Source organism: Vipera ursinii (assembly GCF_947247035.1).
Source record: "Vipera ursinii genome assembly, chromosome: 14".
NCBI classification, from domain to species: Eukaryota; Metazoa; Chordata; class Lepidosauria; order Squamata; family Viperidae; genus Vipera; species Vipera ursinii.
Window position 1 is genome coordinate 11,008,762 of NC_139527.1, and position 52,328 is coordinate 11,061,089.

General features: G+C 49.6%; 2 protein-coding genes across 3 annotated transcripts; both read left to right on the forward strand.

Annotated features, from left to right (window-relative positions):
* Positions 1 to 11,463: 11,463 nt before the first annotated feature.
* On the forward strand, positions 11,464 to 32,576 carry MLEC (malectin). The gene is made up of 5 exons (XM_083373303.1): positions 11,464 to 11,721; positions 22,204 to 22,382; positions 23,035 to 23,211; positions 26,050 to 26,107; positions 27,715 to 32,576. Exons 1-5 carry the CDS (start codon positions 11,505 to 11,507, stop codon positions 27,942 to 27,944), a joined length of 861 nt encoding a protein of 286 aa, XP_083229429.1. The 5' UTR covers positions 11,464 to 11,504; the 3' UTR covers positions 27,945 to 32,576.
* Positions 32,577 to 33,679: 1,103 nt separating this feature from the next.
* On the forward strand, positions 33,680 to 50,773 carry ACADS (acyl-CoA dehydrogenase short chain). Of its 2 annotated transcripts, XM_083373271.1 has the most exons (13): positions 33,680 to 34,074; positions 37,464 to 37,577; positions 38,078 to 38,186; positions 38,685 to 38,857; positions 43,630 to 43,787; positions 44,947 to 45,096; positions 45,241 to 45,352; positions 47,516 to 47,667; positions 48,044 to 48,214; positions 48,292 to 48,429; positions 49,311 to 49,406; positions 49,859 to 49,915; positions 50,110 to 50,773. In XM_083373271.1, exons 1-13 carry the CDS (start codon positions 33,870 to 33,872, stop codon positions 50,260 to 50,262), a joined length of 1,788 nt encoding a protein of 595 aa, XP_083229397.1. In that variant the 5' UTR covers positions 33,680 to 33,869; the 3' UTR covers positions 50,263 to 50,773. The 2 variants fall into 2 exon arrangements, with proteins under 2 accessions (XP_083229397.1, XP_083229396.1); XM_083373270.1 differs by lacking the exons at positions 33,680 to 34,074; positions 37,464 to 37,577; positions 38,078 to 38,186; positions 38,685 to 38,857 and adding an exon at positions 43,438 to 43,510 and having other exon boundaries at positions 43,657 to 43,787.
* Positions 50,774 to 52,328: the final 1,555 nt, after the last annotated feature.

Genomic DNA, 52,328 nt, shown 5'->3' on the forward strand with positions numbered 1-52,328 from the left:
AGGAGAGCCAGACAGAAAGATGGCTCTGGAAGAAAAAACTGACCACATGTAGTAGGGAGTGGTGGGTTTTTATACCTTCTTGGGCTTTTGTTTGGAGTTGTTTCCTGTTCCTGTCTGAGGCTTTGTATTTCCTGTGTCATGTACTTTGACCTGTGTCTGAGTGTGTCTCTTTGGCATCTGTGGGTTAATCCTATTATGTACTGTCCTAGAGTTTGGGTGGGGTATGTAGATTTTAAGGGTCTTTGTCTTCCCAAACTTCTAGTTGGAGAGCTACAACCTTCCTGAATGGATTATTACATCTGCATTTCTACAGAGCTGGTTTCTGCTTGCGGGAGGGAGACTTGGAGCTATTAAGAAAAACTGGGCATGCTTTTCTGCCTCTTTAAGATGCTTTGAGGAAATATAATATTCTGCCCTTTTAATATTTCTTTCTCTGGGGGGGCTGACTTCCCACAGCAACAAAGACCCACTGGCCAAATTGCTCTTAGACGGCAGCATCACCAAACAGCTGGGTCTCTCAGCTGGTCCTCATTTGCCCTCGCTTTGCTCAGAAAGAGAAAGTACCTGAAATGTTTGGGATTAGAACCCCAATTCCAGACCTTCCAAGCTGGAGCAACTGCAGGCAGCCATCTCCAGAACGCAGCATTCAGAAAAACAAGGGGCCAGAGCGCCTCCAGGAGGGAAGATGGTAATGGACATAAAATGATGTATCTGCCACAGGGAGAAATTTTTAAGTAGCACAAACTTTTGATTTTGAACACTATTAGCGTTGGTGTAAACTGCCACAAAGAGCTGAAGTTAGGAGCCATTTGCAGTTGCCCAGTTGCCAAAGAATGAACTAGATTTTGCGCCCTACACACTGTGCGCCACATAAACCGCCCCCTTCCAGTCTCTTTTGCTTCATAAATTGAAATATGGCAGTTCTATTCCTCTCCACTGGGTGGACCAAACCTAGTTGAGGCTCATTTAAAATGATGACAGATGATGCTCATTAATCTCCTATGATTTGGCACTTAGCTTAAGCTCTCATTTGTCCAGATCAGCAATCCTTCTTCAAAGTATTTAAATGCAACTGAGAGCGCATTGTTGGATATAAACTGGAAACAAAGTGCTGCCTTTCCCTCACCTCTCTGTGCCCTGTGGAGTGGACTTACTCTTTATCTGCAAGCGGAGCTGAGAATGTTGGTCGTGTCATGATTCCGACAGATGAAACTCTTCAAAAGAACTTTGAGGCGTGGTTCTACGTGTACATGAGGAAGGGACTGACAGAGCTGGGAGCTGAGTCCAGAGACTTGGGCAGGGGGTTAATAATAATAATAATAATGATAATATTAATAAGTTGGAAGGGACCTTGGAGGTCATCTAGTCCAACCCCCTGCTCAGGCAGGAAACCCTATACATTTCAGACAAATGGCTGTCCAGTCTCTTCTTAAAATCTTCCAGTTTTGGAGCATTCACAACTTCTGGAGGCAGGTGCACTGATTAATTGTTCTCACTGTCAGGAACTTTCTCCTTAGTTCTAGGTTGCTTCTCTCCTAGACTAGTTTCCATCCGTTGCTTCTTCTCCTGCTTTCAGGTGCTTTTGTATTAGAAGACCTCCAAGGTCCCTTTCAGCCCTTTGATTCTGTGTTTCTTTGTTTTACTGTGCAACCATAGTGAAGCCTACAGGGTGGCATAGTTTTCCTTTCCCTCCTGGTGCCTTGTAGATGGGCTGTACTCACGTTGTTTCCAGCCTTCGTGGCTATGTTGAAACCAACAAGTTAAGGATCGTCAGAATGGTTGCATCTGGACTCAGTCCAGACCTAGCTCTAGGCTAGAGTGTGCACAGAAGAAAGCAATGATAGTAAAGAGTATGTAAACCAAGTCCCCTTACAAAGAGTGGAAAAAAGCTGAAGAAATTTAGAACATAGCTTCATAGGAAGAAAGGGACCTTGGAGATCTTGTACTGCAGTCTCCTGCTCAAGGCAGGAGCTTCATACCATCCCAGTCAAATGGTTATCCAGTGGTTTGTTTGTTTGTTTAAAAAAAACAACCTCCTTAGATTGGAGAAAGGAAAGAGAGACATGCAAGTAGCCTTCAAGAAATGCCGTCCTGCCAAAGTCGGAACAAGCTTGTTCTGCTGCTCCAAACTAGAGAGAGAGGAGTCGGAAGATGCCTGAAAGAGAAAGATCTCTTTGGCAGACGATTCAGAGGCTCTCCTTCGGTGGAAGGAGAGAATATGGTAGATCTTCTAGGGTGGGACGCTGTATTGTACCTGTTGTGTAGTGAGTTCGTTGCGCAGGAATGAAGACGAGGCGAGTGAGTTCAGCAATGAACATGTTTGTTTGCTTGCAGGATCTGAACTAGAGAACTGGGCTGCAGCTTGCAGCAATTTATAGCCTGGCCCCTAGGCGGCAGCCAATAGGTTTAAAGCAGCCTATTGCCGCCTAAGGGCAACCAGTAGCAGCCCTGGAGACGGGGTGTCTGAGGTGCTGGGAGCCGTTAGCTAGCTCCAGCTTACCACGTGGTGTTACAATAAAGCCCAATACATTATAGTACCACTGTCCAAATTTGCAGGCCTTGTACCAAGCATTGGGTCGGGGATAGGTAGCAGTGGCGTCCCAAGTCCCTTCTACTTCTGTAATCTGATAATGAGGCTGGTTTAAAAGCTGCCACAGGAGGAAGTATGAGCACGATTCTTGCAGGTGAACAGCTCCACCTAGTAGGTAACCATGGCTCTTTTATGACTCGTGGACTTCAACTCCCAGAATTCCTGAGCCAAGTGGGAGTTGAAGTCCACGAGTCATAAAAGAGCCAAGGTTGCCTACCCCTGACCTACTGCCTCCCTCTAACTGCCTAACTGCTTTCATGAATATGTCTGACTGCTCAGAGCAGTTGAACCGGGGAACTCGGCTTTTAAAGATGCTGTTTAAATGCCGAAGAAAACCTGCCAGAGACCAAACACCTGTCTCAGCTTTGGCCAAGTTGTTGAAGTCTCCTGAAAGAGCACAGAGGGAGAGCCCTCACGTAAGAGGGTCACATCTTTAGAGAGTCTGGCTGCAGCTGTCTGAGATGTTCTGGGAAGTATCCAGAAGCTTCTTCTGTTTGAAGAAGCCATGAAAGAATGAGAATGGACTGAGTCCACCAGAGCCAGCAGGAACAAAAATGGAAAGGAGGCAATGCTTTCCTCTGTTGCCAGGATAGATGCAAAAGAGTGAAGCCTGTCCAGCAAAATAAGTGGAAGGAGCCCTCTGCTACCATCTCCCCCACTGAAAAACTTGCAAAACAATTGAGAGAAAGATGCCAAAGCTTTAGCTCAGCTCTGAAGATGGTTCTTCGTTGACACTGTCATTCTCTTCAGGATCTGTATGTTCAAAAGACTGATGTTCATCTTAATGACGCAATGAGACTAATACCTGAACCCTCAAATCCACACCACTCTCCTGGCTCCATGTTCTTTCTAACACGGCCCCTCCTGATCTCAGGCGACAAAAGCAGACAGCTTGAAAGAAGAATAAGATCAACAGGCCATCATATCCTAGAGATCTACTGATACATAAAATATTAGACTCTCTACTTTCCACCAGCCTTAAGTCTAAGAAACCAATTTGGGATAATATACAATACCACTGTCAAATATCCATCCGCGAACAAACGGCAGGAAAAACCACAGCAGAAACGGAAGACAACCCACAAAGGAAACGTGTTTATTCTCTTGCAAAACAATCCGAAGCGGGAACAAAGTCAGCGTTGAGTGCTCTCCGCATCCAACGCTGTTTAAAGCCATCTGGCACAAATTACCACGCCCCCTCAACAAACCAGCATCTGCCCAGCCCCCCATATAATTATTATTATTATTATTATTATTATTATTATTATTATTATTATTATTATTATTATTATTATTATTATTATTTTATTTGTATACCGCCCTTCTCCCGAAGGACTCAGGGCGGTGAACAGGGCAAACATATAAAAGTACAAGAATACAAAAATTAAAAAAGAACTAAACAAGATGCCCAAGTTACAACAATAGATTAAAATACATTTAAAAAAATACATTTAAATATAAGTGCTACCCCTCCCCTCCAGGACCTTTTGGCTTCCGCCTTTCTTCCGTGCCCCACATGCTCGTCCCTGGCAGGTATGTAGCTCCGGGAACCGCCACACCAAACCCCCAGGCCCCACCACCACTGGTCCCTTCCCACCCGGGACCGTTTCCTTCATGGCCCCCAGGCTCTGGGACCCCTCCGCCCATTGGAGCCGCCCCAGCTCCCCAGCCAGGCATTCCCAAGATCAAACCCCCCGCAGTCAGAATGTCAGTCTCTTCGGCCGGCACGGTTCCCGTCCGCTACACAATGAGGGAAGCCCGGAACAGCAGCCGCATGTTGGTTTCCCCCCCAGCAAGGCTTCCCCGTGCCGGCACAGCCGCCGGAAACGGCTGCGAGCCTGCCCTGTCGCCTGTGGGTCTTTCCTGTGCAGGCGCGGCATTCGGAGCCGGTCGGGGTCCTGTCCTGGCGCCTGCATGCCCCTTGTGCGCAGGCGCAGCGTTCAGAACCAGTCAGGGTCCTGTCTTGGTGCCTGCATGCCCCTTGTGCACAGGTGTGGCATCCAGAGCTGGTCGGGGTTCTGCCTGGGTGTCAGCATGTCCCTTGTGCGCAGGTGCGGCGGCTGGAGGCGACCAGAGGCAGTCCAATGCAGACACGGCCACCAGAGACAGCCAGGAGTCTGTGGGCATTCCGGGTGGGCCAGACGGAGCGGCCGCAGACAGGCTGAGGGGTCCTGGAGCCACCCCCCCGCCGGATGTCGGGCCTGCGAGGCTCGACATGCCGCCCCCCCTACCAGGGCTCCACCTGGAAGAGAGGAAGCAAGCAGTAAGCGGTCGTCCACCCAACCCGTGGATTCGGTCCGTTCCCCGCCCGGTTTTCCTGGATGCCTTCGATGGAAAGCCCGAACCAGACAGGGAGCGTGCACATCCCCCACCCCCACCCACGAAGCCTCCTCCCTGGGGTAACCTTTCCATAGCAGTAGGTACTGCAACTTTCCCCTTCGCAGCCTTGAGTCAAGGACCTCCTGCACCTCAAAGTGCTCGCCGTGGACGGGCCCGGGACCCCCTTCTCCCACTGCCGTTGCAGACATTTCAGTAGGCTGCAGTGGAACACCAGGTGGACCTTGCCCAGGAACTTCGGTAGCCGAAGTCGCACTGTGACAGGGTTGATCACCTGCACCACCTGAAACGGCCCAAGGTACTTGGGTCCCAACTTCTTGCAGGGCACCCGAAGCTGTAGGTATTTGGTGGACAGATAGACAAGGTCCCCCACCTTAGGGGAGCTGAAAGTCCTCTGTTTCCTGTCCGCCTGCTCCTTGTGAGTCGCCGCAGCTCGCTCCAGTGCTTTCTTTACCTCCTCTATCTGTCTCATCCACTCCCTGGGCTGGCAGGGAAGCACACCCAAGAATGGGTACAAGGTCATATCCGGAGACCACCCAAAAGGGAGTGAACCCGGTACTGCTGTGCACTGCATTGTTGTAGGCTACTTCAGCAAATGCTAACAGATCCATCCAGTCGGACTGTTGGTGGGACACATAGCACCGCAGGTAGCACTCCACTGTGGCATTCACATGCTCTGCTGCTCCATTAGTGCACGGGTGGTACGCTGAGCTCAGGCCCTGGGACGATCTGATGTAATGGACGAACTCCCTCCAAAAGCGAGCCATGAATTGCACCCCACGGTCTGAAATGATATGGCGGGGCACCCCGTGCAGGCGGTACACGTGTGTCACGAACATCCACGCCAACCGCCGAGCCGATGGCAGCCCTTTGCATGGCCATGTTTCCAGGGCCCAACGAACAGCAAAGGCCTCCTTCTCCCAAATCGCCCAGGCTCGCTCGGTGGTGGTCAGTTTCTTGGAGGCGCATGCACAAGGCAGGAGCACCCCTTTGCTGTTTCTCTGGAGAAGGATGGCCCCCACAGTGACATCGCTTGCGTCCGCCTCTCTACTTTCCACCAGCCTTAAGTCTAAGAAACCAATTTGGGATAATATACAATACCACATTATGATCTAGATCTCCAAACTTGGTAACTTTTAAGATTTGTGAACTTCCAACTCCCAGAATTCCTCAGCCAGCATGTCCACAAACCTTAAAGTTGCCAAGTTTGGAGAGCCCTGATCTAGATGAAGAAGGGCGATTAAAATGGGTAACCTTTAATAACTATAACCAAACAGATCGTGCTGGTTCAACAAAACCACTTCCAGGAATGCATCTGCCCCGAAAAATATGGAGCTACCTGAATAGAATCAGGCCACGCAACACCAGGACTAAGACAAAACTCTTTAAGTGGGGAATGCCCCAAAGCCCGCATTGGGCTGGTGCATTGGAATAAACAATAACATATATAGTTTGAGAATGTCCCTTCAGGAAATTTCAGGGCATCTTGGGTGATCTCTTTGCAGCCACACCAGACGCAGCTAGATGGTTGGCTTCCTTAGGATGGCAGATTATAGCATCTATCCTATTGTGACTCTGTGGCGCTATATTATGGTGATATTATCAAGGTTTTAGCTTAATGTAATTTTATCTCATATATTGTAATGTCCACATATTTATATACGTGCATTAAGAAGGTATTCAGACCCCCTTCTCTGTTGTCAATTTAGTTATACTGCAGCCTGAATCTACAGTTGTTGAAATTCATTATTTTTTGTATCAATCTACACCAGGGATTTCAAACGGCCGACCCACAGGCCGGTTGCATCATACAGAGGCTGCGCCCACCCCAGCTCCGGCAATACAAAAAAAGTCACGGTACGTTGTGACATGTCACTTGATGTGGCAAGTTTGACACCCGTGATCTAACAGTACCCCATAATGACAAAGTGAAAACAGAATTTTAGAAATGTCTGTGAATGTATTAAAAAGAAACTAAAATATCTCGTTGGCATAAGTATTCAGACCCTTCACTTAGTACTTTGCTGAAGCACCTTTGGCAGCAATTACAGCCTCGAGTCTTTTGGGGTGTGACGCAGCAAGCTTTGGACACCTGGACTGGGGGATTTTCTGCCCTTCTTCTTTGCAAATCCTTTCAAGCTCAGTCAGGTTGGATGGTGACCGTCAATGGACAGCCATTTTCAGGTCTCTCCAGAGACGTTCAACAGGATTCAACTCAGGCCTCTTGCTGGGCCACTCCAGGTTGTCCCTAAGCCACTCCTGTGTTGTCTTGGCTGTGTGCTTAAGATCGTTGTCATGTTGGAAAGTGAACCTTTAGCCCAGACATGTCAAACACAAGGCCTGGGGGGCTGGATCCGGCCCGCGAAGTGGTTTCATGCAGCCCACGAAGCCATCCTGGCAACAGTGAGGGAACGGCCCCCACTGCCTTGGCCCTGGCCCAGAGACCCTCCTCCTGCCAGAGACCCTCAGATCTGTCCCACTCCTGCCCAGGCCCCCCCCATGGGCACCCTTGATGCGAACGATGTAGAGCTGGCCACGCCCACCCAGTAGGCCATACACACTCTAGCCACGCCCACCCAGTAGGCCACACCCACCCTGGCCACGCCCACCCAGCCCCCTGAGGGCAACCGCAATGCTGATGCGGCCCTCAATGAAATTTAGTTTGACACCCCTGCTTTAGCCCAGTCTGAGATCCTGAGCCCTATGGAACAGGTTTTCATTGAAGATATTCCTGTACTTTGTTCCATTCAGCTTTCCCTCAAACCTGTCCAGTCTACCAGGCAGTGCTGCTGAAATACACCCCTACAGCACAATGCTGTTATCGCCATGTTGGGATGATATTGAGCAGGTGGTGAGTGGTGCCTGGTTTCCTCCAGACATAACGTTTAGAACTGAGGCCAAACAGTTCAATCTTGGTTTCATCCAATCAGAGAACCTTGTTCCTCACAATTTGAGAGTAATTTAGGTGTTTTTTTGCAAACTCCAAGCTGGCTTTCATGTGTTTTGCACTAGGACAGGCTTCTGTCTAGCAGCTAGCCATTTGGTCATAAAGCCCAGATCAGTGGAGAGCTGCAGTGATGATTGATCTTCTGGAACTCTGTCCTATCTCCACACAGGATCTCTGGAGCTCAGTTAGAGTGACCATCAGATTCTTGGTCACCTCTCTTACTAAGGCCCTTCTCCCCCGATTGCTCAGTTTGACCAGGTGACCAGCTCTTGGAAGAGTCCTGGTTGTGCGAAAATTCTTCCATTTGAGAATTGAATGAATGAACCTTTATTGTCAAAGTACAACCATGTATACATTGAGATTGGCGGAGCCTCCCTTCGTGCCCCCACCCCAAACTTACAGTGACATAAACCCTCCATTATGGAGGCCGCTGTGCTCTTAGGAACCTTCAGTGCAGCAGAAATTTTATTGTAGCCTTCTCCAGATCTGTGTCTTATAATAACCCTGTCTCTGAGCTCTACAGGCAGTTCCTTTGACCTCATGGCTTTTGCTCTGCTACAGTATGCATTGTCAGTTATGAGGCCTTCTATAGAGGTGTGTGCCTTTCCAAATCATGTCCCATCAATTTAATTTACCACAGGTCAACTCCAATCAAGGTATAAAAACATGTCAGCAATGATTAAGAGAAATGGGAGGCAGCTGAGCTAAATTACAAGTATTGTTGAAAAGGGTCTGAATATTTATGCCAATGTGATATTTCATTTTTTTCTTTTTAATAAATTTACAGACATTTGTAAAATTCTGTTTTCACTTTGTCATTATAGGGTACTGAGTGTAGATTAATGAGAAAAAAATAAATTTCAATAACTGTAGAATCAGGCTGCAGCATAACAAAATTGACAAAAGGGGGTCTAAATACTTTCTGAATGCATGCACGAATGCACACATACATACACACACACACACACACACACACGTTTGCTGATGTTCTGCTTAAACTTACATTTGTGTTTGTATGTGTTTTATACCAGTGATTGCATGACCATATGCTAAATAAACAATAGTTCAAAATCAAGTCATCCTGTCAGGACATACAACAGATTTTAACAAAGTTAACATGGTTACTACATGAAGTTCTCAATTTATAACCATTCATTTTTATGACCATTGGAAAATATAACAGCAACAAAAAAAGAGATTTACAAGGAATCCTTGTACTTACAACTCTTTCAGCATCCCCAAGGTCAGGTGATCAAAATTTGGCCACTTGGCAATTGGCCAACAGTTGCAGTGTCCCAGGGTCTTGTGTTCACCACTGGTGACCTTCCAAGCCAGCTTCCTACAAGCAGAGTCTATGGAGGAAGCTGGATTTGCTTAAGACTGCATGATTCACTTAACAACCTGTTATTGCCTAACATGCTTCACCAAAAAAGATTGCAAAATTGTGCATAGCCCATTTGACATCTGCCTTACTTTGCAGCAGAAATTCTGGTTCCAATTGGTGGTTGTAATGGCCACCTCATATGACGTGTCTCAACATATCACAACTTTTTCCCCCTTGCCGGAGCTGGGGTGGCCATGGCTACTGCGTGATGCATTCGGCCTGTGGGCCAGCAGTTTCACACCCCTGACATTTAGTTTCCCGCCCACTTGAAAGTATCTTATCATAGAAAAACTATACCAAAAAATCTTCACAAATGTCATACAGGAAAAAAGCTGGGCTGAAAGTGAGGAAAAGGTGATCACCACAAACTATCTGATGGTTGATTCTTGCTGCAAGGAGTAAGAGTAAGGAAGGAAAGTTTATCCAAAATGCAGATTAATAGGTTAACATATTCTTTAAGAGGGGTCTCCAAACTTGGCAACTTTTGCACTTCCAACTTTCAGGTCCCATGGCTGGGCGCTGAAGCCCACAAGTCTTAAAAGTTGCCCAGTACAGAGAGCCCCACTTTGGAAGAAGTCAGACAGAAGAGAGATTTAGACTGGAAATAACAGAATAAATTTGGCAAAGGCAACACATTCTTTAAAGAGGAAATAGTTCAAATTTATAATGATGGGATGGGAGATCCCTGGCTTGATAACAGCCCATATGAAAAGGACTTTGGAACGGTAAACAATTTGTGCCAGCAGGGTGATGTGGCTGTAAAATAAAGTCAGATACAATTTTGAGCTGCCTCATCAAAAGTGTAATTTTCGAACCACAGAGGGTAAGCATTAGGTACCGTCCTGCTTCGATGAAATCCCCCTCAAGTTCTGAGCACAACTTGGCGACCCTCTTCAAAGGATGCTTGAAGGATGCTGCGTGGGGGGCCGATTGCAAGGACCAAATCAGGGATTCTGATTTTTGAACCTTAGAAAAAGACATTGCTCCAACAAGCAAGAGTAGTTTGATGACGATCCTCAGGGATGCTTCAATTTGGATTCCTGATGAGCTCAAATAGATGGTAGTTCAATGACCCCTTCAAGCAGCATGACTGGATTCCCCCATGATCCCCGGCCTGCTGGTTGTGAGCTGCAGCTGCTGAAGTCCAGACGCGGAGAAAGCAGGGAGCCAAGGGCCTGCAAGCAGGAGCGAAGAAAATGCACTCTGCACATGTGCAAATGCCAGTGGTGATAGTGATTCTGTTTATTACGCTCTTATTTCTAGGCAAAGTGCAGACACACAATGAACAATAACCTATTACAACACCAAAACATTGACGTCCCCACATCCTAAAGTTGCCAAGTTGGAAAAAACACTGCTTTACACATTAACTATAGTTATTTTAAATCAACTCCACGGGCTTTTTAAGACTTAATGGCAAGGGATGCGAATAAACCCTGTGGCTAAACAGCCGCTACTTCGTCACAGGAAGCAATAAGATGCTTCACTTGAATGCCACGTTAACCCGGGTTCAGTCAGGAGCGCGAACCCAGCGCTGTTCCCACGAGGGAACCGCTACTCGAGGACAGGCGTGCGTTGCCATGGCAACAGCAGGCCTCTGAGCACCCGTGCATCAAACTTCCGGTTTCCTGCCAGCACGACTCCACAATCCACCGCGCTCGAGCCTCGCTGTAGCTTTCTAATTGGACAGCCTGCTTTGGGCTCTACCACTAGATCGGGGGATATCCCGGCGGGGAAAATGTAGGGAAACGTTTGCCGGCTTAAATAGAGACAGCGCAGTTCCTCCGTTTCCCTTCTCTCCGTGGTAATAAGTTGCAGAGAGCAGAGGCTGCCCAAACAGAAGCGAATATTCGCACCCCCATCGGGTGGCCGTGGAACGAGCCACGGCCGCGCTCCGCCCCCAGAAAGGCGGGAAGCGTCGCCCATAGGCGAAAGGGTCCCCCAATCGGCTTCGTCTACTTGCGCTCTCAACGTACCTTGCTGCCCTCCCCTCGCCCGCGCACCTATGGGCCGGCGGCCGGGCCGATATGCAAATAGCGGGCTTCCCGCAGCCAACCAGGCGGCGCGACCCCGCGAAGCCGCGCGGCGATTGGCCGGCGTCAGGGTAGCCGGCACGGCCAGCACGGTGGGATGCCCCCTTGCGGCTGAGGCGGCGGGAGGCATGTGCGAGAGCGGCGGCGGCGGCGGCGGCAACGGCGGGGCGGAGCCGTCGCCGAGCTGAGGCGGCAGCGCGGAAGGAGCCGGAGATGGTGGCCGCGGGCGGGGGGCCGCAGCTCCGCGTCGCCTGGCTCTTGGCCGCGGCGCTGCTGGCGTTGCTGGCGCTGCAGCCGCCGCCGGGCAGCCTGGCCGGGGCCAGCCTGGCCGAGAGCGTGGTCTGGGCCGTGAACGCCGGCGGGGAGGCCCATGTGGACGTCCACGGCATCCACTTCCGGAAGGACCCCCTCGAGGGACGGGTGGGACGAGGTGAGCCCCAGGGGGAGCCTCCAGGCGCGGGGCTGCTCTACCTGACCGGGGAGGGGGCGCCAGGGAGGCTGCGGCGGCCTGGGAAGTCGTGGAGCCGCTATGTGTCGGGGCAGCCTATCTGGGCCTGCGGTGGCGGCGGATGGCGGGCAGAGGAGACTGGGGAGGAGGGTCGGGCTCCGAGCTGGACAGCGCGGCTTGCCGGCGGGGAGGCCTCCGCGTCTCCGCCGGGGCTCAGCGGGGGGAAGAGGGGCGTTGGGGCCGAGGAAGTAGACTGGGGAGCCCCCCGGCTCTGCACTCCTGCACAGAGGCTGCCGTCCCAGGACGGGCAGTGCGCGGCAGAGGCAGTCGGGGAAGGACTGGCCCTTCGCCCCGACTGCAGATCTTGGAGCTGTGGGTGCTGAGCTGGTGTGGAAGAGCACGGATGGCCCACGTGGGTGGATGAGTCCGAGGCGTTAGGTCAGGGGTCTTCAAACTTGGCCCTTTTAGGACTTGTGGACTTCAACTCCCAGAATTCCTCAGCCAGCTTTGCTGGCTGAGGAATTCTGGGAGTTGAAGTCCACAAGTCCTAAAAGGGCCAAGTTTGAAGACCCCTGCGTTAGGTGGATGTTATTGGCCAGGAGTAATGCAGATCTCATTACCCCGGAACGTCCGTTCCTAGGCTCTGGAGCTTCCAGGTGTGTTGGACCCCAACTCCTATGCATAGGGTAGCTCCCAGCCCTCTCTCTTTCCTTTTGTGGATTCTGTCCTCCTCCTCTCTGCTTCTGCCCTAGGGAAATCGTGGGTTGATCTCACACGAGGCTTCTGTCTTGCTGCCTTGGTGTGAATTTCAATGCATCCTCTGCATGCAAGCAGGGAAAGATTCTTTGCAGCTGAGATACAGAAGGGGTGTGTGTGGGGGGGAACAGACCCAGTTCTGACCTTGTTGGCCTTCCCTTTCTCTTCACTGCAGGGGCCTCTTCTCTTTCTTCAGAGCTGCCCTCCCTGATCCACTTCTCTTTTTTTCACCATTTCCCAACATCTTGGTTTCTGCAGTTCTCCTCGTCATCTCTCTCGTTCTCCTTCTTTCCCTCCCTTTCCATATTGGGTTTTTGTGGTTCCAATGACAAACCAGAATTTCTGAATTCTTTTGACAAGTCGTCATAATCTGCTGTCCTTGTATGAATGGTGAACTGCAAATGTTGAGCATACGGTCTGGTCTGGTCTCCTTTTGATTCACATTGGATGGGGTGGGGACAGCCTGTCATTTGTGTTGGTCTGATGGAGATAGCTGTGGTTTCTGCTCAAAGAGATAACCACACCAATTCCAGGTGCCTCTTTAAGGAACTTCTTTGTGGTTTTAGTAAACCAGAAGCTGCTTCTTTTCCACCACCTTCTCTTATAAAATGCTACAATAATTTTGGCTGCTTATAGTTTCTACATTGTGTAGAAAGAACATTGTGGGTTTTTTTTCCCTTCTGGGCTGTGCTGGGCTAGGGAAAAGTGGAAAACGTTAAGCCATTGCACAGTTGCTTGACAGTTTCATCACTTTGTGCTCCAGTGGTTCCTTCCAATCGTTTCCTTCCTAAGGTTAGCTCAACTCTCTCGGCATCTTCCCAATTCTCATTTCCAGGCCTGTTAATTGTTAAGCAGCTTGACGGAATTCTAGAGGGTTATATTGGAAGGAGACAACACTTTTGACACAATGCTGCAGTTCCTGCTTGCACATGTCCAGTAGTACTTTCACTGCTAGGAGAAGAAGGGTCGATGAGTAAAACCTTAGTAGATTGTGTGGTTTTGCAAAACAGATCATAATCTTTAGTAATGCCTGTTGTCTTCCGGATATGTTGTCTTACAGATATGGGATGTGATTTTGCTGCATAAACTGAAGCACTGTAGATTCTTTCTGGGGCTGTTGGAAGTTTCTTCAGCCCTGGACTCTGTAGTTTGTAAAAACTACCGTTTATTAACCCTTTGCATAGAGAAGACAAATGCTTAACAGATTTGCGGTTGACAGACATAGTTGGGATTGTTGACATCCCAAAAGGTAGAAGCAAAATTTAAAACTATCACGGTACATTAGAGGAATAGTATGAAAATAAATAATTCCCATAGTGAGAGATTGCAGGAACTTGGAGGATTACCTAACTTTCAGAAGGGAAGACTGAAGATAGAGCTCTCTTCAAATACCTGTAATTTATGTTATGTTGGTTGGTATCCTGCCTTTAATATTTTTACCAATAACTCAAGGTGGCAAATATATCCAACAGTCCTTCCTCCCCTATTTTCCCCACAACAGCAGCCCTGTGAGGTGGGTTGGACTGAGAGGGGGGGGACTGGCCCAGAGTCACCCAGTCGGCTTTCATGGCGAAGGAGGGACTTAAACTCACGGTCTCCTGGTTTGTAGCCGGAAGCCTTCATCACTAGACCAAGCTGACTAGACGAGGGCTAGGCCATACTGGAGGATGGTCACAATCTTGTTGTCTTGGATCAGGGTCAATGTGTTTAAACTGCTAAGCTTGTAAGCCACCCTGAGTCTGGAATTAAAATAAAATAAAATAAAAATAAAAAATTATAGAAAGAATGTGGAAGAATTATGTTAGAAAAAAATTATCGTGAGTAACAACAGTTTGACCGTAAATTTGAGTCCAAGAAAGCCTTCCTTTCTCTGGATGTATTGAAACAAAAGTTAAGTCTTTTGGGATGTACTAATTTGGGTTCCCGTCCTGAATAGGAAGTTGGATTCGGTGGTCTTAGGTTCCTTTAACATTTTGATTCTCTGATCATGCTGCAGACATTTTCTGACTATGTAACTGAGCTATCATCAGACTTAATTATGCTAAATAAATTCCAGATTTCTCATTAACAATATGTGAGATAGATTAAACCAAACCTCCATTTCTCACCTTTTCTGTGTTGCCATTATATTCCCAGATTGCACTTTTGATGTCAAAACAAAGATTCTTCCAATGTTCAGCTCTCACACAAGTATTTAGATTGTCTTCTCTATGTTTGCTGTAATCTAAGGTATCAGCACATTTGAAAGTTACCAGGTTGGGAAACTTTGGCTTGCAAAATCTGGACTTTGCCACAAGTCTATAAAAATGTTTCAGGCTCAAGCTTGCTGCAATATTCTGCTATCTTGTGCCTGCGGTCTGTGTCTCATCTCGGTCAAACCCTTAAGGAGTTTGACTTTTGCAAAGGGAGGCTATGGGAGAAGGTCTGGTTGTATACTATACAGTCCATACCAGTTGCCTCTTCCCAGGCGAATGTGGCCTTTCCCAGCTGACTGCTGCAGCTGTATGCAGGCCCTTAAGTTTGCTTCCCACTCTCTGCCTCATTTTAGCATTAAGGTTTGAAAGTCCAGTGTGTTTTCTGGGATTCTAGCTGTGAGAAAAGGGAATTTTCAGCTGCTTTGTTTCCTGCGTTTCTATGCTACTTTTCTTTGGTTTGTAATCTGGAGTAGTGAAAGAGAGAGTAAAACTGGGGGGAAATGGCAACTCTTCAGCGCTGTCGTGCAATGAGTGTGCAAAGTACCCGGGATAGACCAGGAGGTGTGGAAGGGGTTGTGCTCAGGCCACGGTTTGGCCACGTTTCCTCCGATGCCCCCAGGTGGGAAGGCTCCGTGTGACAGTGCCATCTCTGTCCCAATAAAGAGATGGCCTTGGGGCCTTTCAGGTCTGTCAGCAGAGCTTTGCAGCTCCCTTCCTCTCTCAGATACTCCTGAGCTGGAGACAGTATTGACTGTGGGGCTTGCCAAGGCTTTTCTGCTGAGCTTTTCTGGAGAGGAAGCCCAGGCAAAGCTGCCATCTGAGGCTCGAGCTGTGCACATACACCAAGTAGGGACTCATGGGCATTCTGCATTGGATTCCAAATTAAAACCCAGAAAAGTCTTCTCAACCTATTTCAGAACACTGGTTGAGAAAGGAAGAGGGCCTTAAAAATTGTATCCTGGCCAGCCAATGATGGTGTCTATTACAATCTAAATCTAAAATAATATATAATGGGGTTGGTTGGGTTGACTTTTTATACTGTTCATTTTTAATATCAATATGGGAGTTATATTTATTTTATACATGTGTGTATCGTGGTATGAACGTATCTCTGCTGTCTAAGCTTCATGAGCTGACAGCCTGACATTAGCAAAAGTGGCCGGGGGGGGGGGGGATTGGACTGTAAGGGAGAAGAGGGGATGGAAGCCCAACTGAGCCGGGTGAGAGAAGCTTCAGCCAGCCAAGGTCAACTATCGACATGCAGAGCTGGGAATCAAGAACCTGTTTCCTGGACAATATACAAGCCCCTGGTTGGACATTTGCAGATGGGGGCGGGGGGGGGGGAAGAGAAGAAAATGTACTTTGTATTGTTTACACGGGAAAACCTCAGATTCAGCTTCACTACTTGGTAACCACTTAAGCTTCAGTAAACTATACTCTTGGCAAAACAAATGGCCAGGAGTCTTTCTTTGCTATCTGCTGCTGGCATTGGAGACGGATTCAGTACAGTTTTACGGTTTGAACATCTTTCACTGAAAGGAATGCACCATTTCGCGAGACAGCTCATTCCTCTGTTACCTCTTTTACCATCCTATCTAAGCCAAATCTGCCCGTTTCGGTCTGTTGGTTCTGGCCTTAGATCTCTGAAGAGCGCTATCCTAACTCCCTTCTGTGCTGCAGGCTAAATATACCCGCTTCCTTCATCCAGTCTTTGCCAGATTTGGTTTCCAGAGCCTTCACTGCATTGATAGCTGTCCTGCCAGCGTGCTGCAGTTTGTCAACCTCCTGCTTGGATGGTGGTGCCGGAACTGGACACAGAATTCCGGGGGAGGGGGGGCAGTTGCTTCCATGCCCTGCACTCTGTCCACTGGTGAACAGCCTTCCTTCCTTCCCTTGTTTTAAAAGTAAGTGTAGGTCTTACCTTAAGAACTCTACAATTCAAATCCAAACAATCAACAAAAGTTCCTTAATCTTTATGTTGTTATAAATTGTTTTAATGTGTTAGCTGTAAGCTATTGGATGAAGAGGTCATCTTCAACCATGGGGATAGCTTTTATTACTTCATGTGCTGTCCCGCTCGCTCACACACATACACACGTAATGGTGGTTTACAGGGTTTATTGATATTCCCCAGCAATTCCCTTCACCAAAACCCCAGAACTGTCCCAATTAAGTCCAGCCACAAGCAGGCCAATGCTAGACCACAGAGCAATGGCCAATGAGTCCACAAGGCACTTGAAAGTTTCCCATACAAGATAAACCCACCAGGCAAAATTAAATCCACAATAAAAGAGGGTTCTTGAGGCAAGAGAAGTCCAGAGTTCACAAGGCACGATCCAAGTCAAGGCACAGTGTCAATTCCAAAGCAAGGCAGGAATCACAACCGACAGGAAACACACAGCTAGGGAATGAACACATTGTTCCCAGCATCGGCGCCATCTGTCTGCTGTGTTAAATAGCCAGCTTCTGGTGCAGCTCATCAAGAAGGGCAAGGCTTTCTCCCAGTGAGTAATCTGACTGACCTTCTCTGCACCTGCCTTTTCTCTGCCCTACGGTTCTGGGATCAGGTGCAGAGGGCTGTTCCTCCTCCTCATCCCTGACTGGCTGCAGCTGCACGCTTTCTCCACCTGAAGCCTCAGGCCTGTCCTGCTGCAGCTGTGCTTCAGCCAGATCCCCCTCAGACAGCTGCTCGGAGCCCTCGACCAACTCCCCTCCTGATGTGCCAGGAACTGGTTCGTCTTCTCCCGACTTTACATCTGGAGAGGTATCTGGGGAAGTGTCCAGGGAGAGTCATCACACTTCATAACGATTTACATCAGCTTCCTCCTCCATTAGATTTCATACCCGCTTGGGTGTCTTTCTGCATTGTGGGTAGAGATGTAGGCATTCAGAATCACAGATGAGAGGACTCCCTGCTTTCAGATATTTCCAGAGCCAATTATTTGCAAGAGTTTCTAGGCAGATTCTACTGAGTCTTGGCAAGTGCGCTGAGAATCTGCAATTCCTCTCATTGCACAAGCCAGGCAGACACATAGGAGGATTCCAGGGCTGAATCTGCCAAATGAGTAGAGTAACCATTTCTCTTACTGGGAACTTTATGCTTGCAGGACACTTTGTTTTAATCTGTACCGTGCTGCAGTATTGAGAATTTTTGGCTCAAGGAAGGTCCGGCAAGCTTAACTCCTACTTATTATCTATTCTTCAGATCCTGTTTTGCAACTTCTTAAGTAGAGAATGTTGCGTCCTCTCCTGTGGGCGAGAGAACCTTCGGTGATGAGTGCTAAAGCTATTGATTTTCTAATAATTGATGCTTAAATATAAATATAAACCAGCTATTGCTTTTGGCTGACGTACCTCCGTGTCTTATAAAAGCTGCATTGTTTTTGAAGAGACGTTCTCGTATACGTGTGTGTGTGTGTGTGTGTGAGAGAGAGAGAGAGAGAGAGAGAGAGAGAGAAGGAAGAGTGGCTTTGTAGATCAAAAGAGAGATCATCTTCACGGTTAATGGGAAAGGCTCTCTTATCAACTGATACTGTAACGACATGAAAGTCCTGTAGTCCTGCTTAAAACGAAGCTGCTCATCAGCCATTTGCATTTCCATTGCAATCTAGGATTGTGCTGCTCGCGTTTGGCAGATGAAGCTAGAACCAGGCCAGGAGAGCACGGGCTTCAGTGCTGAATAACTTCTCTTATTGGTGCCTGGGAGTGAAGTGTTCTTTCCTTGAATCTGAATGACTTCCAAGCTGGGCAGCACACTTTGCCCTGAATAAGGATATCCAGGTTCTACGGCTAAATTGAAGCAGGTGCCTGTCAGACCTGCCCTGACTTGGCCCTTTATTTAAGAAACTCCATTTGCAGTGAAAGGTACACTTTTAGTCAAAGCCAGCAAAGCCAGAAGTTCATAGGATAAAATTTCCCGGTTAACTGCCCCTGTCCAGCTCCTCCCCTCCCCTCCCCTGGTCCCGATTGTCCAAATACATTTGAATTAATTGTTTTGGGAACAGTCTCTTCAACGGGCTGGTGGGTGAGCTACTGCTTCCCATGCCCAGGCTCAGACCTTAGGCCAGGGGTCTGCAACCTGGACAACTTTAAGGCTTGTGGTCTTCAGCTCCCAGAATTCCTCAGCCAGCTATGCTGAAGTCCACAGGTCTTAAAGTTGTCAAGGTTGCAGAGCCCTGCCTTAGACCTTTTGTCTCTGGAAGGTACAATGAGTTGGTAACATACACACACACACACACACACACACACACACCTGTCCGTCTCCCTCCCTCCCTCATGGCCGGCTGACAGCAAATGCAAAGTTTAAGCCTCGGGTGGCAGCCCTGACAGGGCCTCTCCAAATGACACCCCCACGATCTAGCCATACAGCTGGTCCTCAGCTGACGGCCACAAAATGGGGACCGGTATTTCCACAGCTAAGCAGGAAGGTGGTTAAGTGAGCCAGGCCTGATTTTTCAACCTTTCTGTTTTGCCCAGGCGATGCAAATCGCTGCGCTTGCTAAGTGAATCAGGCGGGCTGTTAAGCAAGTCCGGCTTCCCCCTTTGCTAGCTGGGGAAGTTACGGGTGCTGTTCACGTGGCCCTGGGACGTGGCAGCCACCCTAAATACACGCCAGTCGCCAAGTGCCTGAATTTTGCGACCACAGGGATGTCGCAACGGTTGTAAGCACGAGAACCAAGTTGTAAGTCACCTTTTTCAGTGCCGTTGTAACCTCCAATGATTGTGAGTCAAGGACTGCGTGATATAGTTTCAGACATCTGCGCAGTCAAATACAACACAACACAAATCTAGCTCCCTTTTGACCGCCACAATATTTTGAGAGGGGTATAAACACAATCGACATTGTAGCCCCATGATGGAACGGCTGTTTTAGCGGAGTTTTTCTTTCCGAATTGAATCTAATCCTTTATTTGCCTATGCCTCATAGACAGAATCTTGCCCAGCTAAAGTTATAACCTAAGTTGCTAGGCAGATTATAGGGTGTGGCTGCTCTTTTTTTTACATGTAATATTTTATTAGCTTTCTACATTTACAATTCATAAGTGCTTGGTAAACAACACATCTTCTGGGTCCATTTGTTTTAATTAACAATACACATTAAACCCCTACCCTGTTTTTCCAGCCATTGATAAAATACATCCCCTATTTGGAAACCTTCTGTGTCTCCTTTTTCTTTAATCGCCAGTGCATGTTTTAGTGGAGTTCACTTGCGGTCTTCAAGTTAATCCACATCTGCTTCTAAAAGAAGAAGAATAAAGTTTTGTGCCTCCTCCGAGTGTGGGATCTTTCACCCTTTGCTTTGCTGTCTGTAAGAGCAGGCCAGGGTGCTTGGTTACAGGGAGATTGGTTTTCCAGGCATGCCTTCTCTTCCGCTGCTTTGAGGAAGTATTTAGCTTCAGGGCTTCTGGTTGGTTTGTGGCTTGTATTCTCCGGTTCTCTTTTCAGCTAGTTCTTACTGGGGAAAAAGACTCTTGCTGTGTTTCTAAACTTTGAACGGCTAAATTGTAGATTTTTTTTTAAAAAGTTGGAAAATGGAAGGGAAACACACACACCCCGGCACTTACATGGAAAAAGCCCTGTGTCTGGAAAGGGCTTGCTTAAGAGTTTACACAGAGGAACTCAACTTTTGCTTGGCGCCTTCTTGGATCTTGCCGTGACTTTATTCTGGGCTCTTTCAGGGAGGAGGGCTTTAAGCATCCCAAATGGGGGCCTACGTGGAATGGTTTGCCTTTAGCAGAAGTCCACGCAAAGGAGACGCAACTTCTGTTACTGAGTTACTGAATGTACTTATCATTTCTCACAGGAACTGCAACTATTTTTATGCCAAAAATAGCTAATTGAAGGCTTCTGCTTGGCTGTAATAAGGCTGAGGTTAGACATTTTGTCATAAAGTCATAACCTTTACGCAGTCTAACATTATTTCTTCATTGTCTTCTGGGCCATGGGTGGCTGAAGTTTCTTTTGTTATTTTGTGGCTCCCTTCTCCTCCCTCCCACATGCAGGACAAAAGAGGGAGGAGAGCTAAACCCCCAAGGATGCAGCAGATGCAGTAAAATGGCAGGGCTTCCTTGCAGATCTGTTCTGTCCATCTGTCAAAAGAACTCTTGAGAAGTTCTCATCTTAGAATTTAAACCATGGAATGCATAAACCATAAGAAAGCATAACATAAACCCTTAAAATGGAAATAGCCTAATGAAGGGAATTACAGTATCAAAGTGGTTTGAAAACACATAGCCTGCTACTAATGTACAGGTAGTACTTGACTTATGACCGTATAAATGACAGTCATAAATCTTGCCAATCATTAGTGGGTCATTATGCGACTGCCCAATTTTGCAATCTTTTTTGCGGCAGTCATTAAGAGAATCATTGCACTCATTAAGCAGACCTGTGGACACTAAGCGAATCCATTGACTGCAGTGGACTTTGTTTGCCGGAAACCAGAAATAATGCTGGGTATCAGCATAAAACCTAACTCGCAGTGACGTGACCACAGGTGAGCTGTGAACGAGGGTGGGGGTGGCTGAGCACCCAAGAATAGCATTATGTGACTGCAGGTGTCGGAACTTCAGATCTGGCTTGTAAGTAACTTTAGGGATGCCCGTCGTAACTTTGAACAGTTACCAAGTGAGTGGTTGTAACTCAAGGACTGCCTGTATTACTAATTCAGGATCTTAGTTTTGTAACCAGAAAGATGTAACGCCTTGCATTGCAAGAGAGAAGCATAGCTGCCTCTTATCCAGAGATGACATCCCAATATGGAGCAGAGCCGATGGTTACCATTCCAAGATCCACCGGCTGGATCCTGGGGGAAAGTGGTAGCTCACAAACATGGAGTTAGCATCCCTGAGAAAGATGCAGCTAGAGATGTACTCGGCACGGGATTTTGTTTTCAGTACTGTACCAGAGTTTGAAGCTCCCTCCCCACCAATCACTTCCTGGTCTTGTCCAAGAGTTCTTGATTTAGCAGCTTAATTTAGGAGGGAAGAAAACGCTCCTCTTTTTTTGTTAAGCTACCAAAAGTCCCCGTTGATCTGCCACATAGCACTGGGAAATAGGCCAGTAGATTCTGAGCCAACGTAAACCAGATGTCACTGGCAGAACTCTTGGGATACCTTGTGGCCCGCTCGGTTTGAGCCTGCAGGGGCCTTTCAAGTTCGCTCTGTGTATTCGTAGCCTCTGTGCGTGTATTGTTTCCTTAAGCTTTGCAGGTGAGTCCAACCTACAGGTCGCATGAAGCCCTGAACAGCTAGTAATGCGGCTCCGTGAGCTTGTATAAAAAACTTTAAAAGGAAGTTTGTTATTTATATGCATTAACTGTACTGTATAGTTTACACTGTATGCAGCCCAAGAGGCTTAATGTGGCCCAAGCGAGCTGAAAGCTGGGACACCCGTGCCTTGAGGTCTAGTGGAGGGAAGGGGAAGCTAAACCCTTAAATGTGGGTGTCGTATTCACAGGGGCAAAGGAAAACTGCATTATGCTTAGAAAAAATATTTATTTATTGGAATACAGCTTCCGACTATGGCATGAAATTGCCAATCCTGCGATCCAACCCCGAGGATCAAATTCTCTACCAAACGGAACGCTACAATGAGGAAACTTTTGGTTACGAGGTCCCGATCAAGGAAGAGGGCGATTACGTCCTTGTGCTGAAGTTCGCTGAAGTCTATTTTGCACAGTCGCAGCAGAAGGTAAAAAAAGGGGGGGCTCCTGGGAGGGGTTCCTAGCAGCAGTTGGGCCTTTTTTGTGAATGAACAAAAGCGCCACTTGAAAGGCATCAGCTAAAGCAGGGGTGTCAAACTTGCCATGTCACATGACGTGTCGCGACTTTTCCCCCATTGCCAGAGCTGGGGTGGGCGTGGTTTTGGCATGACGCATCCGGCCCACGGGCTGGCAGTTTGACGTCCCTGAGCCAAAGGTTGGTGGAGCTGGAGGGTGCATCCCAAGGGGTGTGAATTGGGCTACCATCCTTGATGTTTTCCCCAGGACTGTGGAGGGGGAACAACCTTAAACATTACTTTTGACTATATCTAAAGGTAACTTGTCTGGTTTATTTTGCCAGTGACTGGGTACACCGTTTTGTCCAATAAGCCGCTCCAGATGTTGGCATCATCTCAAGATGAGGCACAGCATTAATAAAATAATATTTCTCTTGGAGCAACATTTATTGAAAACAACTCACGGTGGCCTGAGTTAGGCAGGATTCCTTGTCAAAGAGTGTAGATGGGTGGCAGTTCCATTCTTCCCAAGAAGAATTTTGAGTAGCTTGAAAACTTGCCTGTGCTGGGCTGGGCCTGTTTTCCTACGTGCTGATAGCAATTCTGTCTTCTTTTCAACACACAGGTTTTTGATGTGCGTTTGAACGGCCACATAGTGGTGAAGGACTTGGACATCTTTGACAGAGTGGGACACAGCACTGCCCACGATGAGATTATCCCCATCAGCATCAAGAAGGGGAAGCTGAGTGTGCAAGGAGAAGTTTCTACCTTCACAGGAAAACTGAACATTGAGTTTGTCAAGGTAAAAAAAACAACCAACTGCCCTGAAGCAAATTTGCTAAGCACTTTTCCCCCTTCAGAAGACGGGCCCTGCCACTCTCCTGTGCGGGCAGAGGAGCCTAAGGAACCGCATGTCTGTTTCATTCAGGAGCAAGTCTCGCCTCAAGAGGAAGGGGCAGGGAGTCCTCGCTTAGTGATCGTTTGAAATTTAAAAAGCACTGGAAAAAGTGTCTTGGGACCATTTCTCATACTTATGACCCCACGGTCACATGATTTACATTCGGGTGCCTCACAGTTGACTCCTATTTTTGATGGTTGCAGTGTCCTGGGGTCACGTGATGACCTTTTGCGGCCTGACATGCAAAGGCAGGTTCGCTTAACCACCATGGTCCTAACATAACAACTGCAGAGATTCACTTAGCAAATGTGGCAAGAAAGGTTTGCCTTGGTGGAGCAGTGGGCTAATGCCTCCTTAAGTAACACCAGCTGCCTGCAATTAGTGCAGGTTCGCATCCCACCAGGCTCAAGGTTGACTCAGCCTTCCATCCTTCCGAGGTAGGTAAAATGAGGACCCAGATTGTTGGGGGCAATAAGCTGACTTTGTAATAATGCCGCTTGGGGTGTGTGTGAAAGCCCTAATAAGCAGGCCTATACATAGAATGAAGGCTACTGCTAAGCACATTCGTTTGTGCTTCTTAGATTGTAAGCCGCCCTGAGTCTTCAGAGAAGCACGGGATATAAATGGGATTTTTTAAAAAAATGGGGCAAAATTCACTTAACAAATTTCTCACTTAGCAACATACTTTTGGCTCAATGGTGGTTGTAAGTCAAGGACTACCTGTACAGCGTTTTCTTCAGCCATGAGCTGCTATTCTTCCTTTGGGGAAGGGTGGAACTTTGCTTCTGCGGTGCAGATGCTGCCTTCGGGCCAGAGTAACAAGCGTCTTTGTAGACATGGGTGCCTTTATGATGTGCGTCTGCTGTCACGGATCGCCCTGCTCCTCGGCTGTGTCAGGGCTGTGATTTTTCAGACCATTCATACTCAGTTTTAAAAATAATTCAAAACTTTTTTGGAGATTGAATATTTTACCAGCAAATCTTCCAAATTCAGATTGAAAGTCTGAAGCGTCTTCCCTCTCCTGTGTGGATAATCAGATAATATATGATATGTGATCTTAATATAGTCATTTCTAGGCAGGTTTACTTGTGGAAATCAAGCACTTGGTACCCATCACTTCTGCTTCCAAAATATTGTGGGCACTCCATTTCCAAAATATGGTGTTGTCATCCATCCCACTTAAGTTAATTAGCAAAGAATGACTCCTGGCTCATTGTTTTTTCCAAGAGTACACTAAGAACAGAGTGATTACAGACATAGCTTGGCACGAAAAAGATGCAATTACGTTCCCCTGGCCACTCCCTGTTATCAATCAATGTCCAATTAGAAGTTCTCAGATTGTTTAGGAAACGGACCCTGGGTTCGGCCTCCTCCATCTCCGAATTCTTTGGGCTAACCTTGTGCTGGATTGGTGCAACTCACTGTCGGGGCTGGCATGGCTTCATCCCAACCCCCTTGTCTTTGTCCACCCACATTCCTATCCTTCCCCCCGCACATACACTAATCTCAAGCTGGCAAGATGTGATGCAAAACTAGAAGCAGAATAGCAGCCCTGATGTGTGTCTTCACAGATTCTGTCAAGTCTGCCATTTTCAGTTGGTGCCTCGCTGGCATTCTTCTGTCAAAGGCTAGGAGGGAGGCGGGCCATGGGGGAGAACAAATGGGCAATAGACAGGTATGTGTTTGTGATAGGAATTAGGCAGGGGGGAGATGACGAAGAACAGAAAAGCTCAGGCACCCTGAGAAAGAGAGTGGATGACGCCAAACATCTCGGCATTCTCGAAACCCCCAAGCTGAGGACTGGTCATGTGGGGAGGGCTGCACGGGAAACTTAGTTCTAGCCTGACTTTGCTGCAACCAGTATCCTTTAGTAAAATGGAGGGTGAAATATTTGCAGGCTTGGCCTGAGGGAAGCCTGGGAGGTCAGTTTAGTACAGGTGGCCCTCGTTTTATTTCCACAGTTGAGCCCAAAGTTTCTGTTGCTAAGCAATGGAAAGTGTATTTTGTCCTGCTTTACAACCTTTTTGCCAGAGTTGTTAAGTGAATCGTACGGTCATTAAGCAAATCTAGCTTCCCCCATTGACTTTGTTGGATGGGAAGGCTAGACATGATGATCACAAGACCCTGGGACCGTGCGGCTGCCATGAATGCATGCCAGTTGCCAGGTGCCTGTATTTTGACCACCTGACCACAGGCATGCCGCAGTCGTCGTAAGGGTGAAAATAGAATAGAACAGAGTAGGATCCTTTGTTGGCCAAGTGTGATTGGGCACACAAGGAAGTTGTCTCTGGTCCAGAAGCTCTCAGTGTGCATATACCAGTCATAAGTCACTTTTTCCCACTGCCATCAAATACGTGCACAACCGGTTCTCTGTGTGGATGCCGCTTCTGGAAGTCCATTCTGGGCCTGGGCACCAAAGAATTAGCTTCTGGTTTTGCCGAAGTGGTGCGAACCGGCTGAATCCCCCCCACTGGTGCCATTGTAACTTCAAATGGTCACTACACATACTTTAAAAAGTGCAACAGGCAGCTGGCTTGGAATCCCAATTCACTTTCTTCCTGTAGTATCCTAAACCTCTGGGTAACTGTGTGGGCTGGCCACAACAACTGAGAGCCTGAGCTGGGGACCCTTCCAGAGAGCTGCCCTAAGGGGCAACCCCACACCTGAACAGTTGTTAGAAATTGGCTCTCCCAAAGAGACAAATGGTAACGAAGGAATTCAACTCTCTGTTGCTTCCCACAGGGGTACTATGATAATCCAAAAATCTGTGCACTGTATGTCCTGGCAGGAACAACGGAGGGTGAGTAATTCCTTTCTCTTCCCTTCTCTTCTTTGAACACCCAGGCAAAGGACAGCTCTAGGTCACCCAGCAGTGTAATAATTTAAGGAGCTGAAGGTGATATCGAACTAAATTGCTAAAACGTAGGATTTGTCACCGCAGGAAGGGCTTTAGTTCTGTCGAGACCGGGGCGCAGCTGAGAAATAATGTTGTGTAAATGGAAAAACTGATTTTAAGACATAGATTTGGTCATTGTTATTTGTTTTTGAAGTCTCTGTTCTGAAAAAGAAAAGATGAAGTAATCTCTTAAGGGCTGAATTATTTATTTATTATTTATTTATTATTGGGACTTACATGCCACCCTATCTCCCAAAGGACTCAGCGCGGCTAACAACAATAAAATACAATGATACAAAAGTGAAAAAGAATTAAATTAACAGCCCCAATAGAATAAATTAAAATTGTAGTTAAAAATTTTAAAAAAATTAAAAAACATTTTAAAATCCCTATCATCAGTCCAGGTCAGCCTGATGGAAAAGAAGTGTTTTAAGGCTGCGGCGTTCTCCGGGGCCATCCAGAGCTCGAGGGGAAGTTGGTTCCACAGGGCTGGCGCTCCCACAGAGAAGAATTATTTTCATATTGCTACCAATAGTAATGATTGGTCTCCACCCCCAGTCCCAAGAGAGCAAACCTGGCACAAGTGTAGGCTGAGTGACAATACAATTCTGATAACAGTAACGAGTTATCTTTCAATACGTTCAGGGTCCCCAGAAGATAGGAATTAGTCCCACGCTGCTAAAAAAAAATAGCGTCGGAAATGGTTCTAGGTTTTAAGGGCTTAAACATTAACTTTTCCTTTGTAACTGCTACGTGTTGTTCTTTCTTTTGCCTGTGTTTCCGGCCAGTGGAAAGTTTTTTTTCTTCTTAGTACACTGTTTAGCAAACTAAGCTCAGCCAGCGCATGTCACCTAAGGAAAGGTTTTCCCACAGGAGTAAGGAAAATGTCTCAAGCCTTCTGGCTGAAGAGGTGGATGTAAGCCTGTATTCTTAGTCCAGTTGAGCAGAAAGGAACTCGCCTTACCTGCAACAATTTTACTAAGTTTTTCCAGCTGCGGTCAAGTCCTGCTGCAGGAGACGAACAGTCTGTAGGCAAAGCTGAATGTGTTGCCATGCTAGCCAGAGAACTTCTGGAGCAGGGAAGTTGCCATCTGGAGGTCGAGGTCTCATTCCCAATCGGCTGATCTATTTTGGGTTGTAGAGGAGATCACGTGGGCAGGGGTCTGGTTGCAGGTACTCTGGCTGTCCTGACCCAGCATCAGCCCACTTGACCGTTGGGAGTAGGGGCACATGGGGTCAGGTTTCTCTGTGCCCTAGGCTGCTGCCCCAGTCTTGCCTTCCAGGAAAAAAAATGGGGAGTTTGTAATGGGCTGAAAATGCTAACCTGTTGCATTTTATGGAGAGGCCAACATGTTCATGTGTAGTCTCGGTGTGATTCCACATTGGCCTAGATAAGGTTTTGTATGTGCATTAAGCATCTTACCTACAGCTTTGAATCATAATGGTTTAGGGTTGAGGAAACTGCTTCTATACTTTACACCAGGGTGTAGACATTGTTCTTCTTTCTACAGATGTTCCAAAGCTTCAGCCTCACCCAGGCCTGGAGAAGAAAGAGGAGGAGGAAGATGAAGAGGAGTACGAAGAAGGGCCCAGCCCTAAAAAGCAGGCCAATAAAAACCGGGTCCAGTCAGGCCCCCGCACACCAAACCCCTATGCCTCGGACAACAGCAGCCTCATGTTCCCAATCTTAGTGGCCTTTGGCGTCTTCATTCCAACCCTCTTCTGCCTTTGCAGATTGTGAAAAAAGACAGCAAGCACAGTGGTCTGCAAGCCAGGGTGGAGGAGTTGGGCCGAATGTGGCGTCAGTCTTGGCTTCTCCACATTTAAGGAAAATAATGGCTTGTTAAGGAGCAGCAGGTACAATAAAGGGAGCGTTTGCATCCCCCTCAGCAGAACTTTGGGTCTTGGCCAACTGTGGTCCAGCAGCAGGCACCTTTCCTGTCCAAAAGGTCTTGAAGCAGAACCTGGATCTTTGGGGCAGTGAATCCTGTGACCAGCAAGATGGCGTCAAAAGGGGCGGGAGGAGAGAGAGACGCGATCCAAAGGTTGGCTGGAAAGGAAAGCGGCCACTGAGCAGCCTCGCTGGAAGGATTCACGGGTGTGGAGGTGGGGGTTGGGTAGACATCCGCTAGAACATTTGCAGCTGAACACGTGGTACTTCTTTTCTCCCCTGAATGAGGAGACTCACCTTTACGGATTGATCTTCGGTCAACATGCTTTTGGTTATGGGACAGGTTGAGCAGATAATCTAGGTCACCTGCTCTGCCAGGCATTCTGAGAAGATTTTACTTTCAGGCAAGTGTTTTCCCTGGTCATGACAATTCTGGCAAGTCGCTCTCATCCCCCCTGGTGTAACTTTAGTTTCTCTCCCCCATCCCATCCTCCCAAATGCTGCGATTCCACTTTTAACTCCTCTTCCCATTCCACGTTAGGTGGCTAAAATGTTGACTGGTAGAAGCTGGCACTCCAGTGGGCATGTAGGAAGCTTCCTTGTTGGCCTTCCATTTTTCTTGTGCCTGGAGACTTTCCACAATCCAAGGTGGCGTCTCCTTTTTTCTGCTTAAGAGGTCCAGAGCTAGGAAATCTCAAAAGGGTTTTGTCTTTGAGCTTCTTCGGTCATTACATTCTTTCAGGCTCAGCTCCAAGGCCACTTTTGAAAGAGAGGCGTGCCCTTTGAAGGGATCCCGCTGGCCATTCCTTTCTCAGTTTTTTCTTTGTGGGCAGAGTCTGAAATGGCCTTAAAAGGTGCTTCCTGCCGTGGAGCACAGATTGTATTGTAGCAAAGGCAGGAGGGTTGTTCGAGTATCTATAACCTACAGAAACTGCTGCTGTTATCTTCCCTAAGTATTTACTGGTATCTAAGGAATATTTCTCTCTTGTCTCTTGATGTGACCTTCTGGTTTTCCATTGCTATGATCATATAGTGGAATCAGGGCAAAAGAAAGGCAGAGTTGAAGACATTTTCCTCTGTGGCCTTTTCGCACAGAGCAAGACGGCTGCACTTGTCAATCAGTCAGTTGATATTCAGCTCATGGTGCTTGAGCCCCGCTGCGCCCAGGATGTGCCACCCTATTTTTGTTCCTATCATCTGTCCCATTTTCCCAGTCCGTGTGCTTAAGTTTAAGGCACTTGCCCAGTTTCCTTCCAGCTATAATCTCAACAGGGAAATGACTGTTTGCCTTTTCTTTTCATACTGCTAGTAAACATATTAAACTTAGTCAGCTGCTCTCTTTCTCCAGCTGGCTCAGAAAATCGTCTTCCTGACCAGATTTAGCTTCCTTTTGGACATCTCACCCTAAAGTAAATTCTTTTCTTTTTATTTATTTATATATATTTCTACTGGACAGTAATGTTCTCCCCCCCCCAAATTTATTAAGAATAAACCCCATTTGGCTGAAAATACTAGCAGGGATTTGCAAGAGTCCTGTCTGAAAGCTCCCCTTTGCTCTTCCTGGTCATGGCTCTAAACTTTGTTTGATGGAAGTCCACATTTGGTAGTAGGGTGTCCATTTTCATGGCTGCCGTTGGTGAAGTGACTTCTGGGTTATGCCCTGTGAGATGGTTGATACCTGCTAGCAGAATATAGCAAAGGCAACAGCTAGGGAAATTTCACACCTTCATTATCTCACACACATGACCCAGAAGTAATTTCACCAAGTTCTTTATTCTTTGAATTTCAACTTGGAAGAATTCGATTTGGAAGCTATTGATGTTGCAGGTCCAAACAGATGAATCCGTTTTTCAAAGCAGACAGATATTATGTGAGCTCAGGTAGGTAGCCATGAAGGCAAGGGGCTGCTTTTATCTTGTTCATTTTTTGAATCCTTAAATCTTTAAATGAAAGCCCTTGTATCTGTTTATTTAGGGACTGACTTATATTTTGCAAGTGAACGGAATATATAGACTGCTTGCCTCACTCATACCCTAATTTGTCCCACTTGATTGTAAAACTCTGTGTTTCCTCCACAAACAAATTGAAGATGGAGGAAGACCAAGTGAGCTATTGCCACCTCATTTCCATTCCCTTTTTTCTCCAGGGCCAGAGGAAGCTAACAGTTACTGATTACCTTCCTGAACAATTGTACTTGTTACGGTTATCTTCTCTAATTCAGAGAGCTCAAAATTCCTCAAGGAAGAGAGGGTTTGTTTCTGCTATGGGTGGGTAGAGTTAACACAACTGAAATTCTGCATTTCTGGGTCTTGGAGTGTAAAAAGGGCAATTCACTTTTATCATAAGACTTGTTTGGCTCCAGTCATTCACTAATAAAGAAAGAGCAGCTTTACCCCTGTTTTTCATACAGAGCGCGTGGCCCTAATTTTCCCTTAGAATTTGAATATGTTGAGTGTGACGAGACATTCTGGTGTTTTCTTTCTTAAAGGAAACTGCAGGAAAGTCAGCATTTGAATCTGTATTTGCTGCCTCTGCCTTTTACACTTTTTCAGATATGAGTTGGCAGGCTTTGTATGTCAAGAGGTCTTTTTTTTTATAGAACTTTGTTTTGTGGAAACTGCACGAGAAGGGGCCTTGGAGCCCTATGCTCCGTACACTTGCAGAAAGTGGAGAAGGTCACCCTTTACACTTCACTTCCTGCTCTGAGATACCCTTAACACCATGAGCGCATGCCAGGGCTCCGTCTTTCATTTCTCTATACTCTGAAAGTTTAAAAAAAAAAAAAAACAGGCGATCTGTCAAGATCCTTGCAGAGTTGCCCTCCACAAAGCACATCTCAACTTCAGAACAGAAGCTGTTCTCCACAGATTTTGCTTTTACAGCTCCCTGATTGTGTTTGTGAGGGGCATCTACCCCTTTTAGGATCTGTAAAAATAGTAAAGACTGCTGTGATCTGCACAGTTTGATTCAGAGGGCTGGGGGTCAACTTGGCAACTTGGTTTAGGGACTGTGGTCCTTGCGGCTCTTCTGCCTAAGCTGGAGATCTCTTGCTTGCAGGCCAGGGTTCAAGTGAATGGCAGTTTAAGCTTTGCCTGCCAGATGCCAAAAGGTGCTTACCACTGCCTGTTGTGAGAAGGGTCAGTGTTCTGGGTTCGTTTATGCTGATGCATGCTTTAGTTACGTGGTTGGGCACGGTGGTATCCAGCTGCCCCTTTTTTTGAGCTACATTTGCATCTTGCTTGCACAAATATAATGCCCTTTCCCTTAGCCAGTAGGGGGAACAAATGGCTGCTTTATAGTTTCTGAGGTCCCATCAGGTACATAGTGTTGAGAAATGCTCCTATTTCACTGCAGCAATTTAGACGTTCAGAACACAGAAGAGGAAGCCCATGAATCAGATATCATCGATTAAATACCTTGAAGAGCGAAAAAAAGGCTGTTTGAGCACCCTTGGGAAAGGTCTGCAGATGCCTTTGGCTGGAGAATTGGGTGGGGGCTCATCTGAATCCCAAAGGTAAAGCTCTGCTTGGAATCAGTTGGGTATTCCGTTGGATGGTAGGCGTCCCATATTAGTTGGAAAGATCAGGTGTTGGAATTTGCCAAAAAGAAAGCCTAAGTAAACATACGGTTGGGCCTCCCTGGCTGCAAAGCCAAAGGTAGAGTTGGGGCTGTTGCTGTGCAGGACTGTGTTTATCCTAAAGACCTTCAGGTCGCTAGAACAGACTAGAGTGTAGTTTACTTTTGAAAAGCCCCAAAGAACACAGCGGTAAAAATCTGCTGGGCCTCAGGATGCCGTCTTCCTTCAGGAGCTTAGCTGGTGGCACGCAATGCCTGCTTAGCCCCTAACGCCGCTTTCTTCCAAGCAGAAGAGCCGAGGAAGGTGTTCCTTTGGGCTGCCTCCCTCCCCCCACCAAAGCGTGCTCCACGGGGATCTGAGAATGGTGCTTAGCTTCCAAGTTGTTATTTGACCAGGGCTGTGTGTGTCCCTGGCTTGGTTTCTTGAACCAAGAGATCATTCCCTGGTTAAACGTGTGGGAAATTATTTGGGGTGCCTTGAGAGATGTTTGAATTCCCCCAGGGAGGGGGCCTAACCTTTTCCCCCTCTCTCTTAAACTTCACTTCCTAAGCAAATAGGAGTCAGGTCACCTAATCACGATCAAAGTTTTAAGTGGAGATAATCCTTGTTATTACTAACAAGGCAGATGCAGGTTTTGAGGACTGCAGTCTCAGCTATCAAAAGATTGAGGCCCCCACCCTTTATTGTACTGTCGTGTATGTTTATATTTTCTATTTGTGTCCCTGCTTGCTAGAGAGGCATTGACATGGCCTCCTAGGACAGCCTAGGTTAGGGGTAGGCAACCTTGGATCTTTTATAACTCATGGACTTCAACTCCCAGACTTCAGTTCCTGTGCTGGCTCAGGAATTCTGGGACTTGAAGTCCACGAGTCATAAAACAGCCAAGGTTGCCTACCCCGGCCTAGGTGTTTGCTGCCAGGTTACAAGCTTCCAGGGCTGGGTGGAATCTGTCCTTACGCTGGTTTGCCATTCATAACTTTAAACTCAATACATAATTCTGAAGCAGGGTGGTGTGTGCAAGTCCTTTACTTTGTGTCTTTAATATTTTTCATTGGTTCTTTTTATTAATGGGATGTGTGTAGGTGTACATTTAATATTGAGCTTGGGCAAAGGGTAAAAAGCACATATGACTTTTGTCTGACTACATTGGCTTTGCAAAAGATTTTTTTCCCCTGGGGAAGTGAAATAGGTATGAATGAGTTCTGCATTAATTATTCCCTCCATCCCATTTTTGGTACATTTACTTGTTTTGTTTTTTAAAAATTTTTGTTGGTTTTTCTTTTTTTTCCCTCTCAGGATGTCTGGTTGAGGGAAATATTCTGAAATCTACTGCCTGGCAGTTTTAACCAGCAGTGTGTTAAAAAAATAAAAATTATATTGTCACTTAAACGAACCCATGTTTTTATTTTTTAAGTGGAAAGATGAAGGTCTCAAAGTTTAAAACTCTAACTCGTACCTAAGTTAAAATCCTGGAACCACAACAAAGAATCCTTCCCTAGTGGGCAGTTATACTGTTGCCTCCATTAGTGTTAAGGTTGCTCGCTGTTGGGTCTTCGAACTTGGCCCTTTTATGACTTGTGGACTTCAGCTCCCAGAATTCTTCAGCCGGCAAACCTGGCTGAGGAATTCTGGGAGTTAAAGTCCACAAGTCAAAAGGGCCAAATTTGAAGACCCCTGGTTTTTTTTTTAAAAAAAAAACTTTCTCTTCTGGCAAGGCGTGTTTTAACTCCCGCAGCTCTGCCTTCTGCGAAATTCCTTTATCGGACCCACTTAGGACAGCCCCAGCCTCGTCAACGTTTAACCTGTGCGGACTTCAACTCCCAGAAGGCCCCAGCCACCATGCGGCTCGGGAACCCAGGGAGTCGGAGGCCGCTCAGGAGGTCCCCGGAGGCAGCCGGGCTCCAAAGAAAACGGCTCCAAGCGGCCCGCCGGAGGCTGCCCCTCCCTCAAGCGGGAGCCGCGCGGCGGGAGAGACGCGGCGGGGGCGGGGCGGCCGCACTCCGCGCGAGGGAGGGGGCGTGGCCGGAAAGAGCGAAGGCGCGTGTCCACGTGCCCCGCCCTCCCGTTTCTAGGGGCGACGCCCTCTCGTTGTCGGGCCGCGCGCCCCGCCCCTCGGCTGCCATGGCGACCGGCGGGCCCGAGGGAGAGGAGGCGGCGGCCATCTTGGCGGCGGCGGCGGCGGCGGGCCCAGGCCGGCGATGAGCGGCTCCAAGCCCAGGTTGGCCGCGGCCGGGCCCGGCGGGGCGCTGAGCCGCCTGCGCGGGCAGAGGAGCTCCGGGACGGCCTCTCTCGCCGCGGCGCCACCGCCGGCCCGGGCCGCCCTGCCGCGGACGGAGGCGGAGCTGCTGGCGCTGGAGGCGGTGCGGCCCGAGCACGTCCTGGGACTCGGCCGCGTCACGGAGCGTGAGTAGCCGCCCCCGCCCGTAGCGTCCCGGGGCCCTGGGGACGGCGGAGGGTCGGAGCTAGAGTCCGTCGGGGCGCCCTCCGGGCCTGGTCCTCCCCCGGGAAACGGGGGGAGGGGCTCTCCTGCACGAGCGCCCCCCTTCTCTGGGGCAAGATGGAGGCCGCACGCGGGCCCCGCGCTCTCCCCGGCCTTGGGCCTCGGCTCTTTTATGACTCATGGACTTCAACTCCCAGAATTCCTGAGCCAGCTTGGCTGGCTCAGGAATTCTGGGAGTTGAAGTCCATGAGTCATAAAAGAGCCGAGGTTGCCTACCCCTGTCCTAAGGCTTGTGGACTTCGGATGCCGGCTGGCTGGGGAATTCTGGGAGTTGAAGTCCACAAGCCTTGAAGGGGGCCCAGGCTGGAGACGTCTGCCCCACAAACCTGTCAATGCCAGGGAACTGGTCACGGGGCAACTAGAGAGTAGTGGCATCCGTTGCAGCTTTGGCTAGTGTCTCTTTTTCCTCGTTGTTTAGTGTTACACCAAAGGCATTGCATTTTTCTTTTTTAATTTTGCTGCTCATTCCGATTCCTGGATCTATTTTGGCAATCATAATGAGCCAAAAATAGTTGAGCTCTAAAAGGGGGGGGGCTAAAACTTCCTTCAGTCAATATACTGTTGCATTTGTTCCCTTTATTAGATTCAAGGTACGTGACTTGCCGCTAATCAGGGGGCCGTATGTAGTTCTGTTAGCCAACACAATGGCGTCAAAGTCTGCCTAGCCAATAGCCGTCATCTTCAAACATTTGGATATCTTGTGCACATCCAAAACAAAGATTTTCAAATTCCATGAGAGAGAGGCAGTTTATGGTATGGCGTAGGTGTTGCACTACATGGCACGCAATGCCACTGGCATCTCCATCTTGCTTTCAGTCTGCTTCATCAGAAGGATCTTGAGGTATACCACGTAGTGTAACCTGTGCCCTGAAACCAAGACGGTTGAATGAGCATAACCCAACCATTCATCTCATCCGTGCATTGGAAGTGGCATCTGTATCAGCTTTTCAACTTAGCAGGAGGGACTGCTTGATTCTGTACACAACCTTTGTGTAGTGTTTGCAGAAACTGAAAAGGTGTCTCAACAAGGCCATGGAAGACAATGTGATGACCAGCTGTCTTCAGGCTTCGGAAGGAGAAGTGTGCACACTGGCCACAGCAATTGTACCTTTTTTTCTGGCACACGTTGAAACCTTACACCTTTAAGAAGTCATTGCCATAGGTCTATGTTTCATCACTGTGGCCTCTTTGGGATTTGTAATATTTTTGATCTCGGCTTTATTCACAAAATTGAACATGAAAGGCATGGGGTTCCTAATGAGCACCGGCCACCATTGCTGCTGCATAATGCTTCATTGCTGGTTGATGTAAAACAAGCAGGTAGACGGCTGCATGAAAACTCCCTGGTGTTGCATGTCAATCTGGATTGCCAACATTTGAGGGGCTACCACAAAGAGGTCAGTCTATTCTCCAGAGCACTTGAAGGCAAGATAAGAAGGAATGGATGGAAACTAATCAAGGAGAGATATTTCCCGACAGCAAGAACAATCAGTGGAACGGCTTGCCTCCAGAAGCTCTGCTCCATCACGGGAGGTTGTTAAGAAGACACTGGACAACCATTTGCCTGAAATGGGAGTCTCCTGCTTAAGCAGAGGGTTGGACTAGAAGACCTCCAAAGTCCCTTCCAACTCTTTTATTCTGTTACTCTGTCTTGCTGGTGTTGATGGCAACGAGGTTCTGACTACCACCACCCCAGCCATGTCTAACATACGGGTATTACTTTCTACGACCTACGGTAACCACCATAATATCATCTTGTAATGTGATGCCACCAAAAAGGAGCCTCGATGAATTGCTAGGGGGGGGGCCTACAGGATTGTGCCCAGAACGGAAATGTTATTAAATGGACAATTCAGCTGTGTAGCAATTTCTCTTGCCTCCTCTGCTGGAACAGCGCTTTCAGTTCAATTCAATCCCATGATATGATTATTTGTATCAGGTGTCACCAGTCCAGCAGCTACAGAGCTGAGCTCAGCCACTCCAACTGTGTTAAGTGCATGAGACACTTTGGAAGCACTTTTGTGACAACTGCCACAACATAGTTTCACTGTTAATCATTCTGGCTCTTTTGAATAGTCTCCAATCTGAGATTTGAGAAACCCTTTTAGCCTTTTAGTTTTTCAGAGGGCCGTGAAGGCCTGGCTCTTCCCCCAGCATTAGGCTAGGATTAGGCTTGAGTTGTGGGATTGTTTGGTCAGTGGGGGTGGGGGTGGGGAGAAAACTCCTGTTTTTACATTTGGTTTTATGGATTGGCTAAAATCATTGCATAAGATAGGTGGCCATACAAACCCTGTAAACAAATCAATAAAAATAAAATTGGAAAAGAAAGATATTCATTGGATCCTTCCTAAACAGTAGCTATTGTTTAGGAAGGATCCGATGAATATGTCAGTTGACAAGATCTGCTGACCAGGCTTTTGTGGTATCGTGAAGGCAGAGCCTGCATGTTCAAGATCACAATTTGAACCAGAACATCAATTGCTAAGTGAGCTGTCCCTGATTTTATGACCTTTCTTTGCCATGGTCATTAAGTGAATCACATGGTTATGACCATGGGGACACTTCAACAGTCACAAGTGCAAGGACCAGTCATAGCTCACTTTTTTCCAGATCTATTGCAAGTTCGAATGGTCGTTAAACCATGGATCATAAATCTGAATAGTAGATAGCAGATTTCCCTGGTACGTAAGGCTGCTGATCTTTACAAAGGCACAAGGCATAAACATGTTTGTCCTGACTTTTATGTAATGAGTTTGGCTTACATGTCCTCTGTTTATTATTTCCCTCTTTTTTCTTCCACCACAAGACTGCTAAAAAAAGTCAGATAAAGTAGATTATGGTGTACAATTCTTTGTACTTAAAATTGGGTCTTTTTTGTCCTGACATGAGCTAATTTGCACTTACTTCGATTTAGGTAGACTGCTTGTGTTAATTACCTCTTGACCAGTTGCAACTGGTTGTAATTTCTCCCGTCTTAGCTAAATTGTTTGGTGCCATTAACAAGCTTGATAATTATATTGCTCAGTTCTAAATCCAAAGTTTTTGATGGGGCGTGGAATCCCTGCTGCGGTGTCTCGCATTCTTCCACGGATTCTTCTCCTTTAACCGGGTGCCTGTCTTGGCCACGGAGTTGCCAGGCGTCTTGGGGAGACACTTCCTACTATTGTCTGCTGCGGCTGGGAACGTGCCTCCTTGCCCTGCGTGCAAAGGCCCTTTTGGCGGACGGGGCTGGGCTGCCTCCGCACGGCGAGCTGAATCTTCAGGATTGCATTTCTGTTTTCCTCTCTTCCAGATTACCTTTGCCGACCCGAAGACAACATCTACAATATCGACTTCACCAAGTTTAAAATCCGGGACCTGGAGACTGGGACGGTGCTGTTTGAAATCGCCAAACCTTCAATGTTAGGTAAGCTTTTGGAGAAAAGTGACGGGGTCTGTTCTGCAGCTCAAGACCCGACGACCAGTTAGAAACTCCAGGAAGGATGTTTTGCTTCCAACTGCAGTTAGAAGGTGGTCTCGGAATCCCCAAATCTGTGCTTCCTCTTCCTCTGCCACCCCTCTTGGGACGATCTGTTTCCTTGAGTGGGTTTCTCTGGGAGACCTTTCTGTTTCAATAGGGGCTCCGTCCGTTATTCCAGGTGCCACAAAGGCATCCATCCGAACACTTCACCCCCATAAACCAAGTTTGGTTTGTTAGCTCGGTCCAGCAAGGCTGCCTCAGAAATTCTGTCTCGGTTGCTTGTTCTGCAGTTCCTGCTCCCGACCTTGGTTCTGGCCGTATTGCAGAGGCAGAAGCCGAGGCCTGGAAGTGCAGGCTGTGCGGGGCTTGCTGGAGTGGCCCCACTTCCAGAAGGGCAGGCCCCACACAGCTGACCTGCTGAATTCTTTAACTCTTAATTCCTGCAGAGCAAGAGGACTACGAATGTGACCTTGGGGAGATGGACAGCAGCGCCGGGCGCTTTGTTCGCTATCAGTTCACTCCGGCCTTCCTGCGCCTACGGACCGTTGGGGCAACGTGAGTCTGGGCAGAAGCTCGGGGGACGGGAGAGACTCCGCTGCCGCTGTGGTTGCTCAGCACCAGCCACAGGAGTGGTCAGGCTTGGTGAAAAGCAGGTTCAGCACTTGAAAAAAGAAAGAAATTTCCAAAATCCAAGTCTGTAATTTTGCAGTTTGTACAAATCAAAAGAAAAAAAAATCTGTTGCTTGACGCAGGTCTGTGTTTATTCTTTTTTTAAAAAAAAATCATTCCACTAATTTGAATTCTTAGTTGACCTGCACCTGAATGTCTGGTCACGGGGTGTCCCCTTCCTGGGCCAGCACTTCTTCACAACCAGGGGAGAAACACCGGTCACGATGCCTGCGTGTCCCTGTCAGCTGGGCCCTTCGAGGGGGCTTGCGCTGCCTCCACAGCTTCGGGGCCATCTCTAGGGCAGGACTCTGGAGTTGCCCTTCCTGTCCTGGACACGGTAGAGGGGGCCGGCCGGATTTATCCTGCCCTTTTCCCTCCCTGCAGGGTGGAGTTCACCGTGGGAGACAAGCCCGTCTCCAACTTCCGCATGATCGAGCGGCATTACTTCAGAGACCGTCTGCTGAAGAACTTTGACTTTGATTTCGGCTTCTGCATCCCCTGCAGCCGGAACACCTGTGAGCACATCTACGAGTTCCCCCAACTTTCAGAGGACCTCAGTAAGTACCGGGTGGGCAGTCCGTGGGTGGGAGGCTTTGAACCCCACGGCCCAAGCAGGGATGGCTGTGAGCAGCGGATTCCTCAGCAGCAGTTAGAAAATTCTGCCCTTTGGATGGTTCTCCCACAGCAGTCTGCTTCGGTGCCAACATTGACCCCGCTGTCAGTGTTTTGAGGGAGAGAAGATAAACGGTCGTACTTTAATTTCTCTGAAACCCACAGATCCTCTCGCTGTTTCCTCCCCCCCCCCCCCCCCGAGTTTTTCAGGCTGCTTTGTGGAGCGGTTGCTGTGTGCACTGCAGGGGCAGCGTCAGTGGCCGCCTCTGCAGGCTGTTTCTGGGCTGTGGCTGACCACCCTCCACCTCTTTTGCCCACGCAGTACACTTGATGGTGGAGAACCCCTACGAGACTCGCTCAGACAGCTTCTACTTTGTGGACAACAAGCTGATCATGCACAACAAGGCCGACTACGCCTACAACGGCGGGCAGTAGCCATTCCATTACCGCCTACGGACGTTGCCCAGGCCAGAGGCAGCCCTAGTCCTGCGCCTCCTTCCCACGAGGCTCAAGAAGCAGCATGCAAAGCGTGAGGGGTCTTTTCTGGGACAGTAAAGGAATTCTCTGGGCCGCTGATTCCTTGCTCCATCGCGATTGGCTTCCATTGGCATCCTGGTCTGGTGACGAGCCCAGCAGCGGCCCTTCCAATGGACCGAGCTTGGCTAGAATCCCCTTCCTAACAGATCCCGCAGCCCAGAGAGCTGTGCAGAGGCTGGTCGCTTCTGCTGCTGCCTCCCGGTCTGCTTTGCACCTGAGCTGATGTTCCTGTTCATCGAGGCTGCTTCTCTACCTGTGAGGTCGGAGGTGCCTGCAGAAGGCTGCTGGGGGAGGGCAGAACCTGGCAGTGTTTTATTCTGGGCCTGTCAGAGCAACAGCAATCCCTAAAGGTCTGCTCTGTGTGGTGAAAATTAGTGGTGCCCTCCAGGCGGAGGAGCAGAAGGCGAGTCCCTGGCTCCCCTGAGCAGCTCTCTGTGGGGGCCACCCGACTCCTCCTCTTCCCCTCCCCACCTCTCGACACTGCCTGGCTTCTGGCTAAAAGGCTGCAGGGGAGAACTGACTCAGCTACCTCTGGCCGGCAAGCAGCTATAGATGCTGATTTGGCAGAGGGGCTGGAGCCTCTCGAGGGATCTGGGTCCCCCCCCCCGTGGCAGTCGGTCTCCAAGGGGGGGCTCCAGGGGGCAGTGGAATAGTCCCAAAAGAGCAGTGTGTAAACCTCTTGGCTGGGAGGAGGTTTAGCTACCCCCCCCCAACAAAAGAGCTTCAGGGGCAGGATTCAGTTCCGTTTTTTTTAAGGGTAGATGCTCGTGGTCGTCTGGGGAAGGGCTGGTGGGGCGTGTGGGGGGTTGGCGCTTCCCGGGCTGTCTCTGGCAAAGTGCCTTTCTCCAAGGGCTTCCTTTTCCCGACCCCTCGCGGTTAAATCCAGGTGCCTTTGGAACTACCCTCTGCTGCACAGAGTCCCCAGGCAGCTCCTCTGACCTGGAAGCCTCGGAAGGGCTGAGCCCAAAGCAGGGGCCCTTTGCAATAACCGCCGATCCCCCCTGCCATCCTCCCAGCAACTTTTCCTCTGTGCCTTCCTTGCCACTGACTGCCCAGCAATAAGCGGGGAACGGCGTGCGCGTGCATGGGAAAAAATGGGGTGCTTCGCTGGGCAAGAGGGAATTGCCAGCCGCCAAAGTCACCCTCTGGTGCCCTGGGCTCCTACAGGAGCTGCCTCTGCGCCTCCCGGCAGTTCTCTCCTTGAGCTGTTCTGCTCTGCCAGGGCCACGTTTCTGCCACTCTCTTTGGGCTTGCAGGGGTCAGTTTGGGTGGGTGGGTGGGTGGGTGTTTCTGCCACGCTGACCAAGGAGGCGTGCAAAGAGAGGGGCTGCCATTCCAAAGCAGGATGTGATCAGACATCCGGGCCGGAGCCCTGCAGGTGGACCTGGGACCCGGGCAGGTGGGCGGCTTCTAAACCTGCCCCCTGGCTGGAAAAACGGGCATGAAATTGAGGTGGTGCCGTTTCCTCCTTTTCAGCTCAGGAGAAAAGCAAAAGAGGGCTGCCCTTTAGACTCGCCCCGCCCTTGAAAGCGAAGAGCAGCTCTGGGGAGACCTGCCTGCCTGCCCCCCCCCCCCCAGCATCAGCAGCGGCCTCGGCCACCTTCGTGGCCACTGGTAGCCGTCCCTCCTGGAACACGCCCCACCTTGAGTACTGCCGAGGGGCAGCAGCTTGGCCATTGCGGCTGTGTGTGGATCAGTTTCCAGTTAGGTGGGCTGATCCTCAGGTTCAGGGCCTGGGAATCGTGTTCCCACAGCACGGATGTTCTGGAACTCTGCATGCAATGATCTTACGAGATGGGTGTTTAGAGCAACAGCGCAATGAATTTTCCAAGGGAGGAAGAGGATTGAGCACTGTGGCCAAAAGCCACCCACACATGCACACACACACACACACACACCTATCGTGGCTTTGAATTGGCCATGGGAACTTCAGGAGAGTTTGTCCACGAAGGGGGCTCTCCCTCCCCACAGAATCTTGGCGTGGCAAATGTGAAATGCACAGGAAACAGCTCCTAGTTTTTCTAATTTTCTGCCGAGGTATTTTTCCATAGAGAACGGCAGAGGTTCCAAAAGTTCTCCCCCTTCCCTGCCCCCCATGTGATTTCCTTAACTATCGGCTCCATCATGCTATCATTTTTATATCCCCTTGATCTGCAGTAATCTAGCCGACTTGTTTGTATAAAGTGTTATTTTGTCTCAAGCAATAGTAATTAAAAAAAACTACATTCCACTCTGGTGTTGTGTCATAAAGTGGGTGTGAATTTAGTAAATTCAGGCTGCGAGCCTGGAAAGGGGGTGTTTTGAAATGCAGCCTAAGAAAGGATGCATCCGAAGAGCAGCGGAGGATGCTGGCATCCCACATCGCTTGGGAGAGGAGCCTTTCTCAGTAGCGGTTAATAATGCTCCTATAAATGGAAACAAAGTTCTAACTAGTAGCCAGCACAGGTCTGTTAAAAACAGATCATGCCAAACCAATCCTATTTCATTCTTTGACCAAGAGACTAAATTAGTAGACCAGTGAGATGCTGTGGACGTAGTATTTAGCAAGGCATTCGACAAAGTAGACCACAACTTAATTCTTGGTAAGTTAGGAAAATGTGCGATAGGCTGCATTACCACCTGATGGATTTGTAACTGGCTGACAAACCGTACTCGACCTCAATGGAACCACATCCACCTGGAGAGAAATAAGCAGTGGGGTACCACAAGGCTCCGTCTTAGGCCCAGCACTCTTCAACATCTTCGTAAAGACTTAGATGAGCGAATAGAAGGGGAAATCATCAAATTTGCAGATGACACCAAACTGGCAGGAAGAGCCAACACCCCAGAAAACAAGCTCAGGATTCGAAAAGATCTTGACAAACTCAACTTTAACACGGAGAGAAGCAAAGCTTTTCATTTAGGCAGGAAAAATCAAAGGTACAAGTACAGATTGGGTGAAACCCGGCTCAAAAAGAGTAACTGCGAGAGGGACCTGGGAGTCCTAGTGGACGATCACTTGACCATGAGCCAGCCGTGTGCAGCGGCAGCCAAAAACGCTAACACAATCCTAGGCTGCATTAATAGAGGCATCGAATCAAAATCATGTGAAGTATTAGTACTGCTTTATAAACCCTGAGTAAGACCACACTGGGAACGCTGCATCTAGGTTTGGTCACAATATAAAACATGTTGAGATTCTGGAAAGAGTGCAGAAGAGCAACTATGATTAAGGGTCTGGAGACAAAATTATATGAGGGAACAGTTGCAGGAATTGGTGTTGGCTTAGTCTAGACGGGAGAAAAGAAATAGGGGAGACAGGATAGCAGTGTTCCAGTATCTGGGGGGCTGCCACAAAGAAGAGGAGGGGGTCACATTATCCTCCAAAGGACAGGACAAGAAACAACGGTTGGAAACTAACCAAGAAGAGAAGCAACCTGGCATTAAGGAGAAGCTTCCTGGCAGTGAGGACAATCAACCAGTGGAACAGCTTTGCCTTCAGATGTTGTGGGCGCTCCATCACTGGAGGTTTTTTAAGAAGAGGCTGCACAGTCACCTGTCTGAGATGGTGTAGGTCAGGGGTCGGCAACCTCGGCTCTTTTATGACTCGTGGACTTCAACTCCCAGAATTCCTGAGCCAGCATAGCTGGCTCAGGAATTCTGGGAGTTGAAGTCCACGAGTCATAAAAGAGCCGAGGTTGCCGACCCCTGGTGTAGGTTCTCCTGCTTGAAGAGGGGGCTGGACTAGAAGACCTCCCGGGTCCCTTCCAGGCCGTCCCTGTAGCGAGAGAAGACCCCGGCCATCCAGGCCGAGGGGACGGTTCCCCCTCCCCGGGTGAACAGAAGCAAATCCTCCCCGCTTCGCTTTCCGGCTACTGGGGGGGCCCGTCGCGAGACCCCTCCCCGCCCCCCCCGGTAAGCGGAGGAGGAGGAGCCCCCCCTCGCGCGGGCGCCCGTGGCCCCGCCCCTCCTGGCCCCTCCCGCCCTCCCTCCCTCCCTCCCGTGGGCGGCGACGGAGGCGGCGATGGCGGCGGCGCTGGTGGCCTCGGCGGGGCGGCGGGGCGTCCTTGCTGCCCGCGGAGGTCGGCGGGGCTTCGGGGAGGGAGGGGCCCTCCTCCGCTCCCGGGCGCCCCCCGCTCAGGGCCGGCCTACCTCGCAGGGGCGGCGGGCGGGCGGGCGAGCGGGTCGGGCGGGCTCTGAGCGCCTCTCCTCCGCCTTCCCTGTCCAGCGCGGCGGCTGCACGCGGGGCTGCCGGAGACGCACCGGATGCTGCGGGAGACCTGCCGGGACTTCGCCGCCAAGGAGCTGGCGCCGCTGGCCGCCCGCCTCGACCGCGAGCACCGCTTCCCCGCCCCGCAGGTCAGGCCGGGACCCTCCGCTGGGGGGGCGGGGGGGGCGGATTCCTCCCGGCAGGGCCGGCCGGAGCCGCCTCGGACTTTTCCCCCGGCAGTCCTCGACTTACGACCGTTCGTTTAGCGACCAGTCCAACGGCGCCGGAAAGAAGGGAGTTCTGGCCGTTTGTCCCCCAAGTCCAGACGCTTCGTTCAGATTTAGGAGGGCCGCGGCCTCCCCCGGGGTGGGGGTCACGCCACCTTCTGACCAGCAAAGTCAACGGGGGGGGGGGAGGCGGGGGGGGGAGCCAGCTTCACTGGACAGCCCTGTGACTAACTTAACAACTGTGGCAAGGAAGGTCGTGAAAGGGGGCCCAAACTCTCAGCCACTGTCTCCCATAGCAATGGAAATGTGGGGTTGTAAGTTGAGAACTCCCTGTTATTGCAGATCTATTTGCTCCCTGTGGACAAACCCCCTTCCATTTCGCCGCACAGGTGGGGCGTCTTGGCCCCTCCAGTACAGGAGCCCCACCTGGGCTGGCTGCTCCCCTTTCCCCCCTCCCCCCTGCATTTCTAATCAATTAGAGCAGTGGTCTTCAAACTTGGCCCTTTTATGACTCGTGGACTTCAACTCCCAGAATTCCTCAGCCAGCTTTGCTGGCTGAGGAATTCTGGGAGTTGAAGTCCACGAGTCATAAAAGGGCCAAGTTTGAAGACCCCTGAATTAGAGATGCAGGCATTTTATTTCTAAAGTGAAAAATACAACTACACAGAAGCACTCAACTCTCCAGCCACCATTGGCTGTTTTCTGTCTCTGAAGCTGGTGCAGGTGTGTCCCCTCAACACCTTTGCACTGATTTTTGTTTGCATGATGTGGCCTTGTTGAACTTAAGATTCTTTGAGCTATGCAAGGAAGGGCATAAATCAGAAATGGGCAACTATGGCAATTTTACGACCTTTGGACTTTAACTCCCAGCATGGCTGGCTCAGGAATTCTGGGAGTTGTAGTCTACGGGTCATAAAGTTGCCATAGTTGCCCACCCCTGGCATAAGTGTTCTAGCTTGAGGGTAGATCCTGGATTGGTGCCACCAGCAACTGCCACTAATGTGATCAACAAAGCTTTGCTGGGTTTTCGCCACGGGACTAATGACCATCACTTTTGTAACCTCATTTCTCTCATTTCTAGATTGAGAAAATGGGGGCCCTGGGGCTTCTAGCAATGGCCGTGCCCGAAAAATACGCAGGGGCCGGCTTGGATTGCCTGGCCTACACTGTCGCCCTGGAGGAGATCAGCCGCGGCTGCGCGTCCACTGGTGTCATCATGAGCGTCAACAACGTAGGTACCACTGATGGTCCTTTCTCCGACACCCCACCCCACGCCCTGTGGCACAGCCCTGCCTGGAGCGGCCACGGTGGCTCCCCGGGGCCAGAGGTGGAGGTCCCAAAATGAGATTTACAGGGACCCTTTTTTTTTCTTGAGTCGCTCTACCTAGGACCGGTTTTGAAGTTTGGGTCTGAAGAGCAGAAACAGCAGTGGATTCCTCCTTTCACCACTGGGGAGAAAGTGGGGTGTTTTGCCCTAAGCGAACCAGGTAACGTGGGCGCAGTCCTTCCCTTTTAGAGTCCACAAGCCACCCTTGACTTAGGACCACGACTGAGCCTAGAATTTCCATTGCTAAACAAGACAGTTGTTGAGCGAGTTTGGCCCCGCTTTACAACCTTTCTTGCCACCGTTCTTAAGCGAATCTGCCCTCCCCATTGACGCTGCTTGTCAGAAGGGTGACCCCCCAGGACACGGAGACCATCGAAACCACATGCCGGTTGACCAAGCATCCAGATGGTGATCAAATGACCAAGGGATGCTGCAACGGTAACATGGGTGAAAAGACAGTCCAAAGCTGTTGTCACTGAATGGTCACTAAACGAAGGGAAGGAAGCTGTACATAGGGCTGTAGGGTCTTACGCAATGGAGAGGAATGGAGAGTGCAAAGCGCTGCCTGCGGCTGGGTCTCCCCCACCCCAAATTCTTGCCCGAGTCTTTGAGGGGCCTCCCGGGCGGCCTGCCATCAAAGGCTGGAGGGGAGGGAGGGTGGAGGGAAGGGCAATGAAGCTGTGTGTGTGTGTGTGTGTGTGTGTGTGTGTGACCTGATCTGTTTGTACCAGCGGCCTTCAACCCTGAGAAGTACCATATTTTTTGGACCATAAGACGCACACAGTTTTTAGAGCAGGAAAACAAGAAAAAAATATATTCTGAACCAAATAGTACCAGTATACTAAAACAGGGCTTTTCAACCTTTTCATCCATTGTACCACTTTTAGGACAAGGCAATGTACTACCAGTCGCCCAGCAAGGTGTCAAAAAGGAAAAAAATTGATAAAGTACAGGTAGTCCTCGACTTACAATTATTCACTTAGTGACTGTTCAAAGTTACGACGGCACTGAAAAAAGTGACTTATGACCATTTTTCACACTAATGACCGTTGCAGCATCCCCAGGGTCATGTGATTTACATTCGGATGCTTGGCAACCGATTCATATTTATGATGGTCACATTGTTCCAGGGTCATGTGATCGCCTTTTGCAACCTTCTGACAAGCAAAGTTAGTGGGGAAACCAGATTCACTTAACCATGTTACTAATTTAATTTCTCTCTCCCCCTCTTTCGTTCCCTCTCTCCCCCTCCCTCTTTCTCCCTATTTTCCTCTTTCCCTCTATTTCTCCTTCTCTCTCTTCCTCTATTTCCCTTTCTCCTTGTCTCTCTCCCTCTCCCTTTCTTTCTCTCCCTCTTTCCCTCTCCCTCTCCATTTCTCTCCCTTTCTTTCTCCTTCTCTCTCTCTCCCTTTCTCTCCCTCCCTTTCTTTCTCCTTCTCTTTCTCTCTCTTTCTCTCCGTCCCTTTCTTTCTCCTTCTCTCTCTTTCTCCCCCCCTCTCTCTCTATTTTTCCCTCCCTCTCCCATTGTCCCTTCCTTCTTTCTTTCCTTCCTTCCTTCCCTCCCTCTTTGTCCTTCCCTCTCCGTGTTAGAGCAGTACCCGTGGAGGCGGCCCGGCTTTCTTTTAGAAAGCAGGCTGAACCAGAGCGAGGGAGATTGCCAGGAATGCGAATCGGCCGATCTCGCACTGCTGCAATCTCCCTCACTCCGGTTCAGCCTGCTTTCTCTTGTAGCAAGGGAAGCTGAAACCGAGCGAGATTGCAGGAGCGCGAGATCGGCATTTCTCAGCACGTCCCAATTCGTGCTCCTGGCAATCTCCCTCGCTTTTCACTTGCGGAGGTTGGGGCTGTTCATACGGATCACCTTCAGACCATAAGACGCACCCTCGTTTTCCCCCCCCCACACTTTTTTTGGGGAAAAAGTGTGTCTTATGGTCCGAAAAATACGGTATATGGATTACCCACAAACATCTCAGAGTTCTCAAAACATTTTGGTGAGTTCTGGTTGTTTGGAAACGGACTGGTCAGGGGGGGAGGGGAACCTTTTTTGTATCTCTTGAGCACGGGAACAGTCAGAGCTAGCCTGACTTCACTGCAGCCAACACCTTTAGCAAGAGAACCCCTTGCTTGAACCAAGTGGAGTTGAGGTTTTTTTTCCGAAGGGTGCAGATTGGGGCAGGTCTGACACAGGGCGCTGTCCACCGGGTGCAGCCAGCCAGGCAGCGCTTGCTGGAAGAAAGCAAAAGGCAAAATTCTCCTCCGGCCACCTGATGCACGTGGCCCGGCAGCACCTCTTGGCTGCATCCAGGGTCTTTCTCTCACCAAGGAAACGGCAGCGACGCCGGAGCGGCATCCACAGTGGCTCAGCCGGTGGGGGACGAGTGGGTGTTGAATGGCACCAAGGCCTGGATCACCAACGCCTGGGAGGCCTCGGCCGCCGTGGTCTTCGCCACCACCGACAAAGCCCTGAAGCACAAGGTAGGCTCTGAGCTCGGCCGTGCCGGACAAGCGGGTGGTCTCTGCATGGGGAGAAAGGGTCCTGGGAACCATCTCCAGGGGGGCCTGGAGCCGGGGCTGAGTGGCCGAGAAGGTGGAGAGGAGACCACAGTGGCAATCAGGCATCCAAAGGAAGGAGGGAAGGTGGACATCCTGATCCTTGGGATGACCCCCCCCCCCGGGATGGCTGCTGCTGGACAAAGGACGTGGGGGCCCTGGCTCCAGAAGCGGAGCGGGCGGCCTTCTTTGAGGGCTGCTCCACCCGCTTGGCTGTTCCCCAAGTCCTGCTGGGCAGAGAAATTCGGCAGGGCTCTGGGGCTTCTGGAGAGCCGCAGGGAAAGGCTGCTGTTCCTTGCAGGGCATCAGCGCCTTCCTGGTGCCCATGCCGTGCCCGGGCCTCTCGCTGGGCAAGAAGGAGGACAAGCTGGGCATCAGGGCTTCCTCCACCGCCAACCTCATTTTTGAAGACTGCCGCATCCCCAAGGAGAACCTGCTGGGCGTGCAGGGGATGGGCTTCAAGATCGCCATGGTGAGTGGGGCAGGGAAGGGGCCACCTTGCCCGGACCCCCACGAGGCCCTTCCCCCATCACCTCGTCTTCTCCGCAGCAAACCTTGGACTCTGGCCGGGTTGGAATCGCTTCCCAGGCCTTGGGGATTGCCCAGGCCGCTCTGGATTGCGCCGTGGATTACGCCGAGAAGAGGCTGGCATTTGGCCACCCCATCACCAAGCTGCAGGCCATTCAGGTAGGGGGCCAGCCCTCTGCTTCAAGGGCCTCTTTCGGAGTCCCAGGAGATGCTCACCCAGTCAGGGAGGGGATTAAGGGCATCTCTGGGGCCCACATGACAAAAGACAGGCCTCCCCCTGCCCCATTTGGTGCTCCAGCCCAGGTCCCACAGGAACAGAGAAGAGCAGAGTAGGGAGGGACCTTGGAGGTCTTCTAGTCCAACTCCCTGCTCAAGTAGGGTAAGTCCTCGATCTATGACAATTGACCCCAAAACTTCTGTTGCTAAGCGAGACAGCTGTTAAATGAGTTTTGTCCCCACAGTTGTTAAATAAATCACTGCACTTATCAGTTACGCAGCAGTTAAGAGAACCCAGCGTCCTCATTGCTTGCCAAAAGGTCGCAAAAGGGGATCACATGGCCCCAGGACACTGCAGTCTTCCTAAATACAGGCCAGTTGCCAAGGGGATAAGTGTGAAAACTGGTCACAGGTGACTGTTTTCAGTGCTGTTGTAACTTTAAATGGTCACTAAACCAAAGCTTGTAAGTTGAGGACTACCAGTATGGGGGTGGGGAGCAACTATGGCAATCTTATGACCTGTGGACCTTAGCTCCCAGAATTCCTGAACGAGGAATTCCGGGAGTTGAAGTCCACAGGTGATAAAATTGCCATGGTTGCCCACCTCTGCCCTGTGCCATTCACATGCGACCCCCCCCACACCCTTCATGGAGAATAGCCTTGCTCCCTCCAGGGGCCCTGCCAAGGCTCCTTGGCTTTCCTTTGTGGCATCCACAGTCTGCAGCCCTCAACCACTGTCTTCCCTTCGGCTGAGCGAGGGTCGTCTGACTCCTTCTGTGGCTCACGGGTGCTGACGATCCACCCTGGGGGTGTTCTGGGTTTAGTTCAAGCTGGCTGACATGGCGGTGGCGCTGGAGGGGGCTCGCCTGCTCACCTGGAGAGCAGCCACGTTGAGTGACCATGGAAAGCCCTACACAAAGGTAATCTCCCTCTTTTACCAACTGGGGCATCTTCTGAGCAGCCTAGAAAACGGCCCACAGGCGCTTGCAGCCTTTTGAATGGGCCTAATTAGCATCTTTAACAGGAGTGCCGTAATGTGGCAGGCCCTGCAGGAGAGCCAGCCTGGGCTCTGGCAGTGCCATACGCAGCAGGCCCTCCTTGGCCAGTGATATCTTTTGAGCCCGACGTTGAAAATTCAGAAAAACGCCTACCTCGCCTCTGCTGGCATGTCTCTCTCGCACACACACAGACAGTTCCCCATTTCCCCCTCCCTGAAAACAGAGGAAGTGGCACGGTTTTTGGAAGCCTCGGAGGCCCTCTCGCATGACTTCCAGAGGGTCTGGCATGTTACTGGCGACACGCATGTCATATGTGTAACCTGGGCCTCCTAGAGAGGGCCGCACCAGGCAGCTTCTCTGCTTTCCCTCCCTAGGAGGCGGCCATGGCCAAGCTGTCTGCATCCGAGGCGGCGACTTTCATCTCCCACCAGGTAAGTTTCACCTCAGAAGCCGATTCTTCAGGAAAGGCTGAATGGCCGACCAGCGGCAACCGCAGGTGAGTTGCGTTTCTTGTAAGGACAGACGATCCTTGCAAAGCTCGAGGACTAGATGGCCAGGAGACTGGCCCAGTTTGCGGAGAGCTGCCTCCGTTCCACCCGTGCCAGAACCGATGCTTTTCCTTCAGGCGATCCAGATCCTGGGCGGGATGGGCTACGTGACGGAGATGCCGGCCGAGCGCCACTACCGAGATGCCCGGATCACGGAGATCTACGAGGGAACCAGCGAAATCCAGAGGCTGGTGATTGCCGGGCAGCTGCTGAAGGCCTATCGAGGCTGAAGGGAAGGATTGCTACGGGGCCCCCCTTAGGTCAGGGGCTGGCTTAAGAGGCAGGCATCCCCCCCTTGGCTCACCACAGAAGAGACAGGCCGGGCAGCCAAAACTCCTTGGATGACCACATCGCCGATGGAGGTAGAGAAGAGGCACCTTGAATAATTGGGAACCTTGGAAATGGGTGCACAAGTGCCTCATGTCCCCCCACCCTTGCCACAGTTCTCTAGTCTCTAGCTACGATCTACTCTATCATGGACCACGCGGATTCCAGTGGAACCAGGTCTGTCCAGGTGCAGTTACTCTTTGTCTTCAGTGAGACGAGACATTAACCGGGGATTGGGAAGCAACCCAAATCAATGAACCCTGGAAAGCTGCTGGTATTGGTGGCAGAGAGCAAACCATAGCCATAAGACTCCTAAGTGCCTTGTTTGTGCCCCAAAGCCAAGTTTCCTCCACCCCAGAGGCAGATGCCCCCATTGATGCAATCAGAATCAGCTATTAAATTTGAGCACTGGCAGTTTTGGGTTTCATGCTGTCCTTTTTTGAATGCACACTCAAAGGTCCAGCCTTCTGCTTGCTAGAACCCTACAGCTGGAGGAGGGTCCCTTGCTGGGGAGGGTCCCTTGCTGGAGGGGAGACTTGCTGGGCCTTGGCTCCCCCCTCAAAGGCAGGTATTTTTGTCTGAAATTTAAGTGGCCCAAACTCACCCGGCCGGCTTTCATGCCTAAGGCAGGACGAGAAACCGAGAGTCTCCTAGTCTCCAGCTTGGAGTGCTTTTATTTTTTTTAAATTTTGCTTCCCCACCACGTTCTGGAAGTTGAAGTCAACAGGGTAGTTGCCAAGGTTGACAAGTGTGCTCTACCTCATCTCATCTCCAAGTTAGCACAGGACCTTCCCAGGCTGGTGACTCGGGCAACTTCAGTTTGCCTTTTCCAGGATTGGATTCAGTCACTTCCGAGATTTTATAGTCACCAGGATAATCATGGGCTTGTCACAGGCACCCAACTCAGGAGCCTGGCCGCACATGGTCTTGCAGCAGAAGCAGCGTGGTTTGAATTTGGGGAACTGCAACTGTTGGCCTGAGGAAGTGGATCTCCATCCTCTAGGACACCAGCTCCCCCACCTCTTGTGGGTTGGATCCCTGCCTTTTCTGATTAGTGGAACTGCTCTCCTTATTCAATTAGACATCACTCGGTCTGTCTTGGAGAATTGCCAACCAGTCTCTAATGCTGCGTTCATGGTGAAAGATCTCAAGTAGGTCTGTATCTCTGCAGGGCCCTGGAGGAAATAGATTTTCAATTGCTTTGTGAAACAATCTCCATCTTTTTTGATGGCCTTTGTCCCTCCTTGAGTTTTCAGCAGCCATTGATCAAATCACAGGCTCTGTCTGGGCCGTCTGCCACGTTTGGGAATTGGTGGTACATTTTTAGCGTGCTTGTCCTTCCTCTAAGCTGAATCCAGCAAATGGTAGTGGGAGAAGTAGGGTCACAAGGCCTTCAGTTGTGGGTGGCTGCAATGTTTCATTTCTTCTCCACTGCTGTTTAATATCCATATGAAGCATGGCAGTTTATTTCTTGACACAGGATTAGTTATCAGTATGCCAATATTCAGCTTGGCATCAAGCCACAAAGGAGTGACTGGAAGTCAGAATCCAGTAAGATGGAATTGATTTGGATCCCAAGATTGAGTCCAGGGAGAGTCCATCTTTGATCATGGAAGGGCTGCAAGCCTTTATGGTGAACAAGAATCTCCTTGGACTCGCGGCTTCTGCCTGAAGGAGAGGTGCCAATGGCAGCTAAGAGGGCTCTTGCACACCATCCTGTTTCTGCACCGGGAGACCTGGTGCTCTGCCATCATGCCTTAATTCTCCCTTGGTTGGATTACTGCAATACACTCTATATGGGGCTGCCCTGGAAGGCCACCCAGAAGTTAAAGGTGGTTCTGAATGCAAATGGCTTAAATAGCTCTGGATGTTTTAAGAGTGTTTCCTCGGTGCAGTAAGATTTAAGTTTTGTTAGTCTTTAACTTTTGTTAGAGATATGAACTATATATTTCTTGGAAAGGGTGGCCAC

Coding starts and splice junctions, on each gene's coding strand:
- MLEC (XM_083373303.1), top strand. CDS start 11,505: ATGGTGGCCGCGGGCGGGGGGCCGCAGCTCCGCGTCGCCTGGCTCTTG. Junction 22,383..23,034: donor TTGCACAGTCGCAGCAGAAG/GTAAAAAAAGGG, acceptor TTCAACACACAG/GTTTTTGATGTGCGTTTGAA. Junction 23,212..26,049: donor TGAACATTGAGTTTGTCAAG/GTAAAAAAAACA, acceptor TGCTTCCCACAG/GGGTACTATGATAATCCAAA.
- ACADS (XM_083373271.1), top strand. CDS start 33,870: ATGAGCGGCTCCAAGCCCAGGTTGGCCGCGGCCGGGCCCGGCGGGGCG. Junction 38,858..43,629: donor CCAACTTTCAGAGGACCTCA/GTAAGTACCGGG, acceptor GCGGGCTCTGAG/CGCCTCTCCTCCGCCTTCCC. Junction 43,788..44,946: donor ACCGCTTCCCCGCCCCGCAG/GTCAGGCCGGGA, acceptor TCTCATTTCTAG/ATTGAGAAAATGGGGGCCCT.